Consider the following 70174-nt stretch of genomic DNA (forward strand, 5'->3'; position numbering starts at 1 on the left):
GCTCGGGCACACAGTTTTGCCCATATCAAACACACCCTAAGTGTTCCACACACCTTAGCTTTTCCTGCTGCAGAACTAACTTATATTATCAAAATAAAAAATAATGCCTTTCTTAATTAAGTGCATAAAAATTGTTATGCGTAAAAATGACGCATTTAGTGTCACAGTTATCAATTAAGAAAAATCTATGAATAATTATATTTGCACTATGTATAAGAAATGAAAGTTCATCGAGAACTAAAACTCTAAATGTGTAGTTTTCTACACTTGCTTAAAACGTGTAGGCTTTTATACATATGCCAGATAAATTGTACTTTTGCAAAAAAAAAAGAGAATACTCCACTCTAGAGCGTGAGTTTTTTCCCTTTATAAATACTTCAAATAAAAAACAAAGTTCAGCGTACTACTAGTGTAGTAGTAGCTGAAAAAAATAGCCCTCGCATTGAAAATATCCGAGCATCTTCTCCAGGAAAAAAAAAGAGAACAGAGCATCATTCTAAGCAAGGAGTGCCAAGTAAGCAACTCATTTGCAGAGGTCCCTTGATGCAAAATCAACCATACCATTTGACCCCTCAGCAGAGTGCTCTGCCATCATCAAAACAGAGCCCTGGCCGCCAAATAAAACTTGACCACTTCCCCTCTCTCTCTCTCTCTAGCCTCCATCCAAGTCTCTCTCTTTCTCTCTCTACCCCTGCTTCTGGGAAGCTCATCAGCAGGCAGCCATGGACGACGCCGCTGGGGAAGAAGAAGCTTCCATGTAAGTTCCTCCGCTCCAAATTTTCCATCGCTTTTCCTCGCATCGCCACTTATAAATACCTGCTGCATCGGTCGCGCGCCCAAAAAGTTTGTTCCTTTCTCTACCTTTCGCGCCCAATTGGAGAGAGAGAAAAAAGATGGAAATTTGATGCGGCGAGGAGGCTCAAATGCTTCGTGCTTGTGAAGGTTCGAGACCAGCCATGTCCTCGGCGCGCTGCTCGCCTCCTCGCCGCTGCTGGCGCGCGCCTGGGACCGCTGCGCCGCCGCCGACGCCGCCGCGTCGGGGCTCGTGCACGGCGAGGACGGCGGCACGGTGTACGTGGGGTTCTCCGGGGCGCCGGCCGCGCTGTCGGCGGCAGGCGCGGCGGTGGCCGGTGGCGGCGGCGTCTTCGCGCCGGTGGGGCTCGGCGGGGACGCTACCCGGCGGATGTTCGCGCCGCTGGTCGCCGCCGAGCCCGACGCGGCCGCCGTGGGGGAGCAGGTCGCCGTGCAGGCCCTCGCGCTGCAGTGCTTCTTGAAACTGTGGGGCTCCCCTGATTTCCAGGTGATTGATCGCATCATTGAAAATATCTGCCTGATTTATCATTTGTTTTGTGTTTAGCGCGTTAATTGGAGCAGTTTGCCCACTAATTTGACTAAATTAGCATCTTTAATTTCGGGGTTTTATGTGATGGTCTGATATTTTGCTTTATGGCTGGCTTGGGATGTGATGTTGATGTGCCTGTCTTTGGTTGGTGCTGTGACCTTGTGTTCATAAATACAAATGAGAGAGATGCACTCAGATTTTACAATTCCCAGTGTCAGTGATTCAGGCATTGTTTAGATGCGGGCTGTAAAAATTTTGAAAGGAAATCTTTTCACATTTGAAGTAGTAAACATAGACTAATTACAAAACTAATTACAGAACTCTTCTGTAAAGTACGAGACGAATCTAATGAAACTAATTAATCCATCATTATAGCATGTTTACTATAGCATTACTGTAGCAATTTAGTGTCTAATCACAACCTAGTTAGGTTCATTAGATTCGTCTCGTAATTTACAAGCAAACTGCGCAATTAGTTTTTTATTTCGTCTAGATTTAGTGCTCCATACAGGTGCCGCAACAAAAATTTGGAATTTAAAAAAATGCAACTAAACAAGGCCTCAATATTTTATAGTGCAATAATTTAACAGTTCGATTTGTCAGTCAAGTGTAAGAACATTGTGTGATGAAAGCAAAACAAAATCTTTCTTTTTGAGGGAAAATCTAGGAAGAGCAAAGTACAAGTTGCTATTGCCTTTTCAGTGTCTATCTTCTCTCTTGTGATTTCTTCTGTTAGTTTGCTGTCTCTGGCATAATAAAGACTGTAAGAGTTTGTCAAGTTTAGCTTACAGCTCAATTAAGGGTGTGTGTACAGAATACAATCCCTGTCAAATTTGGCGGCTAACTTGAGATGCTATGCACCTGCTGTATCAATGCAAACAAAAAGTACATCCACATTACATAGCTCACAGTACCCACCAAAAGTTGCTGTTCTCCTTTATTGTGGCTTACAACCTGATGCATTTCAAGGGCCCATAAGCAACAGAGCAAATGATGGTGATAAGGCATATAAAATGCACTGCACTGCTACTCATGATTTGGACAGTGGCTCCTACAATAAACATGCAGAAAGAGATCTAAAGAAATTGCAAGATCTTGAAATTTTTTCGAAATAAGATGTGGAGAAGGATTGATCTGGAGGACTAAAATCGATCTAATCATGATGAAGAGTCGTCCTACATGTACATAGTTTGGTGTCATTCAGAATTCAGGCTGCTTTCGCTGGGACATTATGTTCTGCTTTTCAATAATTTCAAATGATCATCAAAATTTTATGATAATCTTACTCGTGATTAAGACATCTGAACTAAATTCCACTATAAAGAATTTATGTCCTCGGTGACGACAGCCTTGTGCTCCATCATAAGTTCATATGGGCCCCTTTTAATCCCATACGTGGAGAAACTTCAGCTTCTGTTGATCTTTTCAGTTATCTTTCAGAGGGTCACACCCTGTCCCCAGTTCTTCTATACCTTCTTGTATCATCACTAATATTGCCTTTTTTAGTTGAGTACTTTCCAAATTATTGTTCATAAATCATAAAGGATGGTTATCTTTTTGCATTATTTTTTTTGGGTTCAGTATGAGTATTGCGTGTTGCTTATGCAGGTGGCTTGAGATCCAAATCTCCTGAATCAGTATATATTTTAATCAAGCATCGTTATCACTGTTGCCTTTTTAATCGAGTAACTGACTCCAATCAAGTGCATCATATTTTCCATGATTTTCATTGTTCTTGTATCAATATTGTGTGTTTCTTCCTATGCGGCTAAAATACCTTTGCTCACTGTAGGTTTGCACCTATGTCACTGAAATGCTAAAGCTCAATTTGTGCTGCATGTTGCAACTGGAGATCGAACTGCGACCTACTCATTGCAATTTGTTGGCAATGCAGATACTACTGGATCAGATCAGGGGCAAGGCAGTCGTGTTCACTGGCCACTCCCTCGGTGGCGCCATCGCCGCCCTCGCCGCCCTGCACTACCTCTGCATCTCGTCGTCAAGCTCGACGTTTGGTCCGGCGCCTCCGGTCCTGTGCGTCACCTTCGGAAGCCCATTGCTCGGCACCGAAGCGCTGTCCAGGGCCATCCTGCGCGAGCGATGGGGCGGCAACTTCTGCCACGTCGTCTCCCAGCACGACGTCGTCCCGAGGCTCCTCTTCTGCCCCCTCGACGCCGTCCCCGCGCGCATCATCGTCGAAATGCAGCTGCGGCAATGGCCGGCGCGCACCCACCACTCGGGCGCGGTGACCGCGGTCACCGCCGATAGGGACGCGCTCCGGCAGCTGATCCAGACGCACGTCGGCGCGGTGGCGATGGAGCAGAAGCTCGCCGACCCGGCGGCGGCGCCGAGCGGTGGCCCGTACCGGCCGTTCGGGACGTACGTGATGTGCTCGCCGGACGGCGCGGTGTGCGTGGACAACCCCGCCGCCGCCGTCCAGATGCTCTACGCCACGTTCGCGTCACGGTGCGCGCCGGGGTTGGAGTCCCCCGAGGCGGCGCACTCCTGCTACGGCGACCTCGTGCTGAAGATTCCGCAGCACCTGCTAGTCAAGAGAGTCCTGCGCGCCGCCGACGCGCCGGCCGCGTCCAACTACGACGCCGGCGTCTCCCTCGCCCTGGAAGCCTCGGGCATACACGCCATGGTGAGAGCACATGTACGTACTGGTCTGAGCGTGTCCATGATCGAGATGGTGTGCCCGGCGATGCCTTTCTGATCGCCGTCGACCGGTGCTGTTGCAGGCGACGGAGGCGTCGACGGCGCGGCAGTGGCTGAAGATGTCGAGGCGGGCGGGGCGGCGGCCGAGCCTGAACTGCGCGCAGCTGGCGACGAAGCTGGGGCGGATCACGCCGTGCCGAGCGCAGATCGAGTGGTACAAGGCGCTGTTCGACGGCGAGCTCGGGTACTACGACGCGTTCAAGCAGCGGCGGTCGCCCAAGAAGTTCAGCAAGGCCAACATGTACCGCATCAAGCTGGGCCAGTTCTGGGACGGCGTGCTCGCCATGCTCGACGCCGGCCAGCTCCCGCACGACTTCCACCGGCGCGCCAAGTGGGTGAACGCCGCGCGCTTCTACCAGCTGCTCGTCGAGCCGCTCGACATCGCCGACTACCACCGCCGCAACCTCCACCGGACGCGCGGGAGGTACGCGACCCACGGCCGGGAGCGCCGGTACGAGCTGTTCGACAGGTGGTGGCAGGAGAAGGGGTGCGCCGGCGCCGGCGTCTGCCGCGGCGGCGACGTCGCGGCGTCGGCGAGCAGGAGGCGGCGGAGCAAGTACGCCGGGCTGACGCAGGACCCGTGCTTCTGGGCGCGGGTGGAGGAGGCGAGGGAGCAGGCGGAGAGCGCGCGGGGCGAGCGCGACGCGGCGAAGCTGGCGATGAAGCTGGAGGAGCTGCGGGAGTTCGAGCACTACTCCGGCGAGCTGGTGGCGAGCAGGGAGGTGTCCGTCGACGTGCTCGCGCCGCAGTCGAGCTACACGCTCTGGGTGGAGGAGTGGAATCAGCTCAAGCTCAGGGATGAAGTGAGGACCATCTTGCTGTAGTTTTGTTTGAAAAAAGAAAAATTTGAGCCAGCAGGCTGAAACACAGCTGAAGGATTCTAGCTAGCTGATGGAAAAATTTCCAAAAGATTAGATTTGGATGGATGGGTGGATGTTAGTAAACTTTAGTACAGGCGATTGTAAATATACTAGTCCTGTAGAAGCACTGGATTATGAAATTTAATTATAATGTATTTGTTCTTTCATGGAGTATAATACCCTCACCTCATTCAATTAAGTTTCAATCTTAATTATCCTTTTTGAAACGTTTCATTTTATTCTTGTTTGGCGCGCATATAAATTAGAGCAGTCAAAATCTCTTCTAAATTCAAATGGTCTTAACACAACAAAGAACAGGGCTCAAGCTTCACGAAATCAGCAGTCTGCAGGTTCAATTTTGAAGCTTGGAAATGCCAGCCATTTCCGAAACCGGCCTGCTGAGATTTTGGGCCGGGTCAAAAGAAGTTGGGCTTTTTCGGCGCTAGATTGATGATGATGACATCTAACCCTGCCATTTTGTGACAGGTGCATGTTTGCTTTGAGCATGTTTGTGATTGGTGCTTACTACTTTATCCATCCCTAAATGTAAGGATTTCTATTTAGGGACAAAATACAATCTTTATACCCATAATCTGCATGCATCCAAGAGGTGGGGGCCGGGTAGGGGTAGAATTGTAGGCCCCATGTAGGCTTTTAGTTCCAAAAAGCTACTCAAGAGGGATTTCTGATTTTTAGCCCCAACTTGCACTTTAAGTCCCTAAAAGTCTCCCATGTTTAGTTCTTTAGGGACTAAAGTGTAAAAACTTTTGCATGGGTCTCATGAACCAAACAGGACCTTAACTTTAACATAGAAGGTTGGTTAATGCTTTTGGGTTTCCCTCTTTGATTACACTCATGATTTATGTGGCATAAGTATTTCCACTTTGAGTATCTTAATTTTTTGGGAGCATGATCTTCTTATTTTATGAGTGATTATCAAGGCTTGAGTGGTTGACACAGAATTCCTCCTTGAATTTATTGTCTTTTATCAATGGTGATGGCTTTCATTGGCATTCTTGGAGAATACAGTGTGAAGTTTAACCGCAGCTGCTGCTAGGTGGTTAGCCTTCTAGTGAAGAACCAACCGCTGTCTCCTGATGATAGTGATGGTAGTTTTTTAGCTTTGGATAGCAATATAGCATTATCGTGGGCCACCAAATCATTGGCAGGAGCATGACAATGAAGTGAATAGCCATCAATCCATCATGAGCCCCGGGGGGCTCTGTGGGCACCTTGGGACAAATTGTGCAACATCTACCAGCCCAAAGCTCCAATAGTTGGGGCCCTGCATCTGAATTTGGCCCCTATTGGATGACTTTGGGCCCAAGAAGATCACCCAGAATAAATTCAAGCTGTTCTGCTGGTGTGTGGTGACAATGATTCTGTTTCTCTACTAGTACTTGTCCAATCGACCTAGATGAACAAGATGATGAAGTGATACTTGATTTTATTGCTCTGCTAGTAATCATTCAAATAACTGTTTGGGTTCCTTTATTTCTTCAAACACATTTTCCAAATTTTAAAACATTATTATTGGATACTCAATGTAGTAGGTGGCAAGAAAAATCTGGTTTAGACATTAGAACCCCTTTTTCAAATTCAATTATATGAGATGTCGATGTAATTGGATACTTGAGTCAGCAACTTTACTAAATGGTCATGCTAGAATCCCTATGGCAATGCGCATGAAGAACATATGGACAAATGTGAAAATATATCATGACGGCGACCAAATGGTCAGCGTCGCGTTGGGCCCGTCGCCCCGGTCTAGTAGTACGTGGCCTGTAGCTAAGATGCATATTATTCCCTATGTTGAGAAGGGATTGAAAATGAACGCAACAAAAGAAAGGAAAAGAGAGATAAAGATTGGGTACCCACCTTTTGCAAGAAATTAGTCATCGTTTTAGCTTATCCTGATTTCTAAAAAGACCAAGCAACAGATGTGACAGCTTAAGGGTGTGTTTGGTTCAAGAGCGGGTAATAAGATGGAGCCATCGCATTCTGCCTCTGGTTGAACAACAACCAGAATGGAGCAGCTCCTTCACGTGCCGCGGCGAGCTTGTTCTAAAAAAAGAGCTGAATGAGCTCGTTCCACTTGGATAGCTCGGCTCCATCCCAGACGCCTTCGCCCCTCCCACGCCACGTTGTAGCCGCCGCCCCTGCAACGTTGACGCTCGCCAGAGCCATCGCCTATCCCCTTGCCCCTCCAGTGTCAAAGTCGTCGGAGCTGCCATCCCTCACGCGCGGCACTGCTGGGGGATGCCAACAGATTGGAGCTCAGCGGAGCGGGGCATCAAGCTAGGCGGCGCTTGGGTGGAGCTCAGAGCGGCACGGGCGGGCTGGAGTTCTAGTGGCGCTGGGTAGAACTCGGGAGCTCGGGTGGTGCAAGGAGCTTGTGCGGAGCTTGGAGTGGCGTAGGGGTGGATGTTGGGCGGCGTGGGCGGAGCGCAGCCGACACACATGGAGCTTGACAGTGCTGACAGAGCCATTCCGCGGCAGGAGCTCTGTGGAAGCGCGGCCAGTACGGGAATCTTAGGTGGCACAAGCGGAGCGTGGCTACCGACAGAGCTATGGCCGAGGGAGCTCAGGTAGCTACGGTGGGAGATAGAAAGAGAGGGGAGGATTTTGTGGACGATAGATGGGTCCCACATAACAGTGGTTAACGGAGTGATGACAGATCCATTCTCGTACCTCCAACAAAACAAGAATTGTAATGGCTCCATCCCTTTAAACAAACGCATAGTATAGAATGGTCTTGTTTATAAAATTTAGAATGGAGCCATTCCGTCAACCCAAAGTTGTATCTCTTTGGTTAATAAGATACAAAGGTTACCTCGCTCTGCAACCAAATGCTACCTAAGCGGCCGGTCCCACATCATTTCCAGCAACAGAAGCTTCAGCCTACTCCGAGTGAATCATGTCACAATGCTATTTTTAAGATTGTCATAAGTCGGTCATACCACCAATATAGAATTCAATAGATGGTAGAAAAACAACTTTATCCTTATTATATTTCTAAAGCACGTAATGTTTCCACCAAAAGTTTTGATTTGGTCCAACATGTATCACCGAAGGGTGGACCCGGAGTGTATATAATAAGAACCAAACAAAAACTCTATATTGTAACCTAAACAGACTCAAATACAATGAGAACATGAAAACACAATGAAATCATATTTGCAACGTACGGATATATTTGCTCGTACTACATTAAATATACATCCTAGCATATTGTATTATTTTTAGGCCGCTCAAGAGAATTAGTTTTTTTTAATCTGTGAGAGTCGACTCAAAATTGCAAACATGGTTTCCCATTCATGGATATCGAGCCAAAGCTATTTCTGTGCCAAGATATGGCATCATCCAGCCCTTCTTTTAACTCTCCTACATTGTTTGGTTAGAAGAATGGAGTGGTCCAATCAACCATCGCTTTCCCATTCCTCACATTTTGTTTGGTTTGAGAAGTTGAGTGTGTTGATCCGTCACCACTACTTCATCTCTCACATGCATTTGATTCCCATAATAATGGAGAACCGGTTTATCCCCACAAAAATTCATGAGATGATCTTGTGATGGACCATTCCATCCTAGATGGGGTGGTTCATCGTAAATCAAACGGCCTCTAATCACATAACAATTCAATGTGCTAGGACTAGCCTCACGTGAAAGGTGACAAGGCGGATACCTACCAGCACATCATTTTCGTTCTAAGCTTTCCACGCATCAACCAGAGTACCAAGATTCGTCTTTTCATTCCCCATCATCTTCCACGCATCAACCAGAGTACCAAGATTCGTCTTTTCATTCCCCATCATCTGCGCTTCGTAATCATGCATGCAAGTAGCTGAATGTTTGCTCATGTGTGTACTTGCATGAGACTGAATATAAATGATTAAGGAGCATGTATACGTGGGGTTTATCACGAAAGAGGTCGGCCAGAAGTATGTATACGTGGTAAAAAAAAAGAGAGAGTAAATATAAATAGCAGCTGAATACAAGTCAAAAACAGCAGAGCTTCGGGGTTTGAAGTCCTGGAGGTCATCATTCAGATGACAGTTGGTAATAAAACCTTCTTTCATGGAGATCAGTGTAATAATATGCGCTGGAGTATCTGGACAGTCCGAAAAAATGCAGATATCTTTGAAAATGAAGTCCACCAGTCAATCCAAAATTACAAAGAAGTCTTCAAAGCGACCTTTGCATTATTGCGCCTTCATAAGCGAAGCCAAAGTACTTTCCAGAGATAAGCTAAGCATGGCTAGAAGCTTTCATGTAATCGTTCTTTTGTCTGTTTTCTACATATGTAACCTTTTTTACTTTCTTTAAATTTATATAATCGGTTGGGGACGGATAATCCCCTCCTGTTTTCCTAAAAAAAGATATAGACTTCTCCTATCTCCACCTTTCCACGCGGCGGCGTCTCGATGAGCCAGCCACTGGTACTGCCGCCACCACCACCATGAACGCCGCAATCAAATGCTCCTCTCCCTCTCCCTCTCGTCGTCGTCGTCTCATCTCTATAAATCTCCGATCCGATCCTCTCATTCACCAAAAACTAAACACACATTCATTGCTCACCACAGCAAGCTAAAAATCGCCATCTACTTACTAAATCAGGCAAGTGTTGCCATTATTATTGTTTCGAATTAGCAAGGTCGTAGCTTCTTCTTCGACGATCGGAGGCCGGTGGTGATGGCGGCGGCGGCGAAACCAAGCCACCTGAGCGGGGAGGCGGTGGAAGCGGGGAACCGCGGCGACGAGGCGTGGCTGGACGACGACGGGCGGCCGCGGCGGACGGGCACCATGTGGACGGCGAGCGCGCATATCATCACGGCGGTGATCGGCGCCGGCGTGCTGTCGCTGGCGTGGGCGATGGCGCAGCTGGGCTGGGGCCCGGGGCTCGTCGCCATGGTGGTCTTCGCCGCCATCAGCTACTACACCTCCACGCTGCTCGCCGAGTGCTACCGCTCCGGCGACCCCGTCGCCGGCAAGCGCAACTACACCTACACCGAGGCCGTCCGCGCCATCCTCGGCGGCGCCCAGGTCAAGCTCTGCGGCCTCATCCAGTACGCCAACCTCGTCGGCATCGCCATCGGATACACCGTCGCCTCCTCCATCAGCATGCTGTAAATATTTTATATGTGAACTAGCCTTGGATTCCATTATTCTGAATTTCTGATAACCAACAAGCTGACGAATGATCCATGGTTGCAGGGCGATCAAGAGGGCGGATTGCTTCCACTCCAAAGGGCACAGGAACCCCTGCCGGAGCTCGAGCAACCCCTACATGATCCTCTTCGGCGCCGTGGAGATCGCCTTCTCGCAGATCCCGGACTTCGACCAGATATGGTGGCTCTCCATCGTCGCCGCCGCCATGTCCTTCACCTACGCCACCATCGGCCTGTCGCTCGGGATCGCGCAGACCGTCGCCAACGGCGGGTTCCGGGGCAGCCTCACCGGCGTCAGCGTCGCCGCCGGCGTGTCGCCGGCGCAGAAGGTCTGGCGCAGCCTGCAGGCATTCGGCGACATCTCCTTCGCCTACTCGTACGCCTACATCCTCATCGAGATCCAGGACACGATCCGGGCGCCGCCGCCGTCGGAGGCGGCGGTGATGAAGCGCGCGACGATGGTGAGCGTGGCGACGACGACCTTCTTCTACATGATGTGCGGGTGCCTGGGGTACGCGGCGTTCGGCGCCGCCGCCCCGGACAACCTCCTCACGGGGTTCGGCTTCTACGAGCCCTTCTGGCTCCTCGACGTCGCCAACGCCGCCATCGTCGTGCACCTCGTCGGCGCGTACCAGGTCTTCGTGCAGCCGCTCTTCGCCTTCGTCGAGGCGCGCGCGGCGGCGCGGTGGCCCGGCAGCCGGTTCCTGGCCCGGGAGGTGAGGGTCGGGCCCTTCGCCCTCAGCGTGTTCCGGCTCACCTGGCGCACGGCGTTCGTGTGCCTCACCACCGTCGCCGCCATGCTGCTCCCCTTCTTCGGCGACGTCGTGGGCTTGCTCGGCGCCATCTCCTTCTGGCCGCTCACCGTCTACTTCCCCGTGGAGATGTACATCAAGCAGCACGGCGTGCGCAGGTGGAGCACGCGATGGGTCTGCCTCCAGACGCTCAGCGCCGCGTGCTTCCTCGTGTCCGTCGCCGGCGCCGTCGGGTCCACGGCCGGCGTCGTGGGCGCGGTCAAGCTGCACCGGCCGTTCAGCGGCTACTAGCTAGGACTTGCTAGAGCATGCTCCGCTCCATCCGTTGCAGTCACAAGCTAGATAGGTGACTAAACTGGTCACTGTTAGAGCTAATTAAGACGTGGTTAGAGCTCCACTGAATGCTACTTTTAGAAGCCATGTGCCACGGCTAGAGCTAATTAAGAAAAATGTGAAACTCGATCGCCAAGATTTATGATTGAGATAAATCAAGTTGCTTGAGCACACTAGACCTTTCTCTCCGTGCAAACTATGGAAACTTCAATTTGGGTTATCGAATCAACATCCAAGGGGGCATAGTTCTGGACCCGCCCTTGGATTGAGTAATCACATTTTTGCAAATCCCCCCTCCCACCCCCGCACCCCTCCCCTTGGATGTTGATCTGATGAACCAGATTGAAGTTTCAATAGTTTGCACGGGAGAAATTAGTTTGCATATAATATGTTCCCATCATTACGGCCCAGATGGGGGATAAGTGACTTGCTTGGTCACTGGAGGGTTCTTGGGCCGTGGCACAGACCTGCAGCCCATCATTTGCTTAATTAGTCCGATCCCTCTTCATTTTCCTTTTCTCATTTTCGATACAGCTTCAACATGTTCATCCAAATCAAGTTGATGTAGGGCTTTTACTTGCAATGTTCTCCCCTTGGCAGTCTAATTCTTTTTGTAATATGTCTTGGGGATGAGAGCGCTTCAGCGCGTTGTAAACTCTTGTCTATCTCAATACAAAGATGCGCAATTCTCTTGGATATTCCGTAAATAAAAGAACCCCACTTCTCTGTCCATTTTCTTTCTTCCGCATGACCCCAACTCATTTTCTTATGCTCCCTCCATGGCCGGTCACTAACTCATACTACACGGATAGATGCGCATAATAATGTAAAAAAGCAGCAGCTTTGGAAGGTAGGTTAGTTCTTGAAATCCTACGCTTACACGTGTCGGCGGTCGCAATGATTGCCCCTTCTAGCTATAGCTTCTGCTACCTCTCTACTCATACACGACCGATTTGCCGCGTTGTTGCTAGAATCGTGGAGGATCGGAGCTCCCAGATTCCACCTAATTTTGTCCGACCCAAAGTGTATACGAACAACTCTAGAAACACTTATCTTGTACGACGCTGATTGCACGATCAGGAATGAAAGCAAGAGCGAACGAGCTCATGGCTCGGTGTAGGGGTGGGCAAAATATAACCGAAACCGATTAACCGAACCGAACCGAACCGCTTTAACCGCAAAAGTCGGTTAATTCGGTTAACGGTTAATTTTGCGGTTAAAATTTTTGAGATATTCTTTAACCGCATATTATTTCGGTTTTGATGTGCCACTAACCGATTTAGCCGAATTAACCGATTTAGCAAGTTGAGTGTAATATGTATTTATCTTATGTCTTAAATATATGTATAATCATGTGAGATATCAATAATTTTTGGTTTTCATAATTAAGATATCTAAGTGAGGCTACATTAATTGTTTTTCTAGCTTTCTAAGCTTATTTTAGTGGCCAATAGCTTGTAGTTGATGTCATAATTTCATTCTAATTTGCTTGTTATTTATGTATTGTATACATTACGGTTAACCGTAAAACCGAACCGATTTAACCGCAACCGAATTTACGCGGTTAAAAGATTTCTAGCTACAATTTCGGTTAAGAGTTTGTCATAACCGAAATATTTCAAAACCGAATTAACCGAACCGATTTAACCGCACTAACCGAATGCCCAGCCCTAGCTCGGTGGTTGGGTCCTCCGGTGGGGAGGCCCCCGCCAGCGTTCGAACCCCGGTGGGGGTTCCGCTGGTGTCACACCTGTCTGGTTTTTCCAGGTTTTCTTCAGGAGAAGGAGCCTCAAGCGCCTATGAACCACAATAGGATAACGTGCCCGTCACTTATATTCTCAGTAGGCGTGTGTGTATAGGTTGTAGTTTCTGGTTAGTTAGGGAGTGCGTGGGTGTTTAGGTAGGGAGTGAGTATAGATACTACAGCTTGTACCTAGTTTGAGGCACTCAACAAGGAATGAAAGCAAGAGAGAACAAAGACCGAGCTAGTTTCCACTTATCTTGTACTACTGGCATAGCTAGAATCTTTTCGGACAAGGGCATCCCTTTTGCCCTTTTTCGCTACTACCACTGAACTCTGAAAAGAGGAACATGCGGCTGCAAGCCGGTCATCACTACCTCGCAGAGTCGCAGCGCATCCATTCCCAGAAGCTTCAGGAGGAAGATGATCCATCAATCCTGATCTAGCACGTCACCGAGACTCCATCCTGATCGATCTGATAGCAGATCAGTAACAATAATACGAGCTAGTTAACCTGCCTGCTGCTGTATGGCGCCTGAATACAGCAACGAAATAGTAGTGAAGATAATAAGCAGCGAAACAGCAACCAACGGACTCGATTGTGCTTGGCGAGTACCTGGTTTGTTTCAAAATATAGGTCGTTTTGACTTTTTTAGATACATTGGTATTTTATATGTATATAGACATAACGTCTATCTAGATACGTAGTAAATTGGATGTACCTGAAAAGTCAAAACGACATATATTTTGAAACAGAGGGAGTACTTGTTTTAAATGTTGTTTAGTCACAAATGCATGACTGAATGAAGAATGTGCGGCTGAATACATCAGTTAGCAAGACGGCGTTCTTTCGTTCAAAAATAAAATAAAGTAAAATTAAAGAGACGGGGTTCTGAATTCTCCACTGCTGAAGACACTCCACTGACTGCTGCCATATCTGCAGATTCATTTCGGCCTTGATTCAATTCGTGCTGGCCCAGATGTTACAATTTGTTATGGGCCACTCACTATGGGGATCTTGTTATGGCCCAACTGCACGGCACACAACTGGGCCGAAACTGCAAACAAAACCTTCTTGTGGATTTTCTTTTTTGAACATAAAAAACAATTGTTCCATTCTGTAAAACAAATAGTCCGTAACGTGCTTATTACATTTTTCAGAATTCAAAATAGTTCATAGATAGCTAGTGTTGGTAACCAAGACTACGGGGACATCTATATTCTGATCGGCACTCCATGATTCCTTGTGTTGATCATAAAAGGCATACAAGTCCGAGTGATCCATTTATGTTCAAATATCTTGCAGAATAAAAGAACTCATTTGCATCAGCAAAGCTCAGTAGGGAGTCTTTCTTTTTTGTAGCGACTACAACCAGTTTAACAAAGATCGTTTGAACTGTTTCCTGGCAACTATTTCTATCCTAAAAAGGAGTAAACACAACATTAGATTAGTTCTCTAGATGAACTGGCGTTCAAATGAGAGACTACAACCAGCCAGCAAGGCATGATTTTTTATTAATTGCCAACACTTATGGTTGACTCATTAAACATTTGGGCGGTGAAAATTGGATGTCAAATCTTTTCCCAAAATAATTTAGTTTCAAATTTCGTGTTGAAAAAGGCTTCTAGATTTACTCTTTATTTTGTCCGAATAATCTTTGAGCAGTCAGTTTTTACACGAACATTAAGTACGTGCGCCGAAATTGTTTAAAAGCCCAGTGACGCAGAACAAGTTAAAGGAGGGAGGGAGCTAGTAATAAGTATGTGCGTGGCCCTCAATTATCTAAGGCCAATTTTAGTGGGAATATTATAGGAGTGTGATGGGCACTAAATTAAATTTGATAATATGTATTAATAGTATGAGGAGAGAGAAAAGAAAAGTGTCATGAAATGTGAGAGGAGTGTCACCATGACACTCTATTGGCACAATTTTTAAGATTACAGTCTAGCTAATTGTGTCGATAACACTCTCACTAAGACTAGCCTAAGTATGAACCAAAGAAAGGAGGAGAGAGCTTGTCTCCGGATCTCGGTCTACTAGCTCTACGTACACACAATTAACCTTCCTTCTTCTCGCTTGTCCCGGCTGCCATGGTGGCTGCTGCGTCACGGTATTTCTAGACACGCGTACACGTACCATCCCCCTGCTGTAAGTAACTACGTACACGTACACGACTGCGTACGGTACGGTACCGTAGTTATGTACTCCCACGCACGCTGATCACCTGTTCTACTATGTTCATCGTCTAGATGATCAGCACGCCAGAGCAACCACTACGGGAAACAGCACGTTTGCTGTGTGCTCTGCCTTTTGCCGTGAGCCAGAAATCGAGCACACAGCAAAAGGAGCATTTGCCGTGTGCCACCAATGGAACACACGACAAAGTAAACAACACACAGCAAAAAAGGACATTTGCCGTGTGACTAAGAAGCAGACACACGGCAAACACTTCACACATGGCAAACGTGCCTATTTGCCATGTGCACGCTAACAAAACACACGGCAAAAAAGTTACACACGGCAAAATTCTTCATTTGCCGTGTGTCAAATTTCTAACACACGGCGAAGAGCCTCACCAAGATGTCCGTGCCCTTGCCCTAAAATTTTGCCGTGTGTTGTTTAGCTTTGCCGTGTGTCTTGTCTCAAGCACACGGCAAAAGTGTTCTAAATAAGTTCATTCTACCCATGCAACTTTCGTGGGTATCTTCATATTGTACATGAGACTCTAAATTAGATTTTGGTTTTTTTTCCGGTCCTTTTGCTATATTTAATATTTTTATTTCATGAAAACGAATTTTAGAGAATAAGTCAAATTTGACTGCAATAATTTTACATAGAGTAATAATGAAGCAAAAAAATGATATTCACATCATGAAGTCCCATGTGAGACCATATCCGAAAAATGGATGGAAAATTTGAAGTTCTTGCTCATGAACCATGCCCTCGAACATGAGGCCCAATAGTTTTAAAATTATATAAAAAGCAAACGTAGTCTGAAAAATATAAGATTTGTCATGATATCATGATTTCATATGAGGAGGCTATGGTAAAAATTTGAAAAGGTTTTGCACAAGTTTTCACCTGTACTCCTTATAAATCGAAGCATCTCCAGAGAATATCTATAGAGATGAGAAGAAGTCGTTGAGATTTGAAGTCAAAGCGACAGTCGAATTGAGTGTTGACTTCAAGACTTTTTGTACATGCAATAAACATCTTATAATCTTTCATGTCAAAGTTTGGTTACTTTTCGGTTATGTTTGATAATTTTAATTTTTTTTGCAATTAAATAATAAATTTAGTTAAACACGATATGCAAACAATTTAGTTGATATAAATTGGATTTAAGACACAAGAAATAATACATTATTCTGCATGTGATCATGAAGCAAGAATTCTTTATTCACTTTGCCAAGGTTAAGAAGTTCACGAAGTCAAGGATACATGAAATAGTGGTCAATATTCAAAAAAAAATCCTTTGCTGTGTGCCACCTCCTAGGGCACACGGCAAACGGCTGCCTTTGCCGTGGGCTAGATCGCAGGGCACATGACAAAGCTGGCGTCTTTGCCGTGGGCCGGATCGGGGCACACGGCAAAGTTCCAGCCCCTTATCCCCTTCTGCCTCACACACGCCACACACTCACGCCACACACGCAGCCATCTCCTACCTTGCACCTGCGCTCGCCCACGCAGCTGCTGGCCACACGCCGCCGGCCACACTCGCACCTGCGTTCGCCCGTGCCCCCACCCACGCCGCCGGCCACGCCCGCGCTCGCCACGCCGCCGGCCCCGCCAGCGCTCACGACGCCGCCGCCCTCGCCCATGGGATCGCCACACCGCCGCGTTCGCGACGCCGACAGCCTCACCGGCGCTCACGCCGCCGCCGCCGATGAGGCCGCATCGTCTGCGCTCGCACTCTGTCCTCTCTCGCACGCGGATAAGGCCAAACAGCTCTCCTTCTTCTTCCCTCTCTCTCACGCACCTCTCTTTTCTCTTCAGGGCGGCGGCGTGGTCTGGAGTCGTCGGCGGGCGGCGTCGGGTGCAGTTGGTCGGCGGGAAGGCGGTGAGCGAGGCGCAGGGTGGCGGGCTTGGCTCCGAACAGCGAGGGCCCTCCCTACAGCGGTGGCCGGCGCGCCTCCGGCATGAGTGCGCGAGCTCAGCTGGCACCGGCGGTGGCGGGCCGGATGGGGGAAACGACGACGGGGCGCGAGCTCGGCTCCGGCGACGGCCGGCACTCCCCAAGCATGCGCGCGCGTGGTAGTCGGCGTGTGCCGCCCCTCTCCACGCCGCCGGCCACCTCGGCCCCGCTCCCCCAGCGGCGGCGATGGCCACGCCTCCGGCCGTACGCAAAGGCCGGCGCTAGGTCTGCGGCCCACGCATGGTGGGCCCAGGCATGCGTGGTGGGGCCCGGCATGGTGAGCCTTGGCGGCAGGGCACGGATTTTTTTAAAATATTTTTCAAAATTTTTTGCCGTGGGTCAGATATGCACACGGCGAACTCTTTGCCGTGTGTCCGACAAAAGACACACGGCAAAGATTACCTTTGCCGACGGTTGTTTGCCGTGTGTTGCACACGGCAAAGCCTTTGCCGTGTGTAAAATGGGCTTTGCCGTGTGCAACAGTCACACGGCAAAGTTCCTGTCTCCTGTAGTGAACGACACATCGGCGCCACGAACAAAGAGAAATCAAAGCTAAGCTAGCATCGGTACAACGAGAAAAGCTAGCCAGGCGAGGCAGGAGGAATGGTCATCAGCAGGTGCCCAGTGGAAGTTGGAAAGGGGACAAGGCTCCACCATGTCATCCTCCCCTGCCTGACCCTCCACGCGGAAGCCCAGCCAGCCACCGCCGCCATGGACGGACCACGCCAACCACATGCTCCTCCAAGCCCACTCTATATATACCTCTCCCTCCCCCTCCTCCCCATTGCCCCACACATCCAAGCTTCTCTCACTCCTGCTCTCTCTCTCTCTCTAGCCAGCCAGCAAGAGCTACCTTCCGGAGATGGTGTCGAAGAAGGCGCCGATGGAGGTGTCGGCGGAGTCCGGGAACGCGCGCGACGCGGCGTGGCTGGACGACGACGGGCGGCCGCGGCGGACTGGCACGGTGTGGACGGCGAGCGCGCACATCGTCACGGCCGTCATCGGCTCCGGCGTGCTCTCGCTGGCGTGGGCCATCGCGCAGCTCGGCTGGGCCGCCGGCCCCGCCGTCATGCTGCTCTTCGCCCTCGTCATCTACTACACCTCCACGCTGCTCGCCGAGTGCTACCGTTCCGGCGACCCCGTCGCCGGCAAGCGCAGCTACACCTACATGGACGCCGTCCGCGCCAGCCTCGGCGGCGCCAAGGTCAAGCTCTGCGGTGCCATCCAGTACGCCAACCTCGTCGGCGTCGCCATCGGATACACCATCGGCGCCTCCATCAGCATGCGGTACTAAAGAATCCGTCCAGTGATTTATTTCTCATGCAGTCATGCTTGCTTGCTTACTGATTAATTGCTGCAATCGATCGATCGGGCAGGGCAATCAAGAGGGCGGATTGCTTCCACTCCAAAGGGCGCAGGAACCCGTGCCGGAGCTCGAGCAACCCCTACATGATCCTCTTCGGCGCCGTCGAGGTCGTCTTCTCGCAGATCCCGGACTTCGACCAGATATGGTGGCTCTCCATCGTCGCCGCCGTCATGTCCTTCACCTACTCCGGCATCGGCCTCGCGCTCGGCGTCATGCAGACCGTGGCCAACGGCGGGTTCAAGGGCAGCCTCACTGGCGTCGCCATCGGCGACGGCGTCACCTCCACCCAGAAGGTCTGGCGCAGCCTCCAGGCCTTCGGCAACATCGCCTTCGCCTACTCCTACTCCATCATCCTCATCGAGATCCAGGCAAGCCATCCTCTCTTCTTTCTTTCTTGGCTTCTTGCTCTGCTTCAGTTCAGCTCCTCTGCTCCTGACCCAATACAATACAATCCCAACAACCAGGACACGATCAAGGCGCCGCCGCCGTCGGAGGCGGCGGTGATGAAGAAGGCGACGATGGTGAGCGTGGCGACGACGACGGTCTTCTACATGCTGTGCGGGTGCATGGGGTACGCGGCGTTCGGCGACGCCGCGCCGGACAACCTCCTCACGGGGTTCGGCTTCTACGAGCCCTTCTGGCTCCTCGACGTCGCCAACGCCGCCATCGTCGCGCACCTCGTCGGCGCCTACCAGGTCTTCTGCCAGCCGCTCTTCGCCTTCGTCGAGAGGCGGGCGGCGGCAGCGTGGCCCGACAGTGCCTTCGTCGCAAGGGAGCTCCGGCTCGGGCCGTTCGCCCTCAGCGTGTTCCGGCTCACCTGGCGCACGGCATTCGTGTGCCTCACCACCGTCGCCGCCATGCTCCTCCCCTTCTTCGGCGACGTCGTGGGGCTCCTCGGCGCCGTCTCCTTCTGGCCGCTCACCGTCTACTTCCCCATCGAGATGTACGTCGTGCAGCGCGGCGTGCGCAGGGGGAGCACGCGGTGGGTCTGCCTGCAGCTGCTCAGCGCCGCCTGCCTCCTCGTCTCCGTCGCCGCCGCCGCCGGCTCCATCGCCGACGTCATCGACGCGCTCAAAGTGTACCGCCCGTTCAGCGGCTAGGAGTTCAGTAGTTCAGGGGGCCGGAACGAGGCTGCCGACTAATAGTAGTAGGGGTGCTGCACTACTGACAGTGGGTCCCGGTTGTAAGCTCAGCTGTAAGGAAATGGGGGGAACAAACAAAGCCACTGAACTTTTGTGGCATTTTCTCATCCAGGGCCTTGTAGATTCTCATATTGTGTGCAAAACTGAATTAATTCCAAAGCACCCCTTTTTCTGCTTCATATTTGGATTTCTATGATTTTCTCCAAGGACGCACAATAATTGTAGGAAATGCTGTTATCCAGCCTCAAATAAAAATAGCTTTTTTCTTTGGAATTAATAAGTCAAATCAATAATATAACTTTCCAATTTGCTTGACTTCATACTTTTATTGATGAGGCTAGCTGTTGATTTCTACACTTAGTATAGTTTGGAATAAATTTTCGCCACTTTGTTGTGATTCGAATTCGAAATGCCCCAACTGAGAAATCTCAGCATTATTCAGTGGGATAAAATGTAGGTTCAACAAGCTAAAATAAAACCACCATGAGAAATGAATAAAAACCTAGATGCAATGGGGAGAAGATGAGATCTAGAAGCAGTGGCGGAGCCAGGAATTTACAGCTAGGTATGCCACATATAAAAAATTTCAAAGCAAATAAACAATATAATGGACCATAAGTTATAATGAACATAACAAATCTATATAGTAACCAAAGTACAAGTTCTAACATGAATAATAAATAATATTACAAAATCATGGTCCGAGGAGGGCCACCGTAGGGTCGCAGAAGATGCGCCACGGCTGCCACTACCTAGCCGATGGTGCCCCAGTAGGCCGGTGGCCGGCACCTTCCGTCATTCGCAACTTGCGCTAGGAGGAGACTGCGAGGTCGCAAGGTGCTGCCCGCCGATCACCGGAGTCCCACTGACCGCCGACTGGACAGGACATGGGAGGTTAGGATGTCAAGGGCGGATGCGACTCACAGAGCAGGACACGAGTGGTACTCAGCAGCAACAGGATCATAGGTTGGAAGGAAGTTTCAGCAGCAACAGGATCATAGGATGGAAGGAAGTTTTTGCATTTATGAGCTATGAAGCCTATGAGTCATATTTTACAGTATAAATCTATGTATACTTATTAGTATTTCTCCCAAATTTTGGGTATGCTAAGGAATACAGGGGCATAGCCCTGGCGCCGCCCATGTTTAGAAGGGAACTCTTGGGTGGGGATGGTGGTATATGGTATCAAATCGCACTACCACCGGAGATAGGAAAAGGCAATGGTGTGTCAATGGTGCCGAATGAGAGAGGTATATAGTGCTAGCAGCCATACAGAGAATGTCGTGAAACCAATGACTTGTAAGGAGTGCAGTGCCGCAGCTGCAAGAAGGGTCAACACATTGTTGATATAAGAAAAATCCATTTCCATCTCTCCATATATACCATCTTGTCCCAAAAAAAAGTCAGGAGTGGTTTGACTACTGGTTGATAGATGATTTGACTAGTGCTACTTTAAAGGAACATAAGAGAAGACTCCATGAAACCACTACTTGATTCCCAAAATACCCCTATGGGAAACAACAATGCATGCTACAATTATTTCAATGTTAACACGAAAATGACTCACATCCTTGTGAGGCATGCATATTGTTGCTTGGAGTTATTTCTTTCCATGAAGATTCTAGTACAATCTCTTGTGCAAATTCAGTTGACCATACTTCACCGGTCGGTAGAGGGGAGAAATGAAACTCTTTTGCACATACCTCATGATGACAAGTCGACATGCCAATGATCTACACAAGATCACCCAAGGCCCACACATTCTACACATGACAAGCCCAATACATGATCACACCATGGACCATCGACAACAAGCTCGATCTATGGATAGATCTCGGTTAGGAATATCTCCCATCACCAGGAAAGAATGGAAGTAGTGGCGAGTCCACTGTTGGACGACCATTACAGCTGAGAAGATGTCCCAACTTCTTGCTCCTCCGAAAGGAGAGGACAGACACGCAGACATGGAGGAGAGGATGAGATCGCATGTGCACTGGATCTATCTAAGCTGTGGTCCTGGAGACTGGTACTATACTGCTCCAGGGTGCTCGCCTGGACCATTGTTGTGTTGCTCTCCTTGATTGGCCAGCACACCCAGAAGGCCTGGTGATGGCTGCTGCCTTGACATGGCCAGAAATCCCTGCAGGGACAAGGAAAAAGAATGGTTCATAGAAGACGGGAATCTCTGCACTCCTGCTGGTTGTTGGATCCTCTGATATTTTGCAATCATGGCAATGTGATGGGTAGATTTGCTTTGCATGATTGGGAGCGGATGGTTTTTGGTCCATGCTTTTCTTTCAGCAATTTTGCCATCTCACAGGGTCCTAAAGGCAGTGCTGTGGTTTCTGGTGTTTTCTTGGATTTTGGGCATTTAATTTGAAAACTTTTTTTTAAAACAATAGACCCTTAGGAAAATTTCTGAAATACACCCTTTTTTCACAGTACAGTGACATTTGACTCCTTGGCTGAATAGAGCGACACTGTGCATTTGGCTGATAAACTGATTGATTTTGGCTGATTTAATTAATAGTGTTCTATGAGAGAACAAACCGGAATAAACCGAAAGCAGAGAAGCGGAGCAGAGTTGGTATTTGCTGTTGTATTGGCGTCTTTGTCGATCTTTCTGGTGTTTAGGTGACGGCGGGTAGCTCAATGCTGATTGGTGAATGTCATTGTGCACAATTCAACAATGTTACATAATGCAATTGGCGCCGTGCAAAAGGACCTGTTTTCAGAAATTACTTTGTTAGGTTCAATAGTGAAGAATATTTTTAATCTGGATAAAACTTAAAAGACTTATTGCCGTATTACATGCTGGTTGTATACGGGAAGCAGCACGTTGTTTGTGTGAAATAAAAGATGGACACAAGGCCAGCCAACTCGGTTCGGTTATTAGTGTGTTTTGTGCATGAGTAGCTGCCCCCTGCCCGGCTGTAGTTCATGATAAACAACCCAATGCTGCCTGAGGATCCGCTAGAGGGATTTTTTTTTTGTTAACAGCTGGAGGGATGTTGGTTTCTATACTATATAGTGAGCACATTGGCTACATAATACTATTTAAACCTATAATCTACAACGATAGGGCACTCTACCTACCTTAAATCGAGAGCCCTCCCGACATGGAAGAGGAAGAAACGGGTCAGAAGGGGGAGAAATCCTAAAAGAAAAGCAAACAAACGAGAGAAGTAAGAAATCGATCGAGAAAGCACCAACTCCGGTGACGGGATTCAGGGTTCGATGAGGGCGGGAGATGGGTGGAACGACCGGTGGCAGGTCGCCGGCGGCTGCGGATGGCAGTGGAGGCCGGCTGGGTTTGGAATTTGGAGTTTCAAGGTGGGGGGTGGGGTCTATGGCCGATTGGTATAGAGGGATGGACGACGGTGGTTACGGGTTGTGGGGAGACTGGCGGCAATGGCGCAGCTGGGCGGGTGGTGGGGGAGTCTGATTAGGCGGTTCCGGCAGTGGACAAAAGCATATACCAAAGTTGATCTTGCTGATAAAAACTTTGTAAAGAATTTTTGAATAACTAAGTAAATATATATCCTGTGAGTATTCCTCTCAAACTTCTGCTACTTGTCTGCGGCAGCAGGAATCTATTCATGCATGGTAATCCGCTACAACCATCCTGATAAGTTAATTATTCGTCACGCGGCGGGGCATATATCAGTAGACTGTTTGTACAGTTCATGCTCTTGTTCTGTTCCACTATTCTGGATGCATGCATAGTGTGCTCCACCGACGGGCAACTAGTAGGTTCATGAACAAAAGAAATTCTAGCGTTTATATGGATTGGGCTGTATCCTGTAGCAAGGAGAGGTTGATTAGAAGCACGATAATTTGGTCAGTTCCAAACTGAAACTTTTCGACCATATCAACAATTAGCATACTCTTTTCGTCACATAAAAAGTACAATTCTAATTTTTTTCAAAAAGATTATTGGTGGCATGAAAACCTCTCATGTCCTCGTTTGTTATTAGTTACATGCATATAGTTTGGCATGCAAATCAAATCTGATCATTTAATTAGATAGGTACCTGAGATCCTATTTATAGGATTACACTCGGATTTTTTTTTCAACAATTAGGATTGCACTTTTCATGAGACCCACACCCAGAGCCAACAAAAAATCTATACCTTTATTATCACTAATTTATTCATTTTATATCACAATAATATAAGTTGTAACATTGCCGGTTGTGTTAGATTTCTATTAGCAAATATTTATATTTCTGTTAGTTCCTTTCTCCCCCTACCCCACCACCATGGCACCACGCCGCCCGTGCTCAGGCTCAAGACGGCGCCACCGACCGCGCCGGCGCCCACCGCGGCCTCGCTCACTTGGGCCGGCTGGCGTCCGCGCCGCTCGCCTGCGCTCGCGCCCGCGGGCTTGCTCCCCCACTCCGCTGCCGTCGTGGCCCTCGGCCTCTGCCGCCTCCTTCGCGCTCGTCCCACGCGCCTGCCACGTCCAGCTCACCGCCTCCGACAATGACAGCACGAGCGATGTGCCACCGCCGCTCGCCCACGCTGGTCGCCGCTGTGGCCCGCAGCCTCGCCCGCCTCCTTCGCGCCCATCCTGCACGACAGCGCGGGGCCATCTGTCTTGCGGGAAGAATGGAAGGGAGGAGTAGTGGGGGACTCAGAGCAAGAGAGAAAGGGGAGTTAGGCACTGACAGGTGCGTGGGACTAGGAGCAAACTTGTCTTTTCAAATCATACTTAACAGCACATAGATGGAAATAGTAACAGAATGGCACTGAGGGGATAAATCAAAACTTCAATGTCACTGAAGATAATTCATAAATTTCTATGGCACCGAAGGAAGTCATCAAAATTTTTATAGCACTAAGGAAATTTACTCTTAAAATTTCTCTTTTCATCCTAGTGCGTTACATGAGGATCGTGTTACATGTGGATTAATAATGTGAAGGCAGGCCCAGAAGAGACTCCAATCAGTAGTAGCAAATCGATTCAGTAATCTATGCTAAAATGAGATTTCTATCAATTAATCCTTTGATACCTATTGTATTTTTACACATAACACTCTTAGTCCATTCTTGTTCCAACTCAACGACTCTGGCCCCATTTCCACCAGCTCACATTATAAATTTCGCAAGAATTACATGGAGAACGAAATGTTGGCAAGGAGCTCATCGAAAAAAAAAATATACATCGTTTCTAGATTCTTCATCTCCAATAATTTCCAGATTCTTGGCAGTTTTCATCAAATTTGTAGACTGAACTGACGAAATTTAATCCCTCTGTCCCCTCACATACATCGTTTGCATCTTCAGTGATCCTAATAATACTGCAAAACTCCGATGAAACACAAGCATGATCTTAATTTCTAGAATTGCATTTAGATTTTTTTTTCAAATGCTAGGATTGCACTTTTCATAGATCCACGGCCAATAAAAAAAATTATATATTTATTATCACTAATTTATTCATTTTTTATCATAATACTCATACATATAGTTGTGCTAGATTTGTATTAGAAAATATTCATATTTTGTTGCCTTAAACATACCTTTTCATGTTAAAGCAAAATATCTGAAAGGGAGACCTATTGCTGCTGCCCAATATAAAATGGGTGACTCCCATGTTTGGGCTGATCTACTCAAAATCAAAGATATTTACCTAAGGGGCAGAAGTCTACAAACTAAAAATGGGAAAAATACCATTCTTTGGACTGATTCTTGGTTGGGTGACAAGCCTCTCTGTTTGACCTATCCTGTGCTCTATGACCTCTGCTCTGATAAATATATCACGATATTTGATTTCTTAAGAAAAAATGGTCAGATCAGGTTCAGCAGGAGGCTACCACCCATCCTCTTCTCTAGCTGGGTGGGAGTGGTGAATGATATATTCTCATTCCACTTCGAAAACAGTCCAGATAAAATTGGGTGGAAATGGAATAGGAATGGAAAATTCTCTACCAAATCTGTGTATGAACATATTTCACATAGATCTTGTAGAGGGGATTTCAAACACATTTGGAAAAGTAGATTGCCTTACAAGATTAAGATCTTCACTTGGCTGGTGGAAAACAAAGTTGTTCTGACCAGAGACAACTTGAAAAAGAAAAACTGGCCAGGTGACCCCAGCTGTTGCTTTTGTTTTCAAGATGAAACTGTGGATCATTTGTTCTTCACATGCCCGGTGGCAAAATTCACTTGGGGGGTTGTGTCAATTTGTCTTGGGATGACTGATATACCCCAAACTACCTCACAATATAGATCTTGGATCAAGAGATGGCTCCCTGATGGTGAGGTGGTCCACCATCTTGGGTTTGTTGGCATCTGTTGGGCCTTATGGAAGTGTCGAAACAAGGCTTGCTTTGATAAAAAAACTAATCAAGCACCCTTCTGAAATCATTTTTCATGCTTGTGCTTTTATGACGTATTGGGCAGGATTGTACAACGCCGAGCTCCAAGGAAGCCTGATGGTGGGAGTCAAAGCTCTGCTGGCGTGTGCTCACCTCGTGTTGGCGCAACAACCCAGCAATGCCCCGAGGATGCTGATGGCCGCGGTCGAGGAGGTGACAACTGATGATGAGAGTGCCGCTTGAGGACTCCAGATGTTGGCTCTCTAGGTCTGAATCAATCCTGGAGTGTCTGAATGAGGCGTTCGTTTGTTCCCCACCCCCACCCCCCTTCCCTCTCTCCCATTTCTGCTGCTTTGACGGTGATACTTTGTATTTCCGTTCTCAGTAATGGAAATGGGGCTGGGCCTCGTCTCAAAAAAAAAAAAATCCCATTCATAAGTTTCTCATTTCGTTGCACCTTCACGTGTGTGCACATGTCATGACTTTTAAAGTCTAGATTTTGGTTTCCCAATTTAAGTATTATACTTGCATGCTGCAATTGGTACGTACTTATAGAATAGATGGGGGTTTTATTTTGGCCATTATTGTTACTAGTAAGTCTAGTTTTTTTTTAATTTTGAATTCCTAATTAAGACATCTCTTTTCATCCTAGTGCGTTACAAGAGGATTAATGTGAATACCTGTCCAGAAGAGCCTCCAATCAGTAATAGCAAGACTATTCAATAATCTATGCTAAAATGAGATTTCTGTCAATTAATCGTTTGATACCTATTGTATTTTTACACATAACACACTCTTAGTCCATTCTTGTTCCAACTCAACAGCTCTGGCCCCATTTCCACCAGCTCACATTAAAAATTTACACGGAGAAAGAAATGTTGGCAAGGAGCTCATCGAAAAAAAAATATATACATCGTTTCCAGATTCTTCATCTCCAATAAATTCCTGATTCTTGGCACTTTTCATCAAATTTGTAGACTGAACTGACGAAATTTAATCCCTCTGTCCCCTCACATACATCGTTTGCATCTTCAGTGATCCTAATAACACTGCAAAACGCCGATGAAACACAAGCATGTGATCTTAATTTCTCAATCAAGGCCAAGAAGAGCTAACGAACCGTAGATTAGAGTTTACAGCACACGCCAAAGAATACAATCTTACAGGTTAGTGCTCATGAGCCGGAGCGCGAGCGCATGCTGGCGGAGGCCACCGGCGCGACGGCCATCATTCTGCGCTCGGCGACCTGGGCGGCGACGCACCGGTAGGCGCACGTGAGGATCCAGAACGCCCACGGGAGCGCGACGAGCGCCAGGCCGACGGCGGGGAGCCACGCCGGCGCCTCGTGCGGCGGCAGCAGGATGTAGCCGGCGAGGCACCCGCCGCCGGCGAGCAGGGAGAGGAGGAGCAGCACCGTCACCATCCACAAGCACAGGCTGCCGCCCGGCGGCGCCTGCCCCTGCCCGTCATCCTGCTTGGGCGGCATCGTCGTCGTCGTCGCCGGCCGGGAACGCTGGGCTAGGCGGCGCGCGTCAAGGTCGAGCAGCGAGGCGAGGCGATGCGATGCGCATGGCAGTGGCGTCAGCCGTGTTCCGCGCTCTTGTTCTTGGATTGTGGGGAAAACGAAAAAAAATTGTGCCAAAAAGTTTTGATCGGTTACGTTGTTTGCCTTTTTGTGGATCTTGAGCTCTTGGCTGAGGAGGAAGCGAGCAATGGAAATGTGCAGGCCAAGAATGCAGGGAGAGGTGCAGAGACAATTGTGGACAGAGGTAGTTCTGACTTCTGGAAACCCCTATAATTGGCCACTGCCAAATACTTTGTTTTTTTTTCTTTTGCATTTGCGTTTCAGGACTGGTAGATACAAGTATCTGAAACTACCATGGTGTAACAAACATGGCACCATTTATGCCATTTCGAGTGATTTTGGTGATTGAATGACAACACAACACTTGGACTAATACGATTGTTTAGATGATCATTCTCAGGCTTTTAGGTTCAAGTGATGACAAAGAGGAAGAGAAAATAGACATAGCAAGACCCAAAGGGCCGCCCCTACGGGGGTTCCGCTACCCGGTTAGCGGACGGGGGTCGAGGGGGAGCCGCCCCTCGCGGGTCTCAGGGAAGCGCCCTGAAAGCTCTTCGATTCAGGAGCACCGGAAGAACCGACGCCAGGGCATCGGAGCATCCGGTGGTAGTAGGAAGAACCGACGCCATGATACTTTGGTGCAGAAGGGAATCGAAACCAAGTCAGCCTATAGGCACCGGTTGAACCGACGGTCCAAGAAAGGGCATCGGTGCAATGGCCGTCCTTTGTACCAGAGACGATGTCAAGTGCCCAGAAGAAGTTTCTTCAGCACCGGTTCAACCGACGGTGCATCGGTGCATACCACCGGTGTAATGACGTCAGCGTCCAGGAAAAGATTCCTTCAGCACCGGTTGAACCGGTGAAGCATCGGTGCAAAGCATCGGTTCAACCGGTGGTCTCTGCGTCAGCCGACAGAAGTCCAACGGCTACTTCGGGTTATGAGTGACCGGATGAACCGACGCTACCCCGCCAAGAGGCATCGGTTCTTCCGGTGGTACGCAGATTTTCAGCTAACCGTTAGAGCAACGGCTACAAGAATTGGTGGCCTATATATACGCCTCACCCCGGCCATTTGAAGCTTGCTGGAGTTGCTGGACATCCCACACACACCCAAGAACATCTCCAAGCCATACAAAAGCATCAAAATCATATCCTTAGCCCTTAGCACACTTTGAGAGTGTTGTGTATAGGATTAGCTCTTAGTGAGTGAGATTGCAAGGCTTCAAGCCTTTGTGCTGTGGTTCATTAGTGAACCAAAACAAGAGCTTGGTGCGCCGGCACCTTGGAGCGTGAAGCTCGCCGGCAACGTCATCGACCCTCCGACTTGGTGTGGAGCGGCGACGACATCTTTGTGCGGGGGACGTGGAGACCCCCATCCTTTGTGGAGAAGCTCCTTAGTGGAACCCGGGGCCAAGGTGACCGTGATTGTGTTCACGGAAGAGACTTGGTGGCCGAGTAGCAATACTCTTAGTGAGTGCTACAACAACGTGGATGTAGGTGTGCCTTTGTGGCTAACCGAACCACGGGATAAACACCCGCGTCAAGAGTTTGCTATCTCCTATCCCGCTCATTAAGCTTCCGCATTTCATACTAGCAATTTGTGAGCCTTTACTTCCATAGAATAGTTTCTTGATAGGAAAGGCTATAGGTTGCTAAACTCTTTTGGGATAGGGGTTTTCTCACTAGAACAACCTAGTTGCACATCTAAATAGTATGTTTTAGTTTAAGTTTTGTGCAAACTAGTTGGAGCTATATGTCTAAGTTTTTAGAGTGCCTAATTCACCCCCTCCCCCTCTTAGGCTAGAGCACCCGATCACTTTCACATGGTAATGTAAATTCAGACATTCAGTAAAGTCTAGGTAATTACACACTTTTTGTTTTTTCATTCGTGATCCGAAGATACATTGACATGTCTGTCTGTACATTTACACAAATTTCCCTGCACAAGCCACGCAAACAAGAGCTTCAGGAAAGGATAGGAAGAAAAAAAAAGCCCAACCAGAAGAAAAAAATTGCACACAAGCTGCCACAACCACAAGATGAGCAGACATGAGCACTGATCATCGGCCTAGCCAAGAACGCTGTAAAGATCACCACTGAAGAAGCCGTCATCATCTCCTTTCTCCTTGGTGCTCTTCCTCTTGGAGAAGAGGATGTCGCCGATGAGCGGCACGATGGGCTTCACCTTCTGCGCCTTCCTCCGCCGGCTGCCCATGAGCTCGGCGTCGTCGATCTCGCCGAGGCTCAGCGCGTGCGAGAACGACGGCAGGTACTCGCCGCTCGCGCCGAGCTTGTTGCCGCCGCCGCCGCCCCAGCGCTCGCTCCGGAGCGTGGACGCCACGTCGGTGTCGCCGCCGATGCTGCGCCGCGCCGCCGCCGCCGCCCGGTTGGCCTCCATCTCGGCGAGCTTGGAGAGGCCCCGGTGGAGCTGCGCGTTGAGGCTGGCCACCGCCATCTCCATCTCGTTCTCGCGCTTCCTGAGCTGCGCCACCTCCTGCCTCGTCTCGGCCACCTCCGCCTCCAGCTTCCGGATGGAGCGCATCACCACGAGCCCACCGGCCTCACGGTCCCGGTCGTTGGCGTGCCCGCTGCTTGCTGCCTTCATCGGCGATGGCGAGGACGTGAGCGACGGCGGCGAGGACGGCGCGGAGTACATCGGCGCAGTGGCAGGCATGATCTCCTCTTCCTCAGCCTCTGCCATTGGGTTTGGGGAAAAGGTCATGGTGCTACTGCTACAGCTAGCCTCATGATTGGCACTTGGGGTGGGCATGCCATTGGCACTAGCACTGGCATTGGCATTGGGGGTGGCAATGGTGGCAGCACTGCTACTTTGCCTGGAGTGGCCCTCGCCGACGAGGATGCGGTCACCGAACACGGCGACCGCCTCCTTGACGGACCGGAACGGCCGGGCAGTGTCGACCTCAGCACGGTCCGAGGCCGCAGCCATGCCGGAGCAGCCTGCGACAAGGATTGTGGCTTCTCCTCGAGGGTTGATCAGGACTGCAAGCAACACAAGCACTCTGGAGGAATATATGGAGCCAAGTGAGGCTGGTTTCTTTGCTTCCACTTCACTAGCACGCTGCTGGCCAGTGGCCACCAGCAGCTCCCAAGCAACCAGTTTCCCAACAGCAACAAGCAAGGAGCATGACCTGCCACCTAAAAGAAGTCGAGGAGAACTCATAAACCTCAAGTAGAATTCTGCAGTAGTGCCGCTGAAGCAGGGACACGCTTTCTGGGCACTCTTGCCCGGCAATGCAAGGAGTCCAGGAGATGATGGCCTGTGTGGCAACAACTTGTGTCTGATCCGTAATGCGTTGCAGGCTCACTGTCACAGCAACATATATACATGCAGCTGAAAGGACTGAACAGAAATTCTAGTGGCACGACTAACGGAGAGTGGTTGCGAGAATCATAGTTTTTCCTTTTCAGTTGGGGTAGTTCTTGCAGTGGATAGGAACATTGTAACAAACTGTGCAGAAGTTCAATAGATTCAGAGATAAGATCGAGTGCTTCTCTTGTGCAGCAAAATTATGGTTTACATGGGAGTCTGAAGAGTTGCATCTGTGCAGGACTTCGTTATTGGAGTCAGCGATAAGCAATCTGATCTGGGACAGAATATGGAGCTGAGCTCACAAGCTTTCATGCATCCTGTCACGATCATGTCTTAGGAGAAGATGCTTTCACCATGACGTGTTTAACTGAATTTTTTGTTAGTCTGAATTCTGAACCTCTTTGCTTCACTGCTTGCTTGGTGCATTCAATTCTGTACTGCAGTAATTTCTACATGTATGTATATATGTATGAACAGAGGAGGAAATGGTGTGTATATATGACATCTCCAGTATGTATTCTTGGTCTTGCTTTTTTTTGAAATAATGTATGCCTGGTCTTACTTTGTATGACTAATGAATGTATGTTTAGTTGAGAAAAGAGGAATTGGGCTCTTGCTATTGGGCCTAAAATTAGGGCCATGGCCTGTAGTGCTCCGAGTGGAGGCCGGTCACACTCATACATAGGAGAGCCCATGAGGAGAGAGATGCAAATGGGCTGCTGATGCTATCTTCCGTTAATCATCAAAGTAAAGTTGTAGCCTCCAATTTTTTTACTTTTTTCAGCGTGGTGCTATAGTGTGCTCATAGACTAGATAGAAGTTCGATCTATGAAGCTGTAGGACGTTTAGGATTTGAATAACGGTGCGCACGTTCCACCACAGGAACCTAGCTAACCAATTGCCTTCTTCACAATTTCTTGTCAAGTGGCAGATGGTTTTCTAGCGCAATTTGGAAATTTCATTGAAAAAAAACGATTTAGCAAGAAGGAATCGCTAACAAAAGAAAACATCATCCACTTGATAAATGGGCATGAAGAATTGCCAATTAGGCTAGCAACAACTTGATTTGTTTGAAAAATAAATAAAAAAAGAGCAATATACTTCATGCCGCCATATAGCACCCTAAAATTTACTTTAAAAGTGTCTAATTTCATTTTATAACTAGTCCTACTGCCATACGAGTAGTTACAAAGAGGTAAGGTATATTCCATGTACTCTCCCTTACTCTAGAATATTCCACGCCTGAGAGCAGTCCCGCTGCCCCGGGTCTAACAGCGGTGGCTTATGGCCTTTCCTTTTTCTCCTTTTTCTTTTTTTTTCTTATTTTTTCTCATCCCTCTTATCGTTTCCAATAGAATATGGATTTAATGCACCTATTTTGTTCCTCTCTTAGCCATGGGTACTTATTTATTCAATTCAAATATATTGCAACTGATTTGACTAAGACAGTGAGATCAATAATGGTTGACATAAGGTTGTTTCTTGTTTTTTCAGCGCCATTTATTAGTTTCAACATGACTTTTGACTGAAATATTAGTAAATAGAACACATATTAACTTTGACCGTACATGTTTCGATTGTATGCTAAAAATAATATTACAATTATTCAACTAAAATGATAGTACTTCTCAGTAAACAGTGAGGCTACAACTTTTCTATTTTTTCTAGCGTGGTGCTGTGGTGTGCAAATATTTTTCTGAAACTTGTCCGGATTTTTTATCAATGTTTATGCCTGTAGAAAAATTAAATTAAAAATTATGATAGTAATTTTTAAGAATCTCCTACCTTACCCAACACTAATTGTTTGGAGTCTCATTACTATGTTACATATTAGATTAGTTTCTTTATAATGGCATGCTGGGCTATATTTAGTCAAACACAGTGGTATTTTGGGCTGATTTTTACCGTAATGGCAGTATGTTACATATTTGTAACATCCCGAAAATCTACCAAATAAATCACGCGTGGAAAATAATCTTCAAAATTTTTCATCGTTGAGCTCAAACCTTCCTAAACCCCTGAGCCCTTTTTCCCCGAAACCTATCCCATCAGATCTCTGCCCTAACATCCGAATCAATCACGGTCTCGTCTCTTTCTTTTTCCTATTCCGCGCATCGCGTACCGCCGATCGCCGCATCACGCCCGACCGGCGCGCGTGCGCGTCCGGCCGCGGTCGCCGCCGCGATATACGCCCATCGATCTATCTTTTTCTCTCTCCCTCTCTCTCTCTCTCTCTTTCTTTTTCCCTCCCTTTTTTTTCTCTTTCCTTTTTCTTTTCTATTTCCTTCCCTCTCCATCTCTCTCCTTCCTCGCTCTCCCCTGCCGCGCACCCCCGAATGCCGATTGGCTCGCCGCCTGCACGTGCGCGCGCACGCACGCGCTCGCCGCGCGCGGCGCACTGTGCCACGCCACGGCCGCCTGCCACGTGCTGCACGCATTCCACACGGTCCCCAAGCCCGCCGCACTACCTGCTGTCAGCACCATCACCGCCTTCCTATGCCCGCCCTCACCGCCGGCCACGCACACGCGCGCACTGCTCGCACAGCGCCGCCGCCTCGCCGCTCGAGCCGCGCAACGCGACGCCAAGCTAAGCAGCCGGTCCCTCCACGTGCTCGTCATCCCCAGCGCATTAACCCTGCCCGAGCCGTGGCATCGCCGCCGCGAATCGCGTGCCGCTCCGCTCCGCGACGCCGAGCACCATTAAAGCCACCCCGCACCGCTCGCCGGCCTCCCCACCGGCCACCACCGCTCCACCACCTCTCGCGGCCTATAAATAGGCCCCTACGCCGCTTCCTCGCCACCACGACGCCAACCGCCACCTATAGCCTCCTCCTAGAGCTCTCCAGTGCCGCCACCAGCTCCATAACCGCCGAACTCCGCCCACCGCCATGGGGAGCCGTCCACGGGCCGCCATCGCCCAAGGTGAGCGGGGAAATCTAGTCCCCAGGACTCCCTCGCGCTTTTCCACTAGCTCCGGGCCGCCGCTAAGCTCCCCAGTGGTGCCACCACCATCGCCGCCACTCGTCGCCGCCCGCCGCCGTGGCCAAGCTCCCACGGGCCACCTCCGCTCGAGCCGCGGCTAGGAATCAACTCCCCGTGCCGCCCTCTCCCTTTTCCCCCGCTCCCCGAGCACCGACGAGCCCCAGGTCGCCGACCCAGGGCCGTTGCCTGCGCGCCAGCCTCCTCCCCTATTCTGCGGGGAGAGAGAGAGAAGAAGAAAGGGCAATTTGCCCATAACCCCCTCCCCTTTCTTTTATTTGTTTAAGAACCCTTCCACCCTTTGGCCCTTTTGCAAATTAAGCCCTTTCTTTTATTATATTCCTAAATAAACCCTCCACCATATAAACATATTTATAAACAAAACCCTACCCTTTCCTAGAATAACCCAAACATTCCCCAGATTTCTAATCAGGTCCTTTCACTATTTACAAACAAGTCCCTAGACCCTTGTTTAGACCCTAAACAACCCGTTAACTTATCATTTCATGCGCAAAACAATCTCCGATCGACCTGAAAATTTACCACGCCATTACTAACATAGTTTTGGCCATGCCATTAGGAAACCACCCAAAAATATTACTTCTATCTCCATATCTTAATTGTTTCCGAATCGAGCTCAGTGATAAAACTTTTATTTCTTTTTCTTGATTGTGTGTTTGTTTGTATGCGTCGTAGATCATGGTGTGAACGAAGGAGAACCCATTGATGAGCAAGTGAACGAGGACCAGTTCCGTGACCCCTTGCCCGAAGGACAATACTTCGACCAGGACCTCCCGGAAGGCTTTGAAGACGGCAAGTTCAATCCCACCCTTTGATGCATGTTTTGTCCTAGTTTTTATAAACACAACATATTGGCCTGTTTTATAAAACTACATATGTTTTGCCTGCTGAAAACATAGTTGGATAGCCACCCCTTGATTTGTTATAACCATTCCTTGACCACCTAGATTAATGTCTGAATGTGTTTGGATGTTAATCGCCGCTAGAACGCTTAGGACCTTAAACACAATACAACTTGTTTTATAAAAGGAAAATGTGTGAGTGTGTGGGAAGGGAAAAATGTGGGATTTCGAAAGATGAGATTAGACGAGATGGATGGCACTTCTGTGTGAATTGCCGAATGGTGTGCTCGTGTCTGTGTGGCAGAGCAAGGAAGGGAGATATCCATATTGTCACAACTAAGGACCGAGTTGGTGTGTCATCTTACCTAACTCCACTATCGTGCAAACCACTCGACCGTTGAATGGCAACGGCTTAGCATAAACCCCACTAGTTGGTCTGATAGCCATCAGGAGAGCTGAGAGCAACGGGTGATCAAGGAGTAGGGATTAGCTCTGTGTGACTTATGTCCCGGTTAAAACCTCTGTGATAGGTCAATGACCCCTTGGTGGATCCCGTGATGGCTAGTCAGGTCTAGCTAAGGTGGGTAATGGCTTTGTTGGGATCTACACTGACACTACGGTGTTCGAGCTGTGATACCCCGCTTGTGGGTAAAGTTGCACACCTCTGCAGAGTTAAAATCTATTCGAATAGCTGTGCCCACGGTACTGGGCGAGTTACGGTGTGGTCACATAACTAGTGTTTCTTCTGGGAATGGACGGGTTGGCGTGAGTTGTTTTGGGAAAAGTGTCCGGCAGTTGTGCCGTGTGCTACGGCGGATGAGGAGTCCGGTAGCAACTTAAAACTTGGATCCTGTGTGGATCAACACTACGTGTTACTTGGTACAAGAAAACTTGCTTTGAAAATCCTTTCTTTTAAATGAACCCCTGCATCAAAATTTGCTTTCCGCAAATAAAACCCTAGCCTCATCCTTGATTTACCCTATGTATTATATTCTGTTTATACCCCCTCCGTGGGTGTGGTTGGACTTGCCCGTAGAAAAAATGAATTAAAAATCATGATCATAATTTTTTTAGAATCTCATAGTTTACCCAACGCTAGTTATTTGGAGTCTCATTACTATGTTAAATATTGGATTAATTTCTTTATAATGGCATGGTGGGCAATATTTAGTTAGACACAGGGGTATTTTGGGTCAATTTTTATCATAATGACAATGCTTGGATTAATTTCTTTATAATAGTGTGGTGGGCTATATTTAGTCAGACACGGGAGTATTTTGGATCGATTTTTATCATAATGGCAGTGGTGGGTAATTTTAGTTTCTCTTATTTTCTCCGATTAACGTAAGAATTTCTAGACCTTGAGAGTGAACGTGGAGGCTCCATTTGATGGCCAAATAATAAGATAATAGATTTTCAGATTTTAAAAGGATTAATTTTGGTTTTAGAATATTTAAAACTCATCATAGGCTTCCATTTGAATTGTTGCATTCATGCTGGTAATTTTTGTATGATTATGTTTATTAATTTTAGTTTTAAAACCTCCTATAATTTTATTATTTTTTCTAGCTTTTTATTCTATTTTCCATGAATTTATTTGATCTTCTTCTTTTTATCATTTTATTTTCCTACTTTCTTCCTCTCATCTCCACCTGGGCCGCCGACCACCTCTCCTCCCTCCTTTCCCTTTCCCCAGCTGGCCCAATCCTTGTCTCTCTTTTCCTCCCAGCCTGATTCCCCTTCTTTCTCAAATTTATGCACAGTTTGGCACAACCCGCGCATCCCTTCCCTCTTTTCTCTCTTTCTCCCTCCCACTTGTGAGTGGGCCCCACCCATCATCACCTTTTTCCCTTCCCTCACTCACATTGGAGCTAGACTCCTAAATATGCCCGCCCCTAGGCCCACAACCCGCACAACCACTTTCTCCTCACAGTAGCCTATCCCACTTGCATCCTGCCACCTTTTACCCCTTGCACACGCGTCGTACATGCTCGCCACCACCGAGCTAATTGTTGCGCGTCGCCATCTATTTCCTCCGCCGCAGCTTCTTTGCCAGGGCCATCACAAGCAACAGTTCACTAGTGTGACGTAGAAGCTTTCCACCCACTTTCTCCCCTTTTTCGAGCGGGTGTCCTCGTGCTCGCCGCACTTGCTCCACTGTGGCTTGTTGTCACCGGCCACCACGAGCATCCCCTCACTGCTCCCTCTCTCCCACAACTCTTGGCACAATTTTTGGCGCCTTCTAGCGCTAATTCCGCACCCTTCGGCGAGCCGCCACCATTCGCCGGTGCCCCACCGCCATTGCAGTGCTGCCAGACCACTTGCTCTGCCTAGGTTCGTCCAATCCGGAGCCAGTGGCTCAGGTCCGGTTTCCTTCAGTCAAGTTAGCTTTGTCATTTTCGAGAAAAGTCCCTCCATTTTTCTAAAATCATCCTGCAGTCCACATTAGTTCAAAAGTATTTCTATATCAACCCTTTTTATTGGATAACCCCCTGATCTTTTACAAAATAGAACTCGCCATCCATAGGGTTTCTTTTAGCGCGTGAGCCTTTTGGTCTTTATATAAAATTATGTTTGACCCCCTAGTTCTTTCTGTTTGGCTTTTTTGATAGTTTTTCTCGCAAATAAGCCCATGTAGCATATCTTTAACATTTTAAATTCATTTTAAGTGTTCTAAGTACCATTAGAATTTCTAATCGTTGCAATGCACATCATCCCAAGTCACATGATTTTTTCACGTGTAAATGTGCGTGTGCGAGCACAAGGATTCGTACCCACAACTTTTGGCCTCGCGTGTAGCTTTCTAACCATCCCACCTACACATCACATGTGATTAATTGAGAGATTCTTTTCTTTTGAAGTAACTGTGGAGGACCATTTAGTATCGGTTCATAACACTACCCAAAATAAATATCTTCTTTTATTGTGGTGTGGTGTTATGACCAGTATTAAATGGCTTGGCCATTTTAGTACTGGGTCAAGACACCAACCGGTACTAAAAAAATGATTTTTAAGTACCGGGTGGTGTTATACTGTCGGTGTTTTACCGTCGGGTTCTCCGAGGGGTATCCCGAGGAAAATGGTTATGAGTAGGGACTTGCCGTGATCAGAACGTGATGGTGCAAGGAACACACGGATTTAGACAGCTTCAGGCCGCCGGAGCGTAATACCCTGTGTCCCGTGTGGTGGTTTGTATTCCCTCAGGTATTGTTCGATGTTTTGGAGGGGTCCCTGCTCGCCCATATATGGTCTGGGGGAACATGGTTACATGGAAATCCTAGTCGAGTTCTGTTAGGATTCTAGTCCGAGAGGTTTGGCTAGTTCCCGAGACCATCGACTAGTTCTACTCCTATTCGGGTAGATACAAAAGAGGTAGGGCATAACCATGCACTACTCCCTACTCTAGAACATTCTGTACCCATGGACAGTCCCGTCGTCCCGGGTCTGACAAGCCCCCGAGCTCTTCGTAGTCGAGTCCTGCTGGCATCAAGCATCTCTGAAGATGTTCGTCGAGTGCTTCGAGGAGCTTCTGGACTTTTGTGTATTCGAGCGCTTCGAGTGCTTCTAGAGCAAGTCGTCCATCCTTGGAGTCCTTCGAGTAGTCTTCCAAGTGCTTCTTCGGCTGCAACAAGGCTATGAGGTGCTCAAGCCCCGAATCTGTGTTGATATATAGTGCACTATGTACTCGCGCTCCATATGAAGTAGCCCCCGAGCCTTAGTTTGATTCGATGAATCGGGCTGGGGATCAGTTCATTCTTTTGGGTTCTTCTTGTGCTTGCAATATCTTTGAAAAAGTTGCCTTTTTATGATACGTGTTCAGCAGCCCCCGAGCCTTGAATTCAAATATGTGATTTGGGGTTAAGGGTCTAGGAGATCGTATCATGTCCTCTGCGATCTTTATGATATCATCAGTGCTGCAGCGAATCTTCTGAAAAGGTGACAGTGCGGTGTACTGTTTGCCCGTGGGTTCACGTGGTGAGTACCGCTGTAGAATCTTTTCTGTTTCGCCCGTGAGCCTCCCTGCTTCTTGGGTGGCATGGGCTGAGCCGTGGCTCTGCTGCTTCCTCTATTTAAGCAGGGTTTGCTGAGTTTGGATCTTCATTCTTGCAAATGTAGCCATGGGTTCCAAGTGGAGTTCTTCTTTGGAGAGTACTCGACCTCCTGATGAGAGTACTCGATTCGTCCTTGTAGGTGCTAGAAGAGTGTTTGCAAGCAGCACAAACACTTGTTATTGTTGACGGTGCTTAAGTGCCATTTTCACCCATCAACTATACTCAATAATAAAGGAAAACTACATGCCTTACTCACATATTTGTATCACTAACCTCGCTCCACAGTTGTTTTCGAGTTTTGTACATTTCAGATGAGCAAAAGTAGAATAAGACAAAAACACGCAGCAGAAGCCACATAACTATGCAGAATATCGCATCTGGCGTCACACCCTTACAAATAGGGCCCACATGTCAGAGGAAACGGGGCCTCCACGCAAGATGCAGAAGAGGATAAGGATAAGATCCAACGAATCAAACACCCAGCAAAGGATCAGCACGAATGGCTGACAGGTGGGGTCGGCCGACCCCTAGGGTTGGCCGAACCTGGCCTGCAACGCGTCTAGGTGCATCTCGAGGAGGAGTCACGGCCAAGGCACCTGATCACCTTCCATATATGCGTTGGCGGGAAACCGACCTCCAAGTTGTATAAATAGGGCCTCTCTCCCCCCTCTCAACACACACACACACACACACACACACACACACACACACTTCATTCCATTCTCTCCAAGAAGGCTCTCCTCTCTCTTGCTCTCTTAGCTAGGTAGTGGAGCTAGGCTAGTTCTCTTTAGCGAGCAAGTCGTCATCGGAGTCGTTGAGCAATCCTCGGCTCCTGGTATGGCTTTGTATCCAACTTGTCAGACTTCTATTCATAGTATAGAGTTCTACCATGGTTGCTTTACTATCTTGATAGTTTATCAATCCATGCTTAGATCGTTCATAAGTTTAGCTACAGTCTTGGTTAGGCCAGATGATCCGGGTACAGATAGAGGTTCGTTGTGCTTTCGGGCTAGCTCTAGTATTTTACTCGTCCATCCGAAGGGTGGGAGACCTGGGGGCACTAGAGTAGTGACTTCATACACGAGCATGGTGCTCGAGTATGCGCGATACTTCGGATATGACCGTGCTCCACGGTGTGACTGGGATAGACGGCAGGTGGTGACAGCCCTGTCCGTCCGGCATAACAGCGGTGTTGCTTTAGCGTACTCCCCGACATTCGGGTTCGGTGTAGGAGTTCATGCAAAGAGGTAACAGAACTGGACATTCTCCAGTGTGGGACCTTCTCCCCGCTATCCCATTTTCCTGGCACGTGCAGTCCTAACCATGATCTAACATGACCCCAGCTTTGGATAGAAGCACTAGGACACCTAACCTAGCTTAAGCTCCAGGTGACTTGACATAGGATAGAGTAGTTCTTTATTTTATTGTTTCTCTCCTTTATTCCTTCCTCTTGGAGTGTAGATGTGTGCTGTGTCGCATTACCCTTGCTTATTCTTTATCTGTACTTACTCCTGTTAGAGCATTGCCTATTACTTGAGGCACAATGTCATGGTTAATGTTGAGTACAATACCTTTGCCGCTGCCATCCTTTGTTACACAAATAAATGACGATACCCTTACTCTCCGGGTGAAATGCTACGACGGTATATCCGTGCACTTGCGGATCCATCTGTAATCGTATTGATTATACCACGAGAGTGGCACCCCTTTGGAGCAGTTGCTAGGGTGGGTTCGGCGCCCTCATTTCTAGTGATTGCACTAAGTACTGCCAACATGCATTTCTGGTGTTGTTGCTAAGGATTAACCATTCCTAGTGATTGCGCTAAGAAATGTCAACAGTTATCTCTTAGGCCGCTACCTTTGCTCATCACATCGCAGCTATCCTGGTTGTCTTGATAGAGAGCTGGTGGAAGCCGTATCAGAAGCTTTTTTGGGTGCGAACTGTGGTTGTCTCCCCCCCCGATGGCCTCTGGAGAGATGGCATTGTTTTTGTTGCAAAACGTATCAGGGAGAGGAGCAGATGCAAGAATAGGATTTGCGATGTTCTGGACCATCCATATCTTCTTACAACAAGCCTTTTCCTCCCTGAATGTATCTGGGTTACTCCCCTTTGGGAGTAACAAGCTTTGTATCTTTGTATCACCCCTTGGGCTGTCCTCTTTGTAGTTGAGGTTGAGTGGTTTCGAGTGTTGGAACCGTTGAGATCTTTTTATTTTCCTTTATTGGAATGTAATCCCTGAATGGAAATTTCTGTTTTTGCGCTGGTTCTGCCTTTTTCATGGAGAAAACCGGGATTTGTTGGCTGGAATAACTCTAAAACCGGTGCGCGACCTTCGGGTTTCTTATTATTTTACTGTACTGCCACTGGCTCTGCTTATTTAACTGCTTGGGTAGATCTAGGTTTGGCACGCTTTCTTAACCTCCTCTGCCGCCGCCAAAAAACTCATCTACTCTCGCCTCCGAGTGCCACGAGAAACTAGCCACCGCTAGCCCCCGAGCGTGAAGCAAGAGAGAAATCGTTCTCATGGCGCCAAAGAAGTCTGCTGCGAAGGGGAAGGTGGACGATGCTGCCGTTGGCGAGGCAGAGGTCCACGGGTGGAAGTCGAGTAAGTGTACCGACTCCCATCTTCTGGATCTAGTGGGGAAGCATCTTCTTCAACCCCGCAGCGTTATCCATTGGCGTGGATCTACGGGGGAATCTTTTCCTCATGAGGAAGGAAACGAATCTGTTGTTTTCCTTCCTTATGTTCTTCGGGGCCTCGGTTTTCCTGTTTCCGATTTCTTCCGGGGCCTCCTTTTCCATTGGGGGGTTCAGGTGCATCACTTGACCCCTAGCTCTATTCTCCACATCTCGATTTTCGTCCATCTTTGCGAGGCTTTTCTGGGGATCGAACCCCACTTTGATTTGTTTCAGTATTTCTTCCATCTGAAATCCCATCTCAACGATTCTATGGTAGATGTAATTGGGGGAGCTGGGTTGCAATTCCATTAGGGGAAGCAGCCCAAGTATATTTCTTATGATTTGAGTGATAAGGTCATCGACTGGAAGTCGATGTGGTTTTATATTAGGAATCTTTCTTCTTCTCTTCCTACACGAACTCCTGGCCCCCCTGTGAAAAAGTTGAGTTGGAATTCCAAGGGAAGCGGGGGGATTAGGTTAACTTCCTTCTTGAGGAGATCGAGAGGCTGAAGGCGGATCACCAGATTTGTGGTACTTCTGTTATTGTGCATTGGTTGATGCAGAGGATCCAGCCGTTGCAGCAGCGGGTCCATTTGGGCTTTCAGTATACGGGAGGTGCGGATCCTTCCCGTTATAGCCGATCCAAGATTACTGGGGATGATCTGAAAGATCGGGTGTTGGGCTTGTTGAAGAACGTGGCTGGGACAGCCAATATTGCTGGAACTTTCAGTGCTGACAGGCGTCCTCGGGAGGTACTATTTTTGACTAGTCGATTGAACTGTAGTTCGAGTACTTTTTGTCGAGTAGTCGAGTTGATCTGGTATCTTTCATGCAGATTAATCCCAAAAACTATCAGAGTAGGCCTCCTCTGCCTGAAGATGTGCCTTTGGCGCATACTGACTCAAGTGTGCCTCTGACTTCTTTTGTCTTGTACTTTGGTTCAGATTGACCGTTGGATCTTCGATCTGATTGTAGTTGTATCTTCTTTTGCAGGTCCATCGGTCAGTCAGACGGCGTCCGATGTCCAGGACCGGGTGGCGGATGAGCTAGCCGTCGATTCGGGGAAGACCCGGAAGCGGAGTGCTGCTTCCGCTGGTAGCATTGATAGGTGAGTTTGAACTGTTGCTTTTCTGTGGTCTTGTGTTCGTTTTTTTGATGGCTTTTCATCTTCTTAGGCTTCCTTCTCCTTTCAAGAGGCAAGCGGTGGGCTCAGTTGTGAGCCCTGCTATTTCGACTCCTGTTGCGTCGGCCGAATCCGGCGGAAGTGGCTCCGCTATGGGGCAGAGTGCTTCGGGACTGAGTATGGTCCTGAAGTTCACCAGGTCGAAGAAATTTGTGCTCAAACACTCCTCTCAGTAAGTGCGATTGTTGATCGACTGCTTTTTACTTTTCTTTGATTTCGTGGTTGAAGTGTCGAGTACTTCTTTTTGTAGCAATCCGGATGCTCTGGGGTTTGACGAGTCGGAGAAGGGGATTTTTGATTCCCTTAATAATATTGCCCGGCTACCTCTGGATTCACCGAAAGGGGGTGATCGGTTGATAGATTCCACTGCTGGCGCGGCGGGGGATTTGTCCATCGGGGAGGCGGGCAAGGAGTCTCCTGTCACTGGCACTGGTGAGTGTTTTGATGTGGTCGACTTGCATTTTCGTCGAGCTTCTGCTGATGTCTTTGGTGCTTTTTCAGATAAGCAGAGTGAGGATCGGCCGAAGAGTACTTCGGCTGCTGCTGATGTTGATTTGGTCTTGCGGGAGGTGCCGCAGCAGGAAGTCGAGTCGTCGACTTCTGTTGCCCAGAAGATTCTGGGGTGTCATTCTTCTCTTGTTGTAAGTGTCTTTTGTACTCGAGTGCTTTTGTTGTGTTATCGAGGACCCTACTTTAACTGTGTTCTGTTGACAGATTTTGGCTAAGCAAGTCGCTAAGCAGGCCGAGTTCTTTTGGCGAGCTGGAGAGGGTCTCCAGTTGCCTGCTGACCAGGCTCGGCAACTTGAGAAGATGGCTGCTCTTGATCGGTCTTCTCAGGAGCAGTCGCGGAAGGTCAGTCTCCTGGAGGCCCGGGTGGAGACTTTGGAGCAGGACAATTCTGCTATGAAGGATAAGGCCTCCAAGCTGCAGAAGAAGGTCAAAGCTGCCGCCAAGGAGAATAAAGGTATTCTTTTCCTTCTTTGGTGTCTGTCCTTCGGGTAGTTTTCTTCTGTTCTCATGTTTTCCTTGATTTGACAAAGCTTAAAAGCTTGTTGTTGCGAAGGGATAATGAGGTGACTGATCTGACCAATATTATGTATTGTCACATAGATGCTGTGGAGAAGCTGTCTAAGATCAAGGCTGATGCTGATAAGCAGATGATCAGTGATATGAAGCAGATTAGAGACTTGGCGGCTGATCGTGATCAGAAAGCTCAGCAGCTGGCTGATCTTGAGGCGACAGCTCAAGTAGTCGTCGGGATGGTCGAGGATGAAGAAGCTGGTGAGAAGAGTCTGCTGGAGTGTCTTCGTGAAGCCCCCTAGCGACTCAGCAGCTTCTTCTCCGATACTTCTAGGGATTACTTGGCTCATGCCTTAGGATTAGTTAAGTCCTTTCTCCCTTCCGTGAACTTGTCCTTTACTGGCGATGGGGTTGCCATTGGCTGTTTGGAGGAGCGATTCTCTGAATATGTCGCGGAGATGAAGCCTATTGCTGATAAGGTTATCAGCAGCTTGGAGCCAGCGCCAGAGGCTTGAACAGTTGTTGTAATATCATCTTGGTTTTTGTTTGGATGTGAATCCTCTTGAGTACTTTTAACATTCTGATGTATAGTACTTTTTCCTTTTATTTGACGGCCGGTTGGTTGGTTGCCTTTTTTATGAAGCTTGTCATCGGCTGTCTTGAATCATTTCTTCGAGTACAGTAGTAGTCGAAGAGTTGTCGTCTTGAGGACGAAGGGTTCCTTTTTAGGAGTTAGAAGTCGAGAGCGTAGCAGTCGATGAATTGTCATCTCTTTGGATGACTAAGTCCTTCTTGGAGATAGGGAACTTATCCCATCCGAGGATCTAGTACCAAAGTAATCGATCAATTGCCATCTCGTGGACGAGAAAAAAAATCCTTTTTGGGAGATAGGGAGCTGGTCTCATCCGAGGATCGAGTACCGAAGTAGACGATCAATTATTGTCTCATGGACAAAGAGATTCTTTTGGGAGATAGGGAGCTTGTCCCATCCGAAGGTCGAGTACCGAAGTAATCGATCAATTATTGTGTCATGGACGAAAAGATCCTTTTGGGAGATAGGGAGCTTGTCCCGTCCGAAGATCGAGTACCAAATTAGTCGATGATTTGTCGCCTTATGGACGAAAAGTTCCTCTTGGGAAATAGGGAGCTTGTCCCATTTGAAGATCGAGTACCGAAGTAGTCGATGATTTGTCGCCTCATGGACGAAAAGCTCTTGGGAAATAGGGAGCTTGTCCCATCCAAAGGTCGAGTACCGAAGTAGTCGATGATTTGTCGCCTCATGGACGAGAAGTTCCTCTTGGGAAATAGTGAGTTTGTCCCATCCAGAGGTCGAGTACCGAAGTAGTCGATGATTTGTCGCATCATGGACGAGAAGTTCCTCTTGGGAAATAGGGAGCTTGCCCCATCGAGTACTGTAGTAGTCGATCAGTTGTCGTCTCATGGATGATAGTGTAGAGAACTTGTCTCTAGGGCCGTAAGGCTCGTGTCCCTTAGCCCCGACTACTCAATTCGTCGTGCCTTTAGTACCGACTCCTGAAGAAGTAACCCCTTGGGAGGGGGGAGCTCATGGCTCCGGTGACGAAATCTTCTCTTTCATCCAATTTTGAAGCACTCGATTTCTTTATATCGGAGGCTTGTTCGGGTGTGCCCATCTTGGTCTTTATTGGATATAAGACCGGGGATCGGCCTGAATATTTTGTCTTTTGCCAACATGAGTGATGATCTAAGTCAGAGCTCGGGCGAACCCATCCCAGCATTTATTGGGTGTAAGACCGGGGGTAAGCCTAATAGATGACTCGAGTCAGAGCTCGGGCGAACCCATCCTAGTCTTTATTGGGTGTAAGACCGGGGGTAGGCCCAATAGATGACTCATTTTAGTATTTGACTTCTGTCAACACGAATAGTGAACTGAGTCAGAGCTCAGGCGAACCCATCCTAGCCTTTTGTTGAGTGTAAGACCGGGGGTAAGCCCAATAGATGACTCGATTGCCAGTGCGAGTAATTTTGGGGTTGAGTCAGAGCCCGGGTGAACCCATCCTAGCCTTTATTGGGTGTAAACCGGGGGTAAGCCCAATAGATGACTCGATTGCTAGTGCGAGTAATTTTGGGGTTGAGTCAAAGCTTGGGCGAACCCATCCTAGCCTTTATTGGGTGTAAGACCGGGGGTAAGCCCAATAGATGACTCGAGTCAGAGCTCGGGCGAACCCATCATAGCCTTTATTGGGTGTAAGACCAGGGGTAAGCCCAATAGATGACTCGTTTGAGTAACTGGCATGCTTAATTCTTCATTGGGAAGGATTTTGCTCGTGTTGGCTCTCTTTTTTGTTGTCTTTGTTGACAGAAGTTAGGGGTGCTCCGAGTGCTTTGCGAAGAGTGCTGCATTGGAAACTCGAGTGCTTTCCTTTCGGATGCAGGAAGCACTTTGAATGGATTTTCTGTTGAGTAGAGTCAATCGTCGACTGCTTTGATTGAGAAGGAGGTGCGGCCTTGTCGCGACGTCATTTTCGCGGGTTGTACCCGTAGATATTAGGTATCTGGTAATTAGATGTTGGACTGTAGGCTTTGACTTCCTCATGATCTTCCCTTTTGTTGATGACGACTATTTTTGTGTTACGGCCAATGTTGATAACAAAGTCACTGTTGGAGTAGTCGAATGAGTCGCCGAGTTGTTGATGATGCTCTGTCTTGAGGATCATCTCAGGGTTGTTGTCCAAGTGGACAGTGACCGTGATTCCTGGCGGAGGTTGGATTTCAGAGCTAGCTGCTTCAGTTATCTCCGGTTCAGAGAGAAATTCATCGTAGTTCAAGTCTTCCAGTGCTGTGGAATCAACTTTTCGGTTCGTAGCGTCCGAAAGGAAAGCCATGAAAATTTCGGGATTGTGGCCGCGAGTTTTTGAATTGATGTTGTCTTCCTTGAGCGGGAGACCTTGCTGGAACGGTAGTTCTTCGTCTTCTGAGAGTTGCTGCACCTCCCCCTGATTTGAGTACCGCAATTCTTCTTTTGTAGAGACTGTGGAAATCGACTCCTTGTCGGATTCATTCTTCTTGTCCGAGTCGGTTTCCATGAAGAACTTGACCTGAATCCGGGTAGAGTTTCTTGTCTAGCTTGACTCGAGAAGAGAATTCGAGAGTGTGTCGCAGAAGGTCTTCGTCGTATTGGATGTGGTCCGCTGGGGGCCATCTGCCTTCAATTTGAACTAAAAGTTCGTTTATGAATTCGCTGTATCTTTCTAAATTGTCCCGTTTTTCTGAAGAACTCGTCTGCAGAATGCGTTGATCTTCTTGCAGGGTGGGAGAATTTGGAGTTTGAACAACCTTACACCATCGACTCATGTAGTCTTTGATTGACACAGAGTCTTCTACATGGTGGTGTTGTGATAAATGTTGATCCAGTGACCTGTGCGAGTCATCCCATAGCTTTTTGCTTTGGACTATTCCCAGAGAGTTTCAAGCTTGTCGGAATTAGTTAATCCTTCCATGAATAGGTCAATGTCGTGTGACCACTCAGCTAGTTCGTCTTGGAAAATTGTTTCATCCAATTGTTTGAGATATTTGATGAAAGCTTGATCTTGTTCCAGCTCTAGAGAGTTGAAATTCCACTGGTTGGAAAATTCTTCGAGAGAAGTGTTGATGTTGAATGTGTCTTCAGCTCTCTGGAGGCAGTGCTCGATCTTTTCATCAATGTCGTCGATGTTTGGAAAAGTGTTTTTCGACGACTTCTTTTTGCGAGTGGTTTTCTTGAAGCTAGTCTTTGACTTTTTCTTCCGAGGACTTGGATCAGTGGCACGGATGTAATTAGGAAGTAGAGTCTTTCCATCCGTGGAAGCTTCTTGCTTGGAATCTTCCAGCGGTTTCTCCATATCCTCCTCCAACTCGGAGAGTGTTTTGGTTCTGATTGCGTCGAATTCGGGTTGAATTCGGGCTTTGTTGTTGAGGTTCGAAAATCCGATTTCTTCGAGTTGATCAATGAATTCATCGAATTCACGGCGTTTTGCAGTTTCTAAAACTTCTGGGGGATCTTGATTGATTGAATAGCTTTTGAAGCCGCCTGATCCGTCGACGACGAAGATCCATGAACCGACGCGAAGGGAGGTGCCTTTTTCGAGCACCGGAGTGTCGTCAAGAGAAGCCATCGAGTTCTTTTGACGATTGTTGGCGAGAGGCCCCACGGTGGGCGCTAGCTGTCGGTGTTTTACCGTCGGGTTCTCCGAGGGGTATCCCGAGGAGAGTGGTTATGAGTAGAGACTCGCCGAGATCAGAACGCGATGGTGCAAGGAACACAAGGATTTAGACAGGTTCAGGCCGCTGGAGCGTAATACCCTACGTCCTGTGTGGTGGTTTGTATTTCCTCAGGTATTGTTCAATGTTTTGGAGGGGTCCCTGCTCGCCCTTATATAGTCCGGGGGAACAGAGTTACATGGAAATCCTAGTCGAGTTCTGTTAGGATTCTAGTCCGAGAGGTTCGGCTAGTTCCCGAGACCGTCGACTAGTTCTACTCCTATTCGGGCAGACACAAAAGAGGTAGGACATAACCATGCACTACTCCCTACTCTAGAACATTCTGTACCCGTGGGCAGTCCCGTCGTTCTGGGTCTGACATACCCAGTACTAAAATAGCTCCGGGGCATTTCAAATTTGGACCCGGTACTAAAATGGCTCCATGCCAACTTTATTACCGGATCAAAAGTTAACCGGTACTAACATGTGCGATAAAATCTCATTTTCAAGTTCACGAGTCATTATTGTTGCATCTATAGTGATGGTCTTCATGCATGCTTTCCATCCATGCGTGATGATCTTTCGCCTCTCACCTTTTACCGAATTTCATGTAGTGAAAGTCCAAAAGAAACCCCTTGGATCTTACAACAATCAGCTAGAAAAAGGAAGCTAATTGGTTAGCTGAGAATTATCCATCTAAGTCGAGGTGGTTCTTCCTTTCAGTCTAGTGAAATATAGCCTTTGCATATGTGATTATTGTGCTACACTTCTGAAGAGGTACACACAGTAGATAGTTGTCAAAGATGTGAAAAAATTAATCAAACAACATCCTTTTTATGCAGTCCCGGCCCCCCTTACAAGTCATGAGTTAAATAACTGAACCATTGAATATTTGATGTCAAATATTAAAGGTTCAGACTTATTGTGACATAACATGACAGGCAATCGACAAGTCCAACAAGGTGTATGCCCTCATAAATCATCCTAGTACGTTGGCTGAACTACATAGATACTCAAGCCTTTCTGTTTAAGTGAACCATGAGTTCAGCGTGGCACAGTGCATACTGAGCACATAGCAAATCTTGGGTTGTAATAGTGTTGAAGGATTGGAAAACAGCGCATTTCTATAACGAACCTTATGCATGATAATGTCATTGCACAGAAAAACACATTCAGGTATTCAATCAATAATGCCAAACAAATCTCCAGCATAGGAGGTGTTCATTTCCTTTATTGTATGTACCATGAACAGATGGCACACAGGTTTTGAGTAACGGAGCACAAAAGAGGTAAGAAATTAGGCAAACTAAGTCTAACTTATAGCAACAACCATAACATTTTAGTATTGGTACTGCTCCTGCTAGCAATAATGCTAGCAAGACTGAAGTTCTCAGGCAATCAGATTGAATACTTCTTCTCTGTTTTTTTTTAGGGCTTCTTCTCAATTTCACATGTCATCAACAAATTTCCCCAAAACCTTTGATAAATCTTGAAACAGCTCTTGGTACCGGACCATTTCTTTGCAGAAAAAATCTATATTCTTCTCTATTGTGTCCACGTGAGACTGAAGGTTTTCCATCCTCGTCTCGGTGCTCTTCACCCTTTTCTCCAGATTACGAACAATGTCAATTAGATTGGGGTCATCAGCAGATGTGTTAATGGCAGGGGCTTCCGCATTGGGTGCATTATTCTGTTTTGGCACCGCCTCGTGATGGCTTTTTATGATAGCATCAAATGTACCTTCCAATGTAGCTTCATTTCTCGCTTCTTTCAGTTTTCGGCATGCTTCAAACAGTGAGATATTTGAGGAACAAAGGATAATATGGTCATTCGGGTTGTGTGTCTCTTTTCCATTCTTCAATGCATGTTGCTCAAATGCTCTCGCAGATAGTGCCTATGAATTAATAAGAACAAAATTAAGAAAGAATATAAGAGCTAAATAATTTAAATGAATTAGGAATACACAAAATAGGACAAACCATAAAAAAAATATCCTCAGAATTCAGAGTTATTCATATGAAAATTGAGCATTGATTGGTAATTAATTTCTTGAAACCAATGTATCATTCCCTTGTTGCTGGTTCTTACAGACAATGGCAAACTCAAATGTGAACTTTGAAAAAAGCACACAAAGAACATATATAACTCAAATGTCTCAGCACTAGTAGTACCAATTAACATGCCAACATTCTGCTGCAAAGGTCATGAAGAGAAGACACAAAACTGAGGCCGCTAAGAGGTTAAGTAACATGAGTAATCTGCCTAGTATATATAACTTAAATTCTTACAGAGCTCATCTATTTACCAATCTCAACTCAGCTGTCAACCATTCTGACAGCAGAAAAGAGGAAAACTGTTTTCAATGTAGTGGTTGGGGAAAGGTGCTTGGTCCCCAGTTTCAAGCATCTAATAAAGTCAATATGTAAAGAATGACAGAGAAATGTATAGCCGATAGTTTCAGATCTCAGCACTTGATCATGCCTGAGTTTTTCATAACGAACAAACAATCCAGTTTGAAGCTAAGGAACATCTAAACCTGGAACACTTAAGTTAGTTGAAATCTCACCAATCAAGTTGTCCCCACCGAATTGCAAGGAGCAAAAATACCACTAAGCCCTTTATTGTTTGGGTGTAAGCACCTTATTTTACATAGTGAAAATATGTAAAAGTTACAGCTTGCCTCAGAGGTCTAAATGGATTTTCAGCGTGCTTTTAGCAAACTTTTCATGCTGATGGTACAGTGCCAAATCTTTCAACGCCGATCATTTGCAGAAATTTCTTCAGAGGAAAGAACTGAATAGGATGGCACCTTTAACATAATATAACAGAACAGAAACAACAACGTGCAGCAGTAACAGATAAAATAAAAATGACGCTTTTGTAAAACTCTAAGCCGATAGTTCAATCAATTAAGATGCAAGATTTATGTTTCCACAAGCCACTACCGGACTGTGCTCCTTTGCCCAGTGCCGGAAACACTCGGTGAAGGCCAGAATACACACGGCAAAAACTTTGCCGAGTGTAGCACTCGGCGAACAGCACACGGCATTTAAACCGACAGCGAAAAAGGGTTTGCCGAGTGCCATTTCTCGAGCACTCGGCAAAGCTTTGCCGTGTGCCAAGTCGCCCTCGGCAACATAAAGTAAACGTGACGGTCGTACAGTAAACGGGCGAAGCTGGTGGTAACGGGGGTTTTGCCGAGTGCCAGACGGAAAGCACTCGGCAAAATTTGAACCTTTTCTGAGTGCAAAATTTGAATCTTTGCTGAGTGCACTTGATCTGGTAGTGAGCCACATTTAGCCGATAATCATAAGTAGATTGCATAAAATGAGGAAACATATGAAAACATATTAGATTTCACTGCAACAGGCCAAAAGCACACCCTAATGGCGGGATTTTCAATTGCATAGATGGTTAACATGTTACCTTCCCATTATGATCACAGTCACCACAAGAGCAGAAGTAAGCTGCTCCACGTATTACTCCATGAAGCAAGTTCTGCAAAAAAAAGTATAAATAATTAATATGTTGCCACTTCAGCCTATTTAATTTAAGTATAGAAGGGTACTGTGCATCAACTTAGATTTTGTTTTAGTACTCCCCATAAAAAAACAAGTTAGTTAATTCGAAGCAAAATTAGTGACTAATAATAATGACAAAGGAAAACCTACACTACTAGAATATGGCTGTAATTTCGGTAGACATGTCTAGCTTTAGAGTAAACAGTGCAGTCACTAGAACCATACAGATACAACCCTGTAAAATAAAGAAACAACTGACTGAAGAATCTAACAAAGTGCAAGAATACAATACATGTGCAGTATTTAGCCGTACGTTCCTTCACTATAACAATAATTGATGGGGCAAAATGAAACTAAGAGGTCAATATGGTTATAACCTTGGATGCATAAATAGATTATGGAGGCTTAAAGTGCTCAATATATTTACCTGCCTTTGATCATATATACCAGCTAGAAAGCATACCTAGATTTGCCTTTTATTTTTTATATATACTTCTGCTAGTGAAAGAGCAATCTAATCAGCTATGGACGTTTTGTACTGTTGTCCAGTTAATGACTAGACTGCTCAATTTTCAAGTTCATGACAAGATTGCATGCACCACAACACATGTTTTGGTACTAGTAGCTCAACGCATTTCACCAAAAAAACAATATTGAAATGGAAGGACGCGCGAGAACCTATATATACCAGCTTATGCCTCTTAGTCTTGTAAGTCACTTGCTGCCCCTCAAAGCGCCCAGTTTGCAGCATGGCCTTCACATCATTAATCGGCACGAACCTGCAGCAACCAAGCACGAGAACGTACAGAAGATGCTCTCCTGTTACTACTACAGCTTCTTCTCAACGAGCAGCGAGGAGGAAAGTTAAAGATCGGAGGATCAAAGCGCAGAGAGCGGACAGTACCTGTCGTTCACGGCGGCCACCATCGTCTGAACCCTTGCTGCGGCATCTGACACCGCTATCCCCTCCTCTTCTTGATGGCCACCCGCCGCCATGGCATCAGAAGCACCTCCCACAGCGGCGACCTCCTCGTCGAGCGCTTGGGACGGGACGACCTCCAGCACGGGGATCGCCGGAGAGAACGCTCCGGAGCCGCCGGGGATCTGGTCAGGCCGTGGCTCCGCGGCCACCGCTGGAGCCGGGGCGGCCTCCAGCACGTCGCCGTGGGCAGACGCCCCCGCCGGCTTCGGCAAGCCACCGTCGTGACGCGGATCCATTCCGAGATCCCGAGCTGGCCGGCGGCGGCGGCAGGGATGGGCGAGCTGCTAAGCTTTCGTTCGCACAGATGAGAGAGCTGGTGGACGCGGGAGGGGGGGGGGGGGGGGGTGCGGCGGATGGTGTGATGCTGATGCGTCACTTCTCCCCAGCGCTAGCTGTCCGTTGTTAAGGCAGAGAAGACTGCCTTTTCTAGCTAGGGCTTCGTTCGGACTGCCTGACGGCTTGACCCCCTTGGTCGGTCGTTCCGTGTGAATCGGACGGTCTTAGTGATGGACACGTCGGAGAAAAGGTTTTCAGTGCTGAAACTCGTGAGATGTGTGGGTGCGTTCATCATCACTCGAGCAAGTTCGCTCCGAACAGGACATGATGCCTCATGCAAATCTGAAACATGGCCATTTCCTTGATGTAGAATATCCTTTAATTGTTCTCCCCACACGCGCCGCGAACCCAATGCCATCTAACCGGCCATCACCGTGCCCTGTGAACATCACCACACCACCGGGCTGCCTGACACCCCTGAGAATCTGGGATTGATCTTCGTCTAATGCCAAACCAAAACCATAACGTTGACTCAGAGTAAACCCAGCCACCGGGCGAGTGCAGAAAATTAATGGGTCGGTGGAGCTCGGCAGTGGCAGTTCAGCAGCTGTGCGTCTCTGCGTGCGCAGGGTGGGGAAGGAGCTACAAGGGCAAGAGGAGGAGAAGTCGGTGCAGTCAACAATGCAGAAACAGCAGCAGTTGTGAGATGGAAGAAGGTTGTACAAAAGGGTGCAAATTGATGACCGTCGGTACGTCCAACCACTACGTGAAAAACGAAATTAGATAACGTGGCATTAGTAATGGGCATAAGTAGTCCGTTACTGGTTGCAATATCCGTAACGGACTTCATTAAGGACCGTTACTAATAAGAGCCTCAGGGCCTTGCCAGTTCTGGGCAACTATTGAAACGATTCGACTTTCCGAAAGGAGAACCCGAATCCCTGTATCGTCGTGATAGTCCTTGGATCAGTAGCTATCACATACAGAACTCATTGCAGGCAGTAAATCAGTTCATACTCACTTGAAGAGATTCACACATGGGTTTAATTATTACAAAATTCAGAGGATTTGCAGTATGATTCTTTTATTACAAGCCCGCTGGGCTAAACTGGAACAAACTGAAAACGGTAGCGGTAGCTAGTCTTCGGGCCTTCCTTCATCTCGAACTCCATCTCCACAGAAAGAACTTGAGCGTAGCACGGGCTTCTAAGCTTCAGTCGTACCATCCGTCATTGTTGGCATCGAACTCCTGATCGCTGCATCTTGCCAAACTATCTCCAAGGACAGGATAGGTTCATGTCACCATCCGTATGCAAGCTTTAAGTGGATGCAAAGGTATAAAAAGTAGCAAATGGATAGGCTGAATGCAAGCATATATATATATATATATATATATATATATATATATATATATATATGAAAATTATGGTTAATGTAGTAAATTTTAGTGTTTGGTTTGCTTTGAACGTAGTTTGCGGTGGATCTGGTCAAATTCTCATGGGTTGACGCGGCCATGGAGTATTTAAGACATTTTAAATGACTTGCATGTTTTTTTCGAATTGGTTGACCAGTGAATATGGCGTCATGAGTGTGTCGCTGCCTTGTCCGCGTATCGCTGAAGTATAAACTGAATTTCTAGGGAGTAAAAAATAGTTTTTTCGAAAGCGGTTCATGCTTCCCAGCGTGTGAGTAAAATGTATTTTTCCGGCATCATGGATATCACGGTTAATGTTTAAATTGGTAGTAAAATTTAGATTTTGGTATGCTTTTAACGTAGTTTGCGGTGGATCTGATCAAATTACGGGAAGCATGTTCTCTGGTGGATCTGGTATGTTCTCTGGCGGGAAGGAAATTACGGTGATTGATTGAGACAGTAGTAAAATATAGTGTTTCGTTGGCTTTTAATGTGGTTTGTTGTGGATCTGGTCATAATGTCGGGGTTTGATGCGGGCCTAAAATATTTAATATAGCTTGAATGTCTTGCATGTTATTTTAGCATTGTTTGACCGGTAAAACAGGGGCGCCATCATCGCGTCATAGCGAGACGCTTTTGCTTGAAATGTCTGACGGTGTATAAACTATAATATGTGAAAGTAAAAAGCTAGGTTACAGTTACATGGGTTGTGGCTTCAAGATAAGAAATTGATCCATGCATGCGTGTAATCAAGGCTGCCCTTGTCCGTGTCTAGCTGAAGTATAAATTCGAGTGTGTGGGAGTAAAAGGTGGTTTTTCGAGGATTCTGAGCGCAACAGAAGATGAATGATATTTGGCGCTCCCGGCAAGGCATTATGGATGAAGCCTCGATGAGAGCCACATTACATGTTATGGTCAGAGATCTGATGAGTCCAGTTACGTTTAGTAATATGATCCTAGAAGTAATTTTAAGATTAGTAGTATGATTGTCGATAAAAAATAGCAGTAAAAACATGTGTCCGTAAATATTAGTAGTACGATCCTAGAAGTAATTTTAAGATTAGTAGTATGATCATCGTATAAATTGGATCTGGGAAAGAAAAAGGTACGTTTGAGTCGTGCGGAATGTGTGGATTGCATATGTATCGAATCTTATCTGCAATCACGGACTTGAAAAGCAAAAAAAATGGGTTCAGGCGAGAGATACACTTGCAAGAGCAAATACTACTATTCATCGCAGGTAGTAAAAAATCATGCAACATTCTAGTTAATAGTTATGATCCTTTTAATGTCAGATTTTCATTGCCATCAATGACGTAGTCATCCCACCCTTTTTTTTTGATAAAAGTCATCCCACCCTTGATGTGAAGTGAATAGGCATGATCAGTGCCCCATCCTCGTGCTTTTGGAAGGATTGACAACCAATTAAACCGTAATGATATCGATGCATGCATGATATTTTTTTGCATGCGGTGTGTGCGTTTCGATGGAGGTTTATTGCGTTCTCAGTTATTCAGTAAACTACTGAAACTAAAAGCAAATGTAAGTTGCTGGACTACTGAAAAGCATGTGTGTAGTACCTAGTTATGCAGAAAGATTGGGGATGAAAAATCACTGAAAGCTTCCACTGGAATTTAAAAAATTATAGAAGCAAATCGACTTCTTCTCTGAGTAATTGAGCTACTAGTCCTCTTGTTCTAACTTCTCTCGTGTGTTTTGTTGTGATTGAGTTTAGTCAACGAGCTACTGGATGTAGCTAAAAATGCTGATAATTGGATCTTGGCATTACTGTACCTAAAACTGTACGAAGAAGTTATTGTAGAAATACTAGAATCACCTAAAAATGTGGGAAAAATCAACTCGATGCACATAAAAAAATACTTAATAAACGGATCTTTGGATTAATGAATCCAAAGCATACATAGAATGCAGGCCGAGCGTAGCTCGGTTGTTGCGGCCTCCCGGTGGGGAGCGCACCCGCCCGGGCTCGAACCCGTGGCGCTGCACTGCCGTTTAAGCCTCCATGAGGCAGGGGGGATCGGCTCCCCTTTCTCCAAAAAAAAACATACATAGAATTTACTAGATGTATTACTGAATCTACATGTGCATTGGTATTACTGGATGTACACACATATGCGTTACTGAATAACTGAGAAGTGAAAACTGTCCATTACTGAATCCAAGCATGCAAATGGGTACTACTATATAATGATTCCTCAGAGACTTGAGAAATTACTGTAAGTGCATAATGCTGAATAACTGATTCTTCAGATTACTGACAATCCAAGCATATACATATAGTTGGCGGCGGGCATGAATGTCTATACATATTAGTCACAAATTAATAGCCTCATGCAGTCTTCAAAAAACATCCACCGACAACAGATAAATTTGTACATATCACATTTTTGCATCTTCTCTCTTCAATTGGAGCCCTGGAGCACATGGTGAAGCTTCCCTGGAGCTAGCTCTTAAATCGTAGCCAGTAAGGGTCTTCTGTCGTTGAGCTTGTGGAACGACATGTAGTATAGAAGTTGGGCCCTATATTATGTCCAAGTAGATGCTAACACAAGCTACTATACTGACTCAGTAATCAACAGCTATGCTAACACTTGTATATACTACTACTGAAATAACATAGTACTGAGACTAAACTAAACAGCAAAAAAAAAGAACAATTGTTCTTGGAATAACAAATTACTGAACTAAAAATGCTAATAACATGCTTAGCTAAGTATCAAATCCAAAAATAACTGAAATAAATTTACGGAAACTTTACAAGCTAACTACTGAACACTACAAAGAGGGGTGGTACTACTATAGCTCGAACTACTAAAGCACAATATTTACTCTTGCTTGGAACAACTAAATTGTATTGGTTCAGCAATTATTTCAGAATTATATAACAAAGATTACTAAACAAAGATAAATTACTGAATACATTGGATCGACTACTGAATCGAATCTGCTAGATTACTGAACATAATTACTGAGAAAGGCATTGTACTAAATGTGCAATATCAGTAGTTGAAGAGCCGAACACCGGAATATGAACTGGATGCACTTCAAGACATTGGATGGTGCATATGAATTCTAAAATAGCATATGCAGGAGTTGTCAGTGTCTCCATTAAGATGAATAGGATATGGAACAAATGGGCAGGGATATTGTTGCTTGTTCAAAGGAAAAGCATAAGCTAAAAAAAATGTACTACTGAAATCACTCATGTGTTGTCCAAAAAAATACTAATGAACATTTGAAATTACTAAGATTCGTTTGGATTACATTATTATTGGATCAATGAATTATTTTGATACAGGATTACTAAAATACCGAATATTTAAAACTGACAAAGTAGCAGGGTGTCTTACTGCATTACCGAATATAGTGGAAAACCCAACATACACAGTGCCAAGCTTTGAGCAATCAAGTGCTAGTGCCGAGGTTGGACAGCATAGATTTGGGTGAAAATGCAAGCAGACAATGATCCTGCTTCCATTGCAAGCAAACGAGGCCCTGCAACTTGCTTCTCATTCACCTATGCGCTATGGGTTACTGAGATTGTGGGTTACTAGATTACTGAATTATGAAGATAAAATTACTAAAACAAAGGTGATTAGGACAATTACTAAAATACTGAAGCAAAGAAAAATTGATAGCTAAAAAACGGTATTGGCCTTCCAATGCTCTGACTAACCAAACACAAATAATCTACAGCTTAATACAATGCACTGGAGCATTCAGTAATCGCCTGCTTGCACGTTGCACATGATTTTTTTTCAATTCATCATTAGAAAATACAACACACAAAAATCTCTGAACTAGCCTCTAAAAAAATTCACAAATGGGAACTACGAATGGGAAGGTGAGGGGAGGAGGGTGTGAGTCTCACCTCTGTTTCTCCCTCTGCTCCTACTTGTGCACGATCAACAGCAGATGGTCAACGCCATGCCCGTTGGACGCCGCACAGCCTCCACGCCCCGCTCGACGCCTCTGCACCACACCGCTCGACACGGCCGCAGCCGTGGCCTCCGCGCCACATCACTCGACGCCGCCGCAGCCACCGCGCCATGCTACTGGCCGCCGCCACCGCGCTCATCCGGCTAGTGGCTGCCGCGCTCTCACTGCTCGCAGATGCCGTGTTGGTTTGATCCTTGATTTGGATCGGGAGAGGAGGGGTGGGGGGTTGTTTGGTTGGAGGGAGGCGAGGGGTTAACTGGAACAGGGTGGGCCTCGCCGAGCGGGTTGGGCATAAGGATGGCAACGGGTCGGGTTCGGTTCGGGTGGAGTATCTGGGCACCCAAAACTGAAACCCGAACTTGAAACCCGAACCCGACCCGAACTCCAATTCGGGTACAAATTCAAACCCAAAACCGAAACCCGCGGATACCTGAAACCGAACGGGTAATCCGAAACCCGAATTTTTTTCAAACCAGCAATGCAAGCCAGCAACACCATTTCATTATTCCAAGGTCATTCATTATTCCAAGCACACTGAAATATAGGCATTGCAGATGAGAAGCAGAAAATATCATCTACAGATCTCAGAGACAAACTATTAAGGCCACCAGCTACCAACACAGAAAGTCAGAAACAGAGACACTTCAGATCTTAGCTTTCTCTTTTTAGCAGCAGGGGCATCATCTTCTACTTCTACCTCTACCACATCAAGATTACCTACAGTTGCAGAATCACTTGCCGGTGTTGCTGAATTGGATGGTTGTGTTGCTGTTGCTGAATTGGCTGCAAGGCGTGGACGAGATTGAGGACGAGAACCAACAGATTGAGATGCAGCAGCAGCTTGAGAACCAACAGCCGACATTGCTCACTTCCTGACAAATGCAAAAAAGGCAAACACATACTGTATGATATAACAAGAGGCATCAAAATATTGCAGCATACATTTCGCTATAACAGAGGCATCTTAAGAAATGGCAAATGTAATACCATCAGAGAGCTAATTCAGACTGGCTGGTGCAAATGTAATTTCATTCAAAAAGTAACATAAAAGTCTGCATCTTTGACTAAGCAAAAAATCCTGATAGAAGCAGTCAGCAGCCAGTACCAAACAAAGTGATATACATCTTCTTTTCAACTACATCAGAAAAATGGCCCTATCTGTTTTGTCACTAAAGCACGAGAAGTCATAGAGAATGAAATATCTCAGTGTTTTCCATCTAATCCTTGCTAGCATATGGTAAGGTTCATTTTACTTGAGGAATCTAAAATCCTGATAAAAAACCATTAGCAGCTAGATTCAAAGTAGAATAGGCAAAGCACTTCAAAGTAGAATAGGCAAAGCATGACATGTTTGTCAAACCATGTAATGCAGTCATCTTTTAAGTAAAGAAAAGCCATGTCATGATTCACATAAATTGGCAAGTAACCATGAAAAGCAATAGGCGAGTTTTGCAATATTCCGAAAATACTCCACAGGTTGATATCCTCTTTGTGGTATGCTGTTTTATGTGCATGATAAAAAATTAACACTGTGTGATTGATAGTCAGCATGTCAAATGCTGTTGATTATTTATACTCCTACACTAACATTTATGGACACTAGTTTGAAATTGTTTTAGAATCTAAACCAATTAACCAATAGTGAAGTTAACCATACTGTTGGCTGCTGCTAGTCCGCTTAATTAACATTTATGGGTTATTCTGTTAGTGAGAAGCAATTTAATTCGGCAGCAATTTTCAATTTCGAGCTATGACAGCACTGGAACGAGCTATTCAATTGGGGAAGAAAGAGGCCGCACCTTCTGCTGGATCTTGAGCTGTTGTTGAGACCTCGCTTCTGAAGAAAGAGACCGCACTCAGCTGCAGCGGTCGCTGCTCTGCTCGATTCCCATCCCCGCAGATCTAGCAAGAAGATGAACATGGGTGAGCCAATGAGGAAAAGGAGGAGGATTAGGGAAGGGTGATGCAGAGGAGGTCAGGAGGAGCACCTGGATCTGAGTCCCTCGAGGACCGGAGGAGGAGCACGGCGGACGGCGGAGGTGGCGGAGCCGAAGCCTCCCTGCGGCGGCGACAACGAAGGACTCGCGAGGAGTCAGGTCACGAGTCGACTCGCGGTCATCCACGTCGGGTCAAGACCCACGCCCAACCCGCACCCAAGTGAGCGGGGCCAATCAGCGCTGGTGGGCGGCGGCGTCGAACTCCGGCCGCCGGCCTCCGTCGTGGGTAGCAGGGCTGGTGGCTGGATGGGGATGGGTGCGACGTGGGCCGCGGGAGGGGATGGGTGCGTCACGGGGCCAGAGGAGTCGCCAGTCGGGGCATCGCGCCGTCGCCGCGTTTGGCCTGGCGGCCGTCGGCCGTCGCCCGTCGGGGACGGGGACTCGGGGGGATCTGGATCCGGGAGGGAGGGGGGTCGGGGTGAGGACTGAGTGACGGCCGTCGGGGTCGGGGGGATCCAGAAGGGGAGGGGGTTATATAGTTAGGGTTCTAAAATGGGCTGTTATTGGGCTGTGGGCTCAAATTTTCGGGTACCCGATGGAGCTCCGCGGATGTATTTAAAGATCCGCCCCAAACCCGAAATATTTCGGGTACCCGAACCCGCAAATCCGCAGGTGAAAACCAAAAACCGAACCCGAAACCCGAAAACCCGAAAACCCGAAAACCGCGGATACCCGCCCCGAACCCGATCCGCTGCCATCCTTAGTTGGGCACGGGGGTGACGGGCTGGGTGGGCTGGCTGGGTCGGTTGGGTGCTGGGTGTAGAATGTGAAAGGGCATGTAGCCTAGTAGTTACAAGAGCCTTTGTAGCACCTGAGGTTCTGGGTTCGACTTCCCATGGGAGCAAATATTCTGGGATTTAACGGCATTGTGCATTAAGTGGTAGGCGACGTTCCCATTGACAGCGAGACGCCTGTGGTGACTTCGTCAATCTCGAGATTTTGTTGGCTCAGTCTTCGAATATGCTCATAAGGGTAGGGTTTGCGTACATGTGTTCATAGGGGTGCGAGTATGCGTGCGTCATGAGTGTCTGAGTTGTACTGTATAATCTCAAAAAAATCTAGGGTGTAGAATAACATATATATATATATAGAATTATGGTATAATGCACCTGGGTACATTCTGTATATAGAATGCACCCAGGCCAACAAGCGCGCCTTGTCCGACCAGGCACCCGAGCCCAACCAACCGGCTCCCACAGCACACGCATGCTTCCTATATTAATTTATGTCGTCTAGCACAAAGGTCAACCTAACTGCATGCATGCATGGATGGATTCTTTTGTTGGTTCAATTCTTTGAAACAAAATTTCTTCTGGACCGTAACTCCAATTGACAAACCGTTTGTTACATCTTACTCAAAAAAATGTGCTTAATTAAACAAGATCCAACATCAATATGTTTTACTTTTTTTATGCAAATTGCATCTTTTATACTACCCGATTGCAACTCTATATATTATTTAGTTGCAACTGTATGTACTATTTGCATCTGATCTCTATAATTAGGTTCATCTGTAATTATGGATGCAACTAGAGTAGGGGTTAACTTGCAATTGTGTAGTAACTAATTGCAAGTAACTGAATTGCAACTAGTAGTAATAAGGTTGCAACTGGAACGATAACTAGATTGCAACTAGTAGTAATCAGAGTTGCAACTAGTACTACTTGGTTGCAACTAACTAGTAACTAATAATTGCACCGATTGCAACTAATAGTAACTAGCCTGCAATAAGTAGTAACTACTTGCACAAGTAGTAATTGAGTAATAACGGGTAACAACTTTCACTAACTAGACTTGCAACTAGATTGTAACTAGTTGCACTAGTCGCAATTGTGTAAAAATTAGGTTCTAAGTGGTTGCAATAAGTGCTAACTAGGTTACAGCCAAGTTGCAATTGTGTTGTAGCTGTGCTTGCAACTCATAGTACTGTGAAGTTGCAATTACGTACTTGAAAAAATAAGGTCATCAAATATAGTCTTCATGGATCTCGGTTTGTTAAGCACAATTTTTCCAACAACCCGCTGCAAACGGATCTGGAATCGGAGCTACGGTTTAAGAGATATTGCATTTTTTCAATCCGAATAAAAAAAAGATTCTCTGCATGCATGCTTCCTGGTGGGTGGCGGAAGACGAGCTGTGATTGGTTGTCTGCATCTAATTTTGCATGCATGAGGCTGGACCAGCAATTATACGAGATCGATAGGGTCTGTGCATTTGCTATAGCAAACGCCCTTGTTGCATTTTAGTCATCTGTCATGCATCGACACGGTCCATATCGGCACCGGTCATCTCCCGTCTATAAAAGCCCAGGTCGGTGCAAGAACTCCCGCTCCCTGCACCTCATCTGACTCCACAGGGGGAAGTGGACTAGAGGGAGGTAGAAATATCAAGGTACACTAAATTAGATGAAGTAACAGAAGAGTAGGAATGTACATGACGGGGTACGCGGCTATACGTATAGTTTTCACCCTGCAGGGGTTGCGCACCTGTACCCACTCGCCCCGACGCCAGCCAGCAAGCAACTCCGACTGACCCCGAGGCACCACTCTACTGAGAATGAAACTAACCGCTATGGCACCATCCTGTTCCCCAAGGTTGGGATGCATCCTCTCGAAGAAGCCGCCCTGGAGTTGTCAGGCCCTCCCCCAGCCATTCGGAGTTGTACAAGGCCATGCTACTCCCGCACTAGGCCTCCTCCGCACAATACCCAACTTCTAATAGGTCTAGTGACGCGCATAGCTAGCTCGGACCGGGTCCACCCGCATAGTGAATAAGTGGCAGGCACATTTACAAAGTTTCACAAATCATAGTTATTGCATATGTCCTTACGAGCCGGGGCAAGCATCTCCTCGCGTAGTCCTCCGCGGAGATCCGCCAAAGGCACCTATAATAGGTATCGCCACTCCTTGGGCACCCATAACAGGTATGCCCCTCCTCATCCCGCACCCGCCACAGGTGCTCCCCAGGATGTGCCCAATCCACATCCTCGGCCTGCTTAAAACAATTTTAGAAGAATTATGAAACTGATTTTATAATTTTTGGAGCTCCGATTAATTTATTATGAATTTTTGAAGCTTAAAATAATTTCTAGAATTAATAAAAGGTTTTCGGAAAAAGAAAAACACACAACGCGCCATGTGGCAGCCTCTAGGCGTGCCACGTGTCATGCTGACGTTAGCACAGGATCAGCAGATGTTGACATCATCATGACGTCGGTGCTGACTTGGTCAACATTGACCAAGTCAATGGTCAATGAGGTCCACATCCATGTGGGATCCACCTCTCAGCGACACATTGTCACTGAGCAGTGGGTCGCGCGTGTCAGCTCGGGTTAAAAGAAAAAGGAAAAGAAAAAGCTAGAGCGGTACTGGGCTCAAAGGGATCGGGCTGGCTTGGTTGGCCCAAAACAGCTAGGCTCGGCTCGGCTCAAGAGACGGACTGGCTGGGTATCTCGGCTCACGGCCGGCTCGGCTCGCGGGCTATCTCAGATTGCGGCTCAGCAGGCCGGCTCAGTTTTCAGCTCGGCTTCTCGGCCCGGCTCGGCGCGCGGCTCGTGGACTGGGCTGGTGGACCATCTTCTTCTTCACTTCTTCTCTTTCTCTTCTTTTCTTCTCCTCTCGCCGACGAAATGGGCCCACGTGCCGGCGTCTTCTCCACCTCTGATAGGTGGGGCCCCTTTGTCGGTCTCACCAGGATCTGCTGCAGCTTGGGCGATCCAGTGTGGTCTAGGTCGTGTGTGGGGGTGCGTGTGTCACTCATATACGTGTGTGTGCCACTGACGGAATGCTCGCTGAGCATTCGAGGAAAGGCCCCAAAGGGATGGCGCGCTCGTGGTGCGACGTGGCTGTGTGCGCGCCCAACTCCGCGGCGGCAAAGGCACTGTGTGCTAGTGGCAAGTCGGTGAAGGGTACGGCAAGGTTCCCCGGCGACGGTGGCAGAGCTCTGTCAAGGACAAGGCATGGTCAAGGTGGCGGGGCTTTGCACGGATATGGGTTGCACGCGCGCGGGCGCTGTCATGCAAGACCATGATGGTGGCAAGGTCAAGAAGGGGCGCATCAGTGGCTAGGTAGGAGATCAATGGTTAGCCTTGGCACAGCCTATGGCCGAAGCAAGGTAGTGGTGGCGGCAGAACGATGCGCGCAAGGCAAGGTCGAAGAGGTGGAATGGCTGCTCCGCAACGAAGGTGCGTGGGAGCGTGACCCTCAACGAAGGGGAGTGTCTTGGGTCGGCACTCTGCAGGGCAGAGCAATGGCGTGAGCGGCGTCCAGGTAGCAATGAGGTGAGGGGTTCGACGGCTGGGCAAGGCCAAGGCCAACGCGGTGGTCAAGCGGGTTCGGCTAGGAGGGTCGCGGTTAGAGCCACGGTAGTTCAACGGCTAGGCAAGCACGGTGTGGTTGCGGACACAAGTGCATAGGCACATGCAGAGCGCTCGGCAAAATGCCGAAGTGGCATCTGCAAGCGCCATGCCGCGATGTCGTGGTGGCGACGACGGCGGGGTGCTTCGGTTGGAAAAAATAGGGCAAGCCAAGGGCTGTGGAACGGGGTGAGCGTGGCAAGGGCATGAACACGCACACGTGAGCTCCTGGAAAGCCAGGGTCACGGTGGCGGCTGGACTGGGTAACGGCGGGTTGTGGTTAGGTCCCAGCGACGGCAACGGGTCCCTGCACAATAAGGTAGGTGGGGCTCCTATGGTCTTGGCTACGGAAGGGTTCATCGGCAGCCATGCACACTGGCAGCACGACAGGGTCGAGGAGCTATGGAACAGCGGCCTACCATCTCGGATTGGGGAAGAAAAGGGGCGGTGCCATGACGATTCGAGGCCGTGGTGAGTTGAAGCAGTGCAGGAAGCAGAGCTTCGCTGATGGAGTCGATCGGGCGCTGGCTCGACAAAGATCCGGCGGGCGGCGGCATCCTTCTCCTCCCGGCACTCCTCCTCCTTGGTTCCCCCTCATCCTCTGCTTTTTCTTCTTAGTGGTGGCGGCGGCGGATTTGGGGAGGAAATTACCCCCAGGCTAGGGTTTCTGTGGCGACTAGAGGGGGTTCTTATAGGTTATGCGGTGTGGGTCGGTGGTGCGGCTGGGGCGGGTGGATTTCGGCGTCCGCGCTGGGGAGCGGGGGTGCGCGCGCGGGACGTGGCCGACAAGGGGCAGGGAGGCAGAGACCGGCGCAAAGCGAGGCGGGCGACGCGGTGCTGCAGCGCTGTGTTAACGGTCACTAACGACCAATTTTGACCGTCAACTCCTGCACAAAAAGGAACCAAAATGTGGAATAAATGCTAGGCTAGACTTATTTACTAACAAATTCCACAGATAATGTTCTAGAATGTGTGCAGGTGATTTTGAGCCAATTTTGCAGCCTAATGGTGAGGAATGATCCAAGACACGATGTTCCGGCAAATCAGGACGCGACATGTGTCAAAACATGGATTAGAGGGCCCACCACAGCAAGAAACCAACACAACAGAAGCCAATCCCCGTGCCATTGACAAGTGGGCCCAGGAAGTAATCCAGACCAAAAAGGAAGGTCGGTGGGCCCACTGGGGGTTCGGCCGACCTACCTGGTCGGCCGAACAGCCCATGGGCCCCACCGCCTTCAGGTCTCATGTGGAGGTTGCTGATGTCGGTTTGAGAAATAGAAGTGGGGGGGGGGGGGGTAGAGAAATAGAACACACACAGCACACCCTCTCAACTCACCTTTCTCCCTTGGAGCTTGAGGCCTTCATCCTAGATGCTTAGGTAGACTAGGAGGTGTAGAAGAAGAGGAGGAGAGTGAGGAGGAGTCGGGGAAGTGCCAGGTCTGTCGGCACTCTTCTCCGCTTGTACCTCAACTGATGCTTATTCGGTTGTAAGTATTATAGACTTCCTTTGTTTATTTAGAATTAGAGTTTAGATCGCAAGTTATCATCTCTGCCTTATATTAGTTGATGTGTATGCATAGCGAGTATCATTTGATCTGAGCGTAAGACCCCGGATAGAAAAGGGTAGTCTTGGCTAGGGCTAAGGTTAGTAGGGAGCAGCTATCCCTTTTACAGCTCTCTTCACCCAAGAGCGAGTTCTATGAGCCAGCACCCTCTGCTGACCCAATTATTTTCACTAGCTATGAACTCGACTCAGGCTATATAGCCTTTGTTTAGGAAAATTTCTTTTCAGGAAGGGATTGTGAAAATCCCTACCATCATCTGTGCGAGTTCGAGCAAGTGTGTTCATGCAAGAAAATCTCGGGCATGACACACGAAACTCTTAAATGGAAGTTGTTTCCTTTTTCCCTTTCGGGAGAGGCGAAGCAATGGTACATTCATGCCGTAGGCTGTGTGAATGGAAGATGGATAGAACTTCGGGACATATTCTATTCTGCGTTCTTCCCGCTTTCACGAATAAGTTCCTTACGAACGGAAATTTTGACTTTCCGTCAGAACGATAAGGAATCAATCGGTGTAGCTTAGGCTAGATTTACCTTATTGGTAAAATCAGGTCCAGACTTGTCATTACCCGAGCATTTATTGCTCTAGCATTTTTATGCTGGTCTTGACAAGGAGTCTGCACACCATCTCAATCTTACCTCTGGAGGATCTTTCTCTCATCTTACCCCAGCCGAGAGCAGGGAAGTCCTCGACAAAATCTTGGATAGAACCTCTTTCATTTGTATCCACGAGCCAGTTCCCACAGAGCCCGAGATGCGTCATGCGGAACCTTCAGAAGTCGAATAAGAACACTCTGAAAGCTAATCAGTAGATTCGATCTATGAGACCGCCCCTGAACATAAATCCGAAACATCGGAGGAGGAAGACCCTCTACCTCCAGAATTTCTCCGAAGTATCGAGCCGGATATCTTTGAAGATTTTGGCAACACCTCAAGATACTTCTGTCAGAAGCGACCACCGAGTCCTGTCACTCCTACGGATCCCATAGAGAAGGATTTTCTTCTGGAGACGATTCAAGAGCTGACGACGTTGATAAGCAACGAATGACTGCAGGAAGGAGAATCATCTTTAACCCCAATCCATCTAAACTCTCCATCCTCATCATTCTATTGCCGTATCCAAGATCAAAATGTGGGCGCTCTCTATAGTCCACTGTCGGAGCTAATCTCATGTCAGATGAGTTTGCCTTAGCTTTTCTAGGCAATTACAAGCTCACTCCGACAGACATACAGCTCAAGAGACCTTCAGGTTCTCTTACGAGCAGTTACGGGATAATCACTGATGTGCCATTTTGGCACAACAATGATAAAGTCCGTCTAAACTTTCATGTCTTTGAAGATCTCAACTTCGATTTCTTGATAGGACACCCCCTTAAGGCTCTCTTTAAGGATGTTCCTAAACACGGATGTTTAAACATCAAATTAGGGAAGGACACTCTCCATGTTCCCATGGATTGAGCATTAAAATGCTCAGTGGAAGATCTCCCTATTCCAGAGCCAATCGAGGAGATAATGGCCATTTCCACCTTCGAGTCTTTTGACTCAGACCTCGAGGAGGATATCGAGAAAATGCCGGAAGAAGTCAGCGATGCAGAAGAAGATCCCGTTGAGACTTCTGAACTGTCTGCGACTAAAAAGCCATCACGACCTCCGATTGAGCTAAAGCCTTTACCTTCCGGGCTTAGATATGCCTTTCTAAATAGTGATGCAGAGTCTCCAGTAATCATTAGCGACAAACTCTCAGAAGAGGAGACGAACAAGCTCAGCGCCGTTTTAGAGAAGCATCGATCAGTCCTAGGCTACCCTACAAGACCTCAAGGGCATCAGTCCTGCCCTTTGTACCCACCGAATCCCTTTGGATCCCGCAATAGCACCTTCTAGGGAACCCCAAAGAAGGTTGAACAATGCTATGAGGGAGGTGGTGAAGAAAGAGATTGTCAAACTCCTAGATGCCAGAATTATCTATCCTGTACCGCATAGTGAGTGGGTAAGCCCAGTTCTTGTCGTGCCCAAGAAAGGTGGCATGATGGTGGTGGAAAATAGCATGAACGAGCTAATTCCACAACGAACCATCACGGGATGGAGGATGTGTATAGATTATAGAAAACTCAACAAGGCCACAAAGAATGTTCACTTCCCACTACCCTTCATCGATGAGATGCTAGAGCGGTTGGCGAAGCACTCCTATTTCTGTTTTCTTGATGGTTATTCTGGTTACCATCAAAAACCAATCCAACCTGATGATCAAAGCAAGACTACGTTCACATGCCCCTATGGAACATATGCCTACCGACGAATGTCATTTGGGTTATGTAACGCACCCGCGTCATTCCAAAGGTGCATGATGTCCATTTTCTCCGACATGATTGAAGAAATTATGGAAGTTTTTATGGACGACTTCTCGGTCTATGGAACAACCTTCGATTATTGTCTAGAAAACTTGGATAGGGTCTTGCAGAGATGCCAAGAAAAGGACCTGATCCTAAACTGGGAGAAATGTCAGTTCATGGTCCGCGAAGGCATCGTTCTAGGACACTTAGTGTCCGAGAGAGGGATAGAGGTGGACAAGGCGAAGATTGAAGTCATTGAACAACTTCTGCCTCCCATCAATGTGAAAGGATCAGAAGCTTCCTTGGCCATGCGAGATTTTATCGAAGGTTCATCGCGAATTTCTCCTAGATCGCTAGACCCCTCACAAGTCTCCTAGCCAAGGATGTTCCTTTCCAATTCACAGATGAGTGCCATAAAGCCTTTGTGTACCTACGGCAGAAGGGCAAAAGATCATAGAAAAGTGCCATGCAACACCATATGGAGGTCACTATGGTGTATTTCGCACCCATGCGAAAATTTGGCCGAGCGATTTCTATTGGCCATCTATATATGAAGATACAAAGAACTTCATCCGAAGATGGCCAAACTGCCAGAGGCATGGAGGGATCACAGCTCGCAACACAATGCCCCTAAACTACAATCTTCAAGTCAAACTTTTTGACGTTTGGGGTATTGACTATGTGGGACCTTTTGTAAGATCTCAAGGATGCGAGTATATCTTGGTCGTCGTAGACTACGTCTCCAAATGGGTCAAAGCCATGCCATGCAGAGCTGCAGATGCAAAGCATGCCTGTAAGATGTTCCATGAGATTATATTTCCAAGGTTTGGCACACCATGGATGGTAATCTGTGACAGAGGGTCACAATTCATTGACTCAGCCTTTCGAAACTTTCTCAAGGAGCTAGGGACAAGGCACAACATCGCGACTCCATATCACCCTCAGACCAGCGGTCAAGCAGAAACATCCAACAAAAAAATCAAGAACATTCTACAGAAGACCGTGAATGAGATGGGGAGGGGATGGAAGGTGAGATTACTGGATGCACTTGGGCATACCGTACAGCATACAAGACACCCATTGGAATGTCACCCTATCAGCTTGTCTACGGGAAAACTTGCCACTTACCCGTAGAGCTGGAGCATAGAGCACACTGGGCTATCCGAAAATGGAACATGGATCCTAAACTAGCCTGAGAGTACCGGAGGCGTCAGATCTCGGAACTGGAGGAATGGAGAGACAAAGCTTATCATAGTGCCTCGATTTACAAGGAAAGAACCAAGAGATGGCATGATAAGCAGTTGAAGCCCAAGAATTTCAACCCTGGAGACAAGTTATTGCTTTTCAATTCCAGGGTCAAGCTGTTTGGTCACGGGAAGCTACGAAGCAAATGGCAAGGACCGTACCATGTCATCGACACATCACCTCATCGAGCCATCACAATACAAGATGACGATGGTAACGCATATAAGGTAAACGATCAATGACTTAAGCTTTTCCTAGACCATAATAAAGCTCTTGATGAAGAGATAGACGTGATTAACTTAGTTGATCACGCTCTTATATCTAAATAAGAGCCGTATAGGCCAAAAGGGCAGGTGGGCCCATTATACCTCTCTTGCATCTGACCCCACCTGCTGACCAGCACAAGCTGGGGCCCATTGGGGCCCAGCCCTGGTCGGCCAAACCACCAGGTCGGCCAAACCTGGGTCAGCCCCAATGTGGCCCAGCTTCGGTGCATGGCCTCCATGACCCATCTAGAGTCCAAATCCGTGAGGGACGATGGCGTTTGCGAAGAGAAGAAGGAGTTCTTGTACCTCTCCTCCTCTCTTCAAAAAACCTAAACCCTCCATCTTGTTTCCATCTATTCCCAAAAACCACCATTGATCCCAGCAGCATCCCACTATCTACAACCTATGCCCGGTGAAGGAAATCCCAAAACCGTAGCCACCACGCCGGCCACCACTCATCCAGCGAATCCTC

At 47.5% G+C, this 70174-nt stretch overlaps 5 protein-coding genes and 1 long non-coding RNA gene across 9 annotated transcripts; 3 read left to right on the top strand and 3 right to left on the bottom strand.

Annotated features, from left to right (window-relative positions):
- Positions 1-485: 485 nt before the first annotated feature.
- Positions 486-5099, top strand: LOC120643871 (lipase-like PAD4). Of its 4 annotated transcripts, none has more exons than XM_039920357.1 (4): positions 486-757; positions 943-1300; positions 3135-3998; positions 4084-5099. In XM_039920357.1, exons 1-4 carry the CDS (start codon positions 723-725, stop codon positions 4882-4884), a joined length of 2058 nt encoding a protein of 685 aa, XP_039776291.1. In that variant the 5' UTR covers positions 486-722; the 3' UTR covers positions 4885-5099. The 4 variants fall into 4 exon arrangements, with proteins under 4 accessions (XP_039776291.1, XP_039776292.1, XP_039776293.1 ...); XM_039920358.1 differs by having other exon boundaries at positions 487-757; positions 3135-3986; XM_039920359.1 differs by having other exon boundaries at positions 500-757; positions 3237-3998.
- Positions 5100-9315: 4216 nt separating this feature from the next.
- LOC120643872 (amino acid permease 3-like) lies at positions 9316-11349 on the top strand. The gene is made up of 2 exons (XM_039920361.1): positions 9316-10046; positions 10135-11349. The coding sequence occupies exons 1-2, from the start codon at positions 9613-9615 to the stop codon at positions 11129-11131; spliced, it is 1431 nt and encodes a 476-aa protein (XP_039776295.1). The 5' UTR covers positions 9316-9612; the 3' UTR covers positions 11132-11349.
- Positions 11350-17623: 6274 nt separating this feature from the next.
- Positions 17624-19737, top strand: LOC120643874 (amino acid permease 3-like). The gene is made up of 3 exons (XM_039920362.1): positions 17624-18337; positions 18427-18784; positions 18881-19737. The coding sequence occupies exons 1-3, from the start codon at positions 17913-17915 to the stop codon at positions 19514-19516; spliced, it is 1419 nt and encodes a 472-aa protein (XP_039776296.1). The 5' UTR covers positions 17624-17912; the 3' UTR covers positions 19517-19737.
- A 6888-nt stretch (positions 19738-26625) lies between these two features.
- On the bottom strand, positions 26626-27635 carry LOC120646144. Its single transcript, XM_039922846.1, has 2 exons — positions 27046-27635; positions 26626-26930 (listed from the first exon to the last, which is right to left on the bottom strand). Exon 1 carries the CDS (start codon positions 27365-27367, stop codon positions 27056-27058), a length of 312 nt encoding a protein of 103 aa, XP_039778780.1. The 5' UTR covers positions 27368-27635; the 3' UTR covers positions 26626-26930; positions 27046-27055.
- Positions 27636-29315: 1680 nt separating this feature from the next.
- On the bottom strand, positions 29316-30742 carry LOC120643875. Its single transcript, XM_039920363.1, has one exon. The coding sequence runs from the start codon at positions 30645-30647 to the stop codon at positions 29535-29537; it is 1113 nt and encodes a 370-aa protein (XP_039776297.1). The 5' UTR covers positions 30648-30742; the 3' UTR covers positions 29316-29534.
- Positions 30743-58424: 27682 nt separating this feature from the next.
- LOC120643876 lies at positions 58425-60590 on the bottom strand. The gene is made up of 3 exons (XR_005663234.1): positions 59934-60590; positions 59745-59847; positions 58425-58817 (listed from the first exon to the last, which is right to left on the bottom strand). It is a non-coding gene; the product is annotated as an uncharacterized LOC120643876 (long non-coding RNA).
- Positions 60591-70174: the final 9584 nt, after the last annotated feature.

This window comes from Panicum virgatum, chromosome 8K (genome assembly GCF_016808335.1).
Source record: "Panicum virgatum strain AP13 chromosome 8K, P.virgatum_v5, whole genome shotgun sequence".
Classification (NCBI taxonomy): domain Eukaryota; kingdom Viridiplantae; phylum Streptophyta; class Magnoliopsida; order Poales; family Poaceae; genus Panicum; species Panicum virgatum.

Bases quoted from the DNA above. Each gene is read 5' to 3' on its own strand.
- LOC120643871 (XM_039920357.1), top strand. From the start codon at position 723: ATGGACGACGCCGCTGGGGAAGAAGAAGCTTCCAT. The intron at 758-942 runs GTAAGTTCCTCC...GTGCTTGTGAAG, and splicing joins GGGGAAGAAGAAGCTTCCAT to GTTCGAGACCAGCCATGTCC. The intron at 1,301-3,134 runs GTGATTGATCGC...TGCTCACTGTAG, and splicing joins GGGGCTCCCCTGATTTCCAG to GTTTGCACCTATGTCACTGA.
- LOC120643872 (XM_039920361.1), top strand. From the start codon at position 9,613: ATGGCGGCGGCGGCGAAACCAAGCCACCTGAGCGGGGAGGCGGTGGAA. The intron at 10,047-10,134 runs GTAAATATTTTA...CCATGGTTGCAG, and splicing joins GCCTCCTCCATCAGCATGCT to GGCGATCAAGAGGGCGGATT.
- LOC120643874 (XM_039920362.1), top strand. From the start codon at position 17,913: ATGGTGTCGAAGAAGGCGCCGATGGAGGTGTCGGCGGAGTCCGGGAAC. The intron at 18,338-18,426 runs GTACTAAAGAAT...TCGATCGGGCAG, and splicing joins GGCGCCTCCATCAGCATGCG to GGCAATCAAGAGGGCGGATT. The intron at 18,785-18,880 runs GCAAGCCATCCT...CCCAACAACCAG, and splicing joins TCATCCTCATCGAGATCCAG to GACACGATCAAGGCGCCGCC.
- LOC120646144 (XM_039922846.1), bottom strand. From the start codon at position 27,367: ATGCCGCCCAAGCAGGATGACGGGCAGGGGCAGGCGCCGCCGGGCGGC.
- LOC120643875 (XM_039920363.1), bottom strand. From the start codon at position 30,647: ATGAGTTCTCCTCGACTTCTTTTAGGTGGCAGGTCATGCTCCTTGCTT.